The 72089-nt window shown below is 45.7% G+C and overlaps 3 protein-coding genes across 3 annotated transcripts; 1 reads left to right on the forward strand and 2 right to left on the reverse strand.

Moving 5' to 3' along the window:
- The first annotated feature begins 20463 nt into the window (after window positions 1-20463).
- Window positions 20464-26201, forward strand: LOC125524952 (auxin response factor 14). Its single transcript, XM_048689982.2, has 10 exons — window positions 20464-21335; window positions 21443-21499; window positions 22104-22289; window positions 22384-22468; window positions 23086-23176; window positions 23261-23425; window positions 23614-23730; window positions 23803-23878; window positions 24891-25056; window positions 25148-26201. Exons 1-10 carry the CDS (start codon window positions 21078-21080, stop codon window positions 26065-26067), a joined length of 2121 nt encoding a protein of 706 aa, XP_048545939.1. The 5' UTR covers window positions 20464-21077; the 3' UTR covers window positions 26068-26201.
- Window positions 26202-27623: 1422 nt separating this feature from the next.
- LOC125533035 (uncharacterized) lies at window positions 27624-28498 on the reverse strand. The gene is made up of 2 exons (XM_087539870.1): window positions 28223-28498; window positions 27624-28136 (listed from the first exon to the last, which is right to left on the reverse strand). Exon 2 carries the CDS (start codon window positions 28080-28082, stop codon window positions 27624-27626), a length of 459 nt encoding a protein of 152 aa, XP_087395996.1. The 5' UTR covers window positions 28083-28136; window positions 28223-28498.
- A 1843-nt stretch (window positions 28499-30341) lies between these two features.
- On the reverse strand, window positions 30342-34304 carry LOC125524963 (O-methyltransferase ZRP4). Its single transcript, XM_048689988.2, has 2 exons — window positions 33415-34304; window positions 30342-30907 (listed from the first exon to the last, which is right to left on the reverse strand). The coding sequence occupies exons 1-2, from the start codon at window positions 34234-34236 to the stop codon at window positions 30608-30610; spliced, it is 1122 nt and encodes a 373-aa protein (XP_048545945.2). The 5' UTR covers window positions 34237-34304; the 3' UTR covers window positions 30342-30607.
- Window positions 34305-72089: the final 37785 nt, after the last annotated feature.

Raw genomic sequence — 72089 nt, forward strand, 5'->3', positions numbered from 1 at the left:
GGGTGAAGTGGGCGAGAGGAAAATGAGAGGCAAATGGCAAATAATGTAATGCGGAAGATAGGGATTGTGATGGGTACTTGGTATGTTGACTTTGGCGCAGACTCCCCGGCAACGGCGCCAGAAATTCTTCTTGCTACCTCTTGAGCATTGCGTTGGATTTCCCCGAAGAGGAGAGGATGATGCAGCAAAGTAGCGTAAATATTTCCCTCGGTTTTTGAGAACCAAGGTATCAATCCAGTAGGAGGCTACGCGCGAGTCCCTTGTACCTACACAAAAACAATAGCTCAACGCAACCAACGCGCTTAGGGTTTGTCAATCCCTTCATGGTCACTTACGAAAGTGAGATCTGATAGAGATGATAGATAATATTTTTGGTATTTTTGGTATAGAGATGCAAAGTAAAAAGTAAAAGGCAAAGTAAAAGCAAAGCAATAATAAAGTGATGGAGATTAATATGATGAGAAAGAGACCCAAGGGCCATAGGTTTCACTAGTGGCTTCTCTCAAGAGCATAAGTATTCTACGGTGGGTGAACAAATTATTGTTCAGCAATTGACAGAATTGAGCATAGTTATGAGAATATCTAGGTATGATCATGTATATAGGCATCACGTCCGAGAAAAGTAGACCGACTCCTGCCTGCATCTACTACTATTACTCCACTCATCGACCGCTATCCAGCATGCATCTAGAGTATTAAGTTAAAAATAGAGTAACGCCTTAAGCAAGATGACATGATGTAGAGGGATAGTTTCATGCAATATGATAAAAAAACATCTTGTTATCTTCGATGGCAACAATACAATACGTGCCTTGCTGCCCCTTCGGTCACTGGGAAAGGACACCGCAAGATTGAACCCAAAGCTAAACACTTCTCCCATGGCAAGAACAACCAATCTAGTAAGCCAAACCAAACTGATAATTTGAAGAGACTTGCAAAGATAACTGCTACGTCTTCAGCTTGCGTTGGTTTTCCCCGAAGAGGAAGGGATGATGCAGCAGAGTAGCGTAAGTATTTCCCTTAGTTTTTGAGAACCAAGGTATCAATCCAGTAGGAGGCCACGCTCAAGTCCCTCGTACCTGCACAAAACGATAGGTACTCACAACCGACGCGATTAGGGGTTGTCAATCCCTTCACGGTTACTTACGAGAGTCAGATATGATAGATATAATATTTTTGGTATTTTTGGTATAAAGATGCAAAGTAAAAAGTAAAAGGCAAAGCAGGATTAAAGTGATGGAGATTGATATGATGAGAATAGACCCGGGGGCCATAGGTTTCACTAGTGGCTTCTCTCAAGAGCATAAGTATTCTACAGTGGGTGAACAAATTACGGTTGAGCAATTGACAGAATTGTGACGCCCCCGATTCAATCGTACACTAATCATACACGCAAACATGTAGGATCAAGATCAGGGACTCATGGGAAGATATCACAACACAACTCTACAAATATAATAAGCCATACAAGCATCATATTATAACAGGGGCCTCGAAGGCTTAAATACAAGAGCTCGATCATAGACGAGTCAGCGGAAGCAACAATATCTGAGTACAGACATAAGTTAAACAAGTCTGCCTTAAGAAGGCTAGCACAAACTGGGATACAGATCGAAGAAGGCGCAGGCCTCCTGCCCGGGATCCTCCTAAACTACTCCTGGTCGTCGTCAGCGGGCTGCACATAGTAGTAGGCACCTCCCGAGTAGTAGTAGTCGTCGTCGACGGTGGCGTCTGACTCATGGGCTCCAACGTCTGGTCGCAACAATCGAGAATAGAAAGGGGGAAAAGGGGGGAGAAAAGCAACCGTGAGTACTCATCCAAAGTACTCGCAAGCAAGGAGCTACACTACATATGTATGCATTGGTATCAAATGGAATAAGGGTGCCATATGTGGACTGAACTGCAGAATGCCGGAATAAGAGGGGATAGCTAGTCCTTTCGAAGACTACGCTTCTGATAACCTCCATCTTGCAGCATGTAGGAGAGAGCAGATGGTAAGTTCACCAAGTAACATCGCATAGCAATAATCCTAACCGATGATCCTCCCTTCGTTGCCCTGTGAGAGAGCGATCACCGGTTGTATCTGGCACTTGGAAGGGTGTGTTTTATTAAGTATCCGGTTCTAGTTGTCATAAGGTCAAGGTACAACTCCAAGTCGTCCTGTTACCGAAGATCACGGCTATTCGAATAGATTAACTTCCCTGCAGGGGTGCACCACATAACCCAACACGCTCGATCCCATTTGGCCGGACACACTTTCCTGGGTCATGCCCGGCCTCGGAAGATCAACACGTCGCAGCCCTACCTAGGCACAACAGAGAGGTCAGCACGCCGGTCTAAATCCTATGGCGCAGGGTCTGGGCCCATCGCCCTTTGCACACCTGCACGTTGCGAACGCGGCCGGAAGCAGACCTAGCCTAGCAGGCGTTCCAGTCCAATCCGGCGCGCGCCGCTCAGTCGCTGACGTCACGAAGGCTTCGGCTGATACCACGACATCGAGTGCCCATAACTGTCCCCGCATAGATGGTTAGTGCGTATAGACCAGTAGCCAGAATCAGATCAAATACCAAGATCTCGTTAAACTTGTTATTTTGAAATAACCGCAAACGCCGACCAGGGCCAGGCCCACCTCTCTCCTAGGTGGTCTCAACCTGCTCTGTCGCTTCATCACAAAGATCCACTCAGAGGGCCGTCGGGACAAACGTCCTTTTGGACCCAATCCGTGAATCACTCGCGGGTACTCCTACGAGCCGACCCGTCTTTAGTCACCACAAGTATCATATATTATGTATAGGTATATACCCGTGATCAACTCCCGAGTGATCATGGCCCGATAGTATAGCATGGCAGACGGACAAGAATGTATGGCCACTAATGATAAACTAGCATCCTATACTAAGCATTAGGATTGCATGTAAAGGTAACAACAGTAGTAGCAAGGATAGGCTATGCATCAGGATAGGATTAACGGAAAGCAGTAACATGCTACACTACTCTAATGCAAGCAGTATAGAGGAGATTAGGCGATATCTGGTGATCAAGGGGGGGGGGGGCTTGCCTGGCTGCTCTGGCAAGAGAGAGGGGTCGTCAACACCGTAGTCGTACTAGGTAGCAGCGGCGTCGGTCTCGGTGTCTAGCGAGAGAAGAGGGATAAGAAACAATAAATATAATGCAAACAAATGCATGACGATGCATGACATGACAAAGCGTGATGCTAGGTGTGCCCTAACGCGGTACGAGGTGGTACCGGTGAAGGGGGGAAACATCCGGGAAATTATCCCCGATGTTTCGCGTTTTCGGACTAATGAACCAGAGGAGAAAAGTTGTGTGTTCGCTATGTTAGGGATGCGTGGTGGATGAACGGTCTGCGTATCCGAATTCGTCTCGTCGTTCTGAGCAACTTTCATGTACAAAGTTTTTCCATCCGAGCTACGTTTTATTTTATATTAATTTTAAAAGATTTAAATCATTTTTAGGATTTATTTAATTAATTAAATCAACATTATCCAGAATAGTGTTTACTGACGTCAACAGTTGACCTGGTCAACCTGATAGGTGGGTCCCGCATGTCATACACTGCTTAGTCTAATTAGGGTTTAATTAAATTAACTAATTAATTAGATTAATTAAACAGGATAAATTAGTTTAATTAATTCTTTAATTACTTAATTAAGTTAATTAATTAATTCATTAATTAATTATTAATTTTATTTATTATTATTTATTTATTTATTTATTTTTAATTCCCCCTTTTTAAATATCTTTTTCTTAAAACGTTTGGGGTGGGACCCCCCTGTCATAGGGCCCTGGGGGCCGATGCGGGTTAACGGGCGCTGGGTTAGAGGGCAGCAGGCGAAGCCGCAGCCCACCCTAGTAGCGAGGCGAGGCCGTGCCGGTGCTGGTTTCGGGCGCGGGCGCCGGCGAAGTAGCAGCAGGCCGCGGCGGAAAACCGAGCGCGCGTGGGGCTCCTGGGGAGCACGGGCGGAGGTAGGTAGCGGTGGGACACCGGCGCCGGCGAAGCAAGATGCGGGCGGCGCGGGCGCATGCCAAATGAGGGGCACGGCCGACGAATGAGGCACGTCGGCGCGAGGGCAGTCACGGGGGAGATAAGCAGAAGCAGAGCAGCTGCAGCAGGGGGCGAGGCGCGGGCCATGGCAGTGTGCGGCGCGAGCGGGGCAGCCTAAGGAGGGCGCGACCGGGGCAAGTTGCCGGCATCCATCCGCAGCTCGTAGCAGAGAGCGGGGGTAGAGGCAAAGCGCAGCGGCGGGGCTCGTGTGCGAGCAGTAAGGGAGGCGAGGCGCAGCGATAAGGGAGAAGCGGGGCGGTGGCGCGGCGAGCGAGCATCGCAGGCGAGGCGCGTCGGTGCGGGGCGACGAGCGCGGCCAAGGAGTAGCCTGACCGCGGTGAGCGCGGCGGTGCGGTCGCGCTGTGACTGGGCTAGGGGAAGGGGAGCTCACAAGGGGGGCGTAGGGATCTGGCAGAGGGCTCGGGGAGGAGTTGAGGTCGCGTCCGGCGAGGAGGAGACGAGGACGAGGGCGGCGACGGAGTCGTGGCGGCGCGGGGCTCCGGTGTCGGTGAGGCAGAGGCCACGGGCGGGCGTTGCGCGAGGAGGAAGGGTCGATAAGGGGGTCCGGTGATGGGGCGGGGCCGCGTCGAGGACGGGCGCCGACGTCGGGTGGCGCAGGGGCGCTCGTCGAGGTGGATCCCCGATCCAGATCGAGAAGAGCGAGGGGAATTGTGGGGGTGGGGGAAGGAGTGGACCGAGCGGGTGGAGTGGGGGTCGTGGGTGCGGTTAGGGTTCGGGGGGAGTGGCCTTGTAGGCCAGAGAGAGTGGGGGGCGTGGGCTGGCCTGGCGGCCTGATTGGCCCAGAGGCCAGCTGGGCCGTGGCCCAGGGAGGGGGAGTGGCCTCTTATTTTATTTTCTGTTTTCTGTTTTGCATTTTCCTTTTTTTATTAATTTTCCTTTTCTATTTTATTTTACTTTTAGTTTCTTTAGTTTTGTAAAATATGACAATAGCTCCTAAATTAATGTCTCTGAATAACCCACGGCCTTAAAAAGTTTGGTGACTACATCAACTAGTTTAACATTTGTTTGCTAATTTAAAAGCACTCAATTAATTGTTTTGCTACCGTTTTATTTAGTTAAGTGCATTTAAACTTTTTATAAGGACTTGGTTTATCCACCAATATTGCTTATGAATTATTTGGGACAAACCGAACAATTTTGTTTTATTGGTTGAAAACTTTTGTTGTATGCCATATTTGGAATTTGAATGTTGAATCGGTTTTTGAACTAACGAGGGATTAGTAACAGAAACGGAGGTGACGTGGCATCATTAGCAGAGTTTTTCTGTAGCCTAATTATCCGGGCGTCACAATTCTCCTCCACTACAAGAAATCTCGTCCCGAGATTTAAGAGGGGAGTAAGGGGGAAAGTTCTGGTTACTAAATTTTTAACGGGTGTCCTCGGTCTTGGTTGCTCTTCTCGAAGAGATCGATCCATTGTGTTGATGTCTTCATTCCTCTGCTTCAGGGAATCACGATGAAGTCGTCATCCCTTTTTTCAGGGGTTCCATTGTACTTACGAAGAAGGATAATGGGTATCTTCATAAGAACGGACCTTACAAAGTTGGCTATCTGGCAGATAACTCAGGGGATGTGGTAGAAAGTAACTCTCGAATAGATACTTAAGAAAATATCGAGAGTAAAGTAAGAAGGTACCATGAGAAGTTTCAAACAGATAGGCAATCGTTCGATGTCTGAAACAACATGCGAAAGGGGTCCAAAGCAACGAGATTGAATATTGCATCTGTTACCAGAATAGATCACTAGGACGGTGGCCCGTGAATTACATACGAGGCCACGCGCGAGGAATAACTTTGGGAATAGGGGTGTACAAGAGAGTCAGGTTTCGATCCTGTGGAACTGTGGGTTATGGGCCCACCATGTGGGTTAAAAGTAGGAGGAGCGGTGACATCTTTTACGGTCATGATAGCAAGACAGGTCAGAGGGCAACCTATCAGTTATGTCGGTAACAACGTTGGTACCAAGGGCGAGGGACGAAGAGAACCATTTTCCTGCTCGTTGAAACGAGGCGGACCAATAGGCAAAGTTCTCGTCCATCGGGGGTTACCAGAATGTCATCAACAATAGTAACAGGTTCTTACTGACAGAGTTGTACTCCGAGGTGTTTACAAAAGTAGTGACTTATTACCGCTTAGATCATATAAAAACCTCAAGAAGGATAAACAAAACAATGGAAAGGAAAATGTGATTATCATATTAAACAGAACAATGGAAAGGAAAATGTGTTCAAACACATATTTCAAGGGTATATCCTTCCCAAGGACAAGTAGATCATGATATCCATGACAGGATATATTGTAGAAAACTCTTTAGGTACGGGAGAGAATTTTCATGACATTATCCATACAGCGGTGTTTGGATAATTGAGCAGGAAACATTTAGCACTGGGCTTCAAATGATTTTGTTGAAAATCGGAGTACATATATATGCTTCGAGATAGCATTAACATGGTCTTTAGGCAAGGGTCAGACTTTGGAAACACAAAGGATCCATCAGGAATAACTTGTAGAATAAGTCTTACAATTTCCTCATGGAAGAATGGATAACCTTGCTGAAAAGGAATCTATAACCATAGGGCCTCCGGCCGGGTGTGCTAAGCACGACATCCTGGATATAATAGATGGTAATACTCCAAGGTAAAGAAGAACAAATGTTGGATAGCAAGGAACTCAAGGTATAACACAGAACACGAACAAGTTTGTGTTGGAGGGAAGGCAATAAGGTTGTCGATGATAACACAATTCATCAAGGGCAAGGATGGTATTTCCCATGAAGAATTCAATAGATATCTTGGAAGAGCTCGAAATGTTTATGATGATCACGACACATTTGTCGAGAGATTTTTAAGATGTAATCGATCGGCGATGACATCAAGTCAAAGGAATGGTGAAGCGAAAGGTTATTGGAACCAAGGGTACGACACAAAATCAAAACCAAGCTCGCTATTCAAGGTGAAAAGATATGATGAGGAAGATCGACGTAAGCTTAGCTCATCATGGAAAATTATGCTCTGGGAATAAGGACCAGGTAGCACAGTTAAAATCAGCACGATAGTGATATAGCCGATCAGGCTAGAAATGACGTGATCGAGTGCAAACTCGTAAGTAAAGAAGATTACTAACAATTGTTTAATCGCGATGCGGACTCGATTCAGTTATCGGTGTCCTTGAGTGTTTAATGACTCAGAGCCCGTGAAAAAATTGGAATCAGTGAGAATGCAGTACCTGATGGAGAACCCATAAGAAATTATGCAGTTCCGTGTTAATCTCGAGATACCAGGGGGTAATACTCGACGACAAATCAAAGTAGAGGTTGGACTGGGTATTACTTCGCAGAAGACAAATGCTTAAACTTGCACAAGAAATGGTATTTAAAGGAGAACATGGTCGGAACCACGATTGCAAAAGGCCAGATCCCAGATATAAGATGAACTTATACCAAAGGAATAATTAATTTAAGAGAAGCTTTAATGATAAGATCTACATCGTGTCCATGGGCATGAACGCAAGGTTCAAGGTCGACTCCCACTTATCCAATGCATACCCTTTCATTCACTTCTCATTTTGGACGAAGTCGTAGTGTTGAAATTTTATCTGGTAAATCACCAGAAGAATATGACTCGTGAAAACTCTCGGGTTTGCACAGATTAGGGAAGGCATTGGTCCAACCCATCGGGTATCTTAGGAACATATACTACAAAGTTCAGAAGTAAATAACTCAAGCTCGCAAGCAGAGCAAGGTTGAGAAAGTAGAGGATACAATTTACCAAAGGCATTATGTATCCGAGGGAAGGCTCACAAAGTTATTGAATATGAAGGACATTGTCGGATAAAATCCATTAAAGGATCTGCCGGTCCATAACAGAGCTGATGTGAGTATCGGCACACAACCAGCGGAAGAAACAATGCGAAGGCATTGGATTATAGAAGCAACTGACTAATTCAAAGCTCACATGTAAAACAATTATGGTTTCCAAATCAAAGGATCAGAAGCAAACGCTCCGATTAAGGACAGATAGGTTGAGTAAGCTTAGGGGTAAAATTGACAACAATTTGATTGGTCGAGATCCAGCTCATGTTTAAAATGACGTCTGAGCCGAAAGGATGAATTCTAGGATCTGATTGAGGATTGCGAGCATTCGCAATATTTTGAATCAATGGACTCAAAATGATAGTGTCAAAGGCTGCCAATAAGATTACTATACTTATGGGATTAACCATAATGCAAGTAAGCAAGAATTTCAAGAGCAATAAGCTGCTAAGGATTTACGGAAGATCGAATACTGTTTCAAAGACCTTAGTGAAACACATAAACAACCGGGGATGGGCGGATACTCGGTATGTGCGAGGAATTATCTGTAGGGGTGTTCATGTGGGTAATGATCTGCATGGCAGTAGGCACAAAGTATTCTCGGAACAATAGAGAGAATTTTCACGGTATCTTGTAATAACAAGATCCATGGGATTGAAAAGGCAAGTGTATGTAGTTATCGGTAACGATATAACAGTGGCAGGGAATTGCAAAAGCAATGGGCACAAAGTCTCAAAAGAGTATCGGAGAGTAACTTCGAAATCTTCTGGTGCAGCAGGCGATCATCTGTGATAAGGGGCTCTCCGGGGGAAGTAGTTACGAAAACCTAGAGTCAGATTTAGTAAAATCATTTTAACCCGAATAAAAGAGAGATCAGAGTCCCAGAGTAAAGACGAGGAATAAAAGATTATAATACCACCCAATGGCGACGTGGGCCCGTAAGCCACACAGCCATGTTAGTAAAAGTTTAGCAATGACTAGACTCAACTTCGGCCAAGGAGTTGGAAAGGAGGATTCCTACAGGCAGTCGGCTCTGATATCAACGTGTGACGCCCCCGATTCAATCGTACACTAATCATACAAGCAAACGTGTACGATCAAGATCAGGGACTCACGGGAAGATATCACAACACAACTCTACAAATATAATAAGCCATCCAAGCATCATATTACAAGCCAGGGGCCTCGAAGGCTCGAATACAAGAGCTCGATCATAGACGAGTCAGCGGAAGCAACAATATCTGAGTACAGACATAAGTTAAACAAGTCTGCCTTAAGAAGGCTAGCACAAACTGGGATACAGATCGAAAGAGGCGCAGGCCTCCTGCCTGGGATCCTCCTAAACTACTCCTGGTCATCGTCAGCGGGCTGCACATAGTAGTAGGCACCTCCCGAGTAGTAGTAGTAGTAGTAGTAGTCGTCGACGGTGGCGTCTGACTCCTGGGCTCCAACGTCTAGTCGCAACAATCGAGAATAAAAAGGGGGAAAAGGGGGAGAAAAGCAACCGTGAGTACTCATCCAAAGTACTCGCAAGCAAGGAGCTACACTACATATGTATGCATTGGTATCAAATGGAATAAGGGTGTCATATGTGGACTGAACTGCAGAATGCCGGAATAAGAGGGGATAGCTAGTCCTTCCGAAGACTACGCTTCTGGTAACCTCCATCTTGCAGCATGTAGGAGAGAGCAGATGGTAAGTTCACCAAGTAACATCGCATAGCAATAATCCTAACTGATGATCCTCCCTTCGTCGCCCTGTGAGAGAGCGATCACCGGTTGTATCTAGCACTTGGAAGGGTGTGTTTTATTAAGTATCCGGTTCTAGTTGTCATAAGGTCAAGGTACAACTCCAAGTCGTCCTGTTACCGAATATCACGGCTATTCGAATAGATTAACTTCCCTGCAGGGGTGCACCACATAACCCAACATGCTCGATCCCATTTGGCCGGACACACTTTCCTGGGTCATGCCCGGCCTCGGAAGATCAACACGTCACAGCCCTACCTAGGCACAACAGAGAGGTCAGTACGTCGGTGTAAATCCTATGGCGCAGGGGTCTGGGCCCATCGCCCTTTGCACACCTGCACGTTGCGAACGCGGCCGGAAGCAGACCTAGCCTAGCAGGCGTTCCAGTCCAATCCGGCGCGCGCCGCTCAGTCGCTGACGTCATGAAGGCTTCGGCTGATACCACGACGTCGAGTGCCCATAACTGTCCCCGCGTAGATGGTTAGTGCGTATAGACCAGTAGCCAGACTCAGATCAAATACCAAGATCTCGTTAAACGTGTTATTTTGAAATAACCGTGAACGCCGACCAGGGCCAGGCCCACGTCTCTCCTAGGTGGTCTCAACCTGCCCTATCGCTTCGCCACAAAGATCCACTCAGAGGGCCGTCGGGACAAACGTCCTTTCGGACCCAATCCGTGAATCACTCGCGGGTACTCCTACGAGCCGACCCATCTTTAGTCATCACAAGTATCATATATTATGTATAGGTATATACCCGTGATCAACTCCCGAGTGATCACGGCCCGATAGTATAGCATGGCAGACGGACAAGAATGTATGGCCACTGATGATAAACTAGCATCCTATACTAAGCATTAGGATTGCATGTAAAGGTAGCAACAGTAGTAGCAAGGACAGGCTATGCATCAGGATAGGATTAACGGAAAGCAGTAACATGCTACACTACTCTAATGCAAGCAGTATAGAGGAGAGTAGGCGATATCTGGTGATCAAGGGGGGGCTTGCCTGGCTGCTCTGGCAAGAGAGAGGGGTCGTCAACACCGTAGTCGTACTGGGTAGCAGCGGCGTCGGTCTCGGTGTCTAGCGAGAGAAGAGGGAGAAGAAATAATAAATATAATGCAAACAAATGCATGACGATGCATGACATGACAAAGCGTGATGCCAGGTGTGCCCTAACGCGGTACGAGGTGGTACCGGTGAAGGGGGAAACATCCGGGAAATTATCCTCGGTGTTTCGCGTTTTCGGACTGATGAACCGGAGGGGAAAAGTTGCGTGTTCTCTATGTTAGGGATGCGTGGCGGATGAACGGGCTGCGTATCCGGATTCGTCTCGTCGTTCTGAGCAACTTTCATGTACAAAGTTTTTCCATCCGAGCTATGGTTTATTTTATATTGATTTTAAAAGATTTAAATCATTTTTAGGATTTATTTAATTAATTAAGTCAACATTATCTAGAATAGTGTTTGCTGACGTGATCATGACGTCAACAGTTGACCTGGTCAACCTAACAGGTGAGTCCAGCATGTCATACACTGCTTAGTCTAATTAGGGTTCAATTAACTTAACTAATTGATTAGATTAATTAAACAGGATTAACTAGTTTAATTAATTCTTTAATTACTTAATAAGTTAATTAATTAATTCATTAATTAATTCATTAATTTTATTTATTATTTATTTTTAATTCCCCCTTTTTTAATATCTTTTTCTTAAAACGTTTGGGGGTGGGACCCCCTGTCATAGGGCCCTGGGGGGCCGATGCGGGTTAACGGGCGCTACGGGCGCTGGGTTAGAGGGCAGCGAGCGAAGCCGCAGCCCACCCTGGTAGCGAGGTGAGGCCGTGCCGGTGCTGGTTTCGGGCGCGAGCGCCGGCGAAGTAGCAGCAGGCCGCGGCGGAAAACCGAGTGTGCGTGGGGCTCCTGGGGAGCACGGGCGGAGGCAGGTAGCGGTGGGACACCGGCGCCGGCGAAGCAAGATGCGGGCGGCGCGGGCGCATGCCAAATGAGAGGCACGGCCGGCGAGTGAGGCACGCCGGCGTGAGGGCAGTCGCAGGGGAGACAAGCAGAAGCAGAGCAGCTGCAGCAGGGGGCGAGGCGCGGGCCATGGCGGTGTGCGGCGCGAGCGGGGCAGCCAAAGGAGGGCGTGGCCGGGACGAGTTGCTGTCATCCAGCCGCAGCTCGCAGCAGGGAGCGGGGGTAGAGGAAAAGCGCAGCGGCGGGGCTCGTGTGCGAGTAGTAAGGGAGGCGAGGCGCAGCGATGCGGGGGAAGCGGGACGGTGGCGCGGCGAGCGAGCATCGCAGGCGAGGCGCGTCGGTGCGGGGCGACGGGCGCGGCCAGGGAGTAGCCCGACCGCGGTGAGCGCGGCGGTGCGGTCGCGCGGTGACTGGGCCAGGGGAAGGGGAGCTCACAAGGGGGGCGTAGGGATCTGGCAGAGGGCTCGGGGAGGAGTTGAGGTCGCGTCCGGCGAGGAGGAGACGAGGACGAGGGCGGCGATGGAGTCGTGGCAGCGCAGGGCTCCGGTGTCGGTGAGGCAGAGGCCACGGGTGGGCGTCGCGCGAGGAGGAAGGGTCGATAAGGGGGTCCGGTGACAGGGCGGGGCCGCATCGAGGACGGGCGCCGACGTCGGGTGGCGCGGGGCGCGCTCGTCGAGGTGGATCCCCGATCCAGATCAAGGAGAGCGAGGGGAATTGTGGGGGTAGGGGGAAGGAGTGGACCGAGCGGGGTGGAGTGGGGGTCGTTGGGTGCGGTTAGGGTTCGGGGGGAGTGGCCTTGTAGGCCAGAGAGAGTGAGGGGCGTGGGCTGGCCTGGCGGCCTGATTGGCCCAGAGGCCAGCTGGGCCGCGGCCCAGAGAGGGGGAGTGGCCTCTTATTTTATTTTCTGTTTCTGTTTTACATTTTCCTTTTTTTATTATTTTCCTTTTCTGTTTTATTTTACTTTTAATTTCTTTAGTTTTGCAAAATATGACAACAGCTCCTAAATTAATGTCTCTGAATAACCCACGGCCTTAAAAAAGTTTGGTGACTACATCAACTAGTTTAACATTTGTTTACTAATTTAAAAGCACTCAATTAATTGTTTTGCTACCGTTTTATTTAGTTAAGTGCATTTAAACTTTTTATAAGAACTTGGTTTATCCACCAATATTGCTTATGAATTATTTGGGACAAACCGAACAATTTTGTTTTATTGTTTGAAATTTTTTGTTGTATGCCATATTAGGAATTTGAATGTTGAATCGGTTTTTGAACTAACGAGGGATTAGTAACAGAAACGGAGGTGACGTGGCATCATTAGCAGAGTTTTTATGTAGCCTAATTATCCGGGTGTCACAAGAATTGAGCATAGTTATGAGAATATCTAGGCATGATCATGTATATAGGCATCACGTCCGTGACAAGTAGACCGAAACGATTCTGCGTATACTAATATTACTCCACTCATCGACCGCTATCCAGCATGCATCTAGAGTATTAAGTTAAAAACAGAGTAACGCCTTAAGCAAGATGACATGATGTAGAGAGATAAATTCATGCAATATGAAATAAACCCCATCTTGTTATCCTCGATGGCAACGATGCAATACGTGCCTTGCTGCCCCTTCTGTCACTGGAAAAGGACACCGCAAGATCGAACCCAAAGCTAAGCACTTCTCCCATGGCAAGAACTAGTAATCTAGTTGGCCAAACCAAACGGATAATTCGAAGAGACTTGCAAAGATAACCAATCATACATAGGAATTCAGAGAAGATTCAAATATTATTCATAGATAGACTTGATCATAAACCCATAATTCATCGGTCTCAACAAACACACCGCAAAAAGAAGATTACATCGAATAGATCTCCACAAGAGAGGAGGAGAACTTTGTATTGAGATTCAAAGAGAGAGAAAAAGCCATCTAGCTACTAACTATGGACCCGAAGGACTGAGGTAAACTACTCACACTTCATCGGAGGGGCTATGATGATGTAGAAGCCCTCCGTGATGACAGCCCTCTTCCGGCGGAGCTCCGAAACAGGCCCCAAGATGGGATCTCGTGGATACAGAAAGTTGCGGCGGTGGAATTAGGTTTTTGGCTCCTTGTTCTGATCGTTTGGGGGTACGTATGTATATATAGGAGGAAGGAGTATGTCGGTGGAGCATCGAGCGGCCCACGAGGCAGGGGTGACCGCCTCTTTTACTCATTGGAGTAGGGTCCAAGTCTCCTGGATCACGTTCGGTGAGAAAATCACGTTCCCGAAGATTTTATTCCGTTTGGACTCCGTTTGATATTCCGTTTCTCCGAAACACTGAAATAGGCAAAAACAGCAATTCTGGGCTGGGCCTCCGGTTAATATGTTAGTCCCAAAAATAATATAAAAGTGGAAAATAAAGCCCAATATAGTCCAAAACGGTAGATAATATAGCATGGAGCAATCAAAAATTATAGATACGTTGGAGATGTATCAATAACCAATCATACATAAAAGAATTCAGAGAAGATTCAAATATTATTCATAGATAGACTTGATCATAAACCCACAATTCATCGGTCTAAACAAACACACCGCAAAAAGAAGATCACATCGAATAGATCTCCATGAGAGAGGGGAGAACATTGTATTGAGATCCAAAAAGAGAGAAAAAGCCATCTAGCTACTAACTATGGACCCGTAGGTCTGAAGTAAACTACTCACACTTCATCGGAGGGGCTTGGATGATGATGTAGAAGCCTTCCGTGATCGATTCCCCTTCCGGCGGAGCTCCGGAACAGGCCCCAAGATGGGATCTCGTGGATACAGAAAGTTGCGGCGGTGGAATTAGGTTTTTGGCTCCGTCCCCAATCGTTTGGGGGTACGTAGGTATATATAGGAGGAAGGAGTACGTCGGTGGAGCTTCGAGGGGCCCACGAGGCAGGGGGGCGCTCCCTCCACCCTCGTGACTGCCTCGTGGCTTTCTTGACGGAGGGTCCAAGTCTCCTAGGTCTTATCTGATGAGAAAATCATGTTCCCAAAGGTTTCATTCCGTTTGGACTCCATTTGATATTCTGTTTCTCCGAAACACTGAAATAGGCAAAAAAACAATTCTGGGCTGGGCCTCCGGTTAATAGGTTAGTCCCAAAAATAATATAAAAGTAGAAAATAAAACCCAATATAGTCCAAAACAGTAGATAATATAGTATGGAGCAATTAAAAATTATAGATACGTTGGAGACGTATCAGTGCACCAGCCAAGAGTGCCACCCACGCGCACATCCGGGTGTCTGTGTCTATTCAATGCCGGAGCGACGTGGTGTGAGTATTCTCTCCGCATTCAAACATGATGAATGTTTGTCTGCCTGCCAACATCAAACAAGTGTGATTGCTGAGAAACCCACTCGGACGCTCACATTCACATCACCCATCGCTTGGACTGGCTGACGCCCGCTATTTATACGTGGCCAGGCCGGCATAATTCGCACTGCACTACAACTCCACTCCCGATCTCCTCCGTGCAAGATGTTCGCCATGACCTCGAGCTCCAAAGCGTTGTAGGATAGCCTCTCCACCGAACGGAAGTAGAAGCTGGCCGGCACTGCGGCCACTGGCAAGTCCGTCGTGCCAATCAGATAGAGGTTGGCTTAACGACACGCTTGCCAAAGGACAATGACGTCAACGAGACGATGGACAAGGCGTACGATGACGAGTCGGCGCCACCGCCCTCACTGGTGCATGGCTACATCACCTTGGAGCAGGCACGGGCACACTTCAATGACGTAATGGCGGTAGAGCAGCCGGCACTACCGGTGTTGGTGTTCTGGTAGGTGCAGAAGGACCAAAGCTACAACCTCCGGCTCCTCGACGAGCATCGGCTCGTGGAGGGGAAAATCGCTGGCGCGTAGACGAACGCCAATGCCGTTGTGGCATGGTCGTAGAGGATCCGGGTTTCCGGGATGACCAGCGGGTGCTGTACAAGTCAATGCGCATGGCACACGAGATCCGCCACGAGCGTGGTAGTTGCGTGTCCTGCGGGTGGAGAGGGACGCACTGTTCAGGAGACAGACGCGGAGGTGGCCGAAGAAGGCCGCGCTGCCACCGCGGTTTACGCCATGCCGCCACGACGACAAGGCCGGCCTGTCCATGTCCGGCGCCGTTGCCATGATAGATTCGAGTGAGGAAGGGTAGCACATGGGAAGCCGCCACAGCTTGGATCCAGGGAAGACCTCCTCTTCCGCTGCTGCTGCACTTTCCGGTGATCATAGTCGGTTAGTTTGCCGGACATGGGAAAACAAGACATGGGACACGCACTCCGTCACGGCTTTTGTTTTCTTGAAATATTTTGAATATGTAATGAATTTGATCCGGTTTAAATAAAAATTATCCGGTTTGCGTAAAATTCGTCAGTTTTGTTTACATTTGGTTTGGAATGTGGGCGAGTATGATCGAATGGTCGGCTTCTGTATAGAACTAGCAATAATGTGCGTGCAATGCACGTTTATATTAGGTATGATATTAGTTGCACGCTATATATAAGATATATCTGTTACACGTTGATATTTGGTAAGATATCAATTAGGCCTCCTTTGATTCATATGATAGAAATGTAGTGGGAATAGGAAAATCATAGGAAGTGAGATGACATGCATCTCAATTCCTATAGAGAAAGAGATGTCATTTGATGCATAGAATAGGAATTTTTTCATTGAGTCTTAGCTAATGTTTTTTTCCTCCAAAATGTGAAGGATTGATTCCTATCCTATATAGGAATAGGAATCCATTCCTACAAACCGAAGAGCCTCAAAGGAAATTTTCCTATGCAAATCCTATCCTATAGAAATCCTATGACATTCCTACGAACCAAAGAAGGCCTTACTTTTTACGCGGGAATGGTAAGATATTAATTACGTGGCAGATTTCATGGGATAGCGTTGAGTGAAAACGTGTTTATAGCCAATGGCAGTGGTGGGTAATTAGATCGTTAAACATGTTTGGTGCTCAACATTGGAGTGATTTGAACCGCTAGATAAAATGATTTGACGGTCGAGATGATTTGGATCTGTTTCTTTAGGCCTTTTTATATTGGTATATTAATATAGATATAGATATATAGATACAATGCCCGTTTTAAAACTTGTACGAAAGGGTCCGGTTCGTGGCACACACTGTTGGCGGCTAAATTTCATGTTTTGATTTTTTTTGAAACATATTCGAAATTTGACCTCAATTTAAAAAAATATTCAAGATCTGACCCTTTTGCTACCGCCAGTGACCATGGCGGTAGGGTATACCAGCCTACCGCCAAGGTCCCCAGCGATAGGGGGCAGCAAAAACCTCCTAAGTATTGAACACAGTGCGTGCTCGTGCCTACCGCCAGCTTGGCGGTAGAGTTGTGCAGGCTACCGCCAGCCCGATTGGCGGTAGAGATGTTTCCTACCGTCAAAGTCCCTGACGGTAGGCTGTTAGACCCTACCGCATGGACTCTGACGGTAGCGAAAAGATCAGATCTCAAAATTGTTTTAAACTAGAATCAAATATTAAATAGGTTTTAGAAAAAGTCAAAACACGAAAATTTGCCACTGTTGGCCATAGACGCCCCGGTTGCCTCGCTTATCCAGACTCGGGCGAGACCACGAGGGCCACTCACCGGCACGGAGACGGACCCCACCACTCTTCATGACCAGCGTCGCGTCACCGGCCCGGCCAGCAGCGGCTGCAACCAGTATCCAAGCACTGTGGCACACTCCACTGTCGCATTTGACCGGTGAACAGCGGCGGCATCCGATGAGCCAGCCAGTCCAGTGGCAGCAAAGCCTGGGGCTGGGCAGTCGCCCCTCGTCTTTCCGGCCGGGCAGGGCAGGGCACGTGAACCCCCCAGAGCGTCAGCGAGTCAGAGGCAGCGGCGTTCGTCAGAGCATAGCGAGTACGCGGTCGACACGCCCCCCGGGAAAGCCGAGCCCTCCCTCCCTCTCCCCGCTCCGCTCTGCTCCCCCCCGCGTCCTGTCACCCGACGCGCCAACACGAGAGAGAAAGCCAGCGCCCACGCCTCACGCCCTCACGCGCGCGCGCATGGGCACACATGAGAATTCACACACATGACAGTCAGATGACACGCCGCGTCGTAGCAAACCCGCCGCTTGGCCGCACGGCGTGCAGGAGCTTTCGGCGAGCTCGGGAGCCACGGGCGAAGGTGAAACCGCTGCGAGCGCCCGGCTGAGGCCAACTCCAACTCGTGACCCCAAACAGAACGTCAATTTTATTCGTTTTTCGTTCGTTTGAGGATGGCAATGAGGCTATGTCCGCCCGGATTCGTGGATGTAGCGGACGGCTGTCCAACGCGCGGTCGCATCTCGCGCGCATACAATTTCTTTTCGCACACACATGTCTTTTATTTTCGACATTGATTTTTGATACATACATGGCAGTACATCATCAAATTTTCACTAGAATAGCAAGACCAAAGAACACAACAACCATAAAAAGACATTTTAAAAGATGACCAACTTCCATAATTGCTTCCGTAAGTTAGATTAATGCCTTCTCGATGTATTTATTGTTGATCTGCGGAGGCTCGATCTTGCGTGCTTCTTTCTTCCTCAAGTCTAGAGAAGTAGACGTTGCTTCCTCGCATCTAGTCTGATGTCTAGCATCTATTCTAGCAACAAGTGCATTAGTCCCATCTCTAGCCTCTATGACAGCTAAAAGTGCACGAACATCTACTAAATCGCGGTTTATCAATATATCGATGTAATCTTCTTCCCAATATCAAAAATTGCATCCATTCTACACAATATAATTTTAAGTTAGCACAACTAGTTAAATCCGAGAGCACAAATGAAGCTAAAATAGCACATACCCTATCGGTTGAGCACTTGATGAACAGTCATCCGAAATATTCCGGCGTTGTAGACATGCGGCGCAAGACCTTCTTCGGGCAGTCGTCGCACTTAATGAGTGGCGACGGCGCGCCGACGAGCTTTTTGGCCAGCACCGAGCCCGGCCAACCGCCGTTCATCTATCTACCGGCGGACCGTCGATGGTGTAGATCCGAGCGGCTAGAGGCGGAGTCAGTACCTGCATGCGGCCTTGCTGGGGCCTTCCGGTCCGGTGCCTGGCCAGTCCATGGCACAACACGGCCTCCCACAGCCGGACGAGCTCAAACCTAACCAGATCCGCTCGAAATCCGGCCGTCGGGTGCGCAAATCAGGTGGCCGTTGTTGGGTAGCTCGGGTGCATCGAGGGAAAGAGGGTTGGGCGAGTGCACATCCGAGCTGGACAACTGCAATGGCAGTGGCGGCGACCGTGGCGAGGGGCAAGAGTGAAGAAGAGTGGATGGGGTGCGCCTGAAAGGAGAAGGGGGGCGGATAAAAAAAGGGATCCTTGTGCCACCGACGGGCGGGACAGGGGAGGACGCGCGCACAGTCCACCCGTTCGCGCGCTGTCCGTTTCACCTCAAAAACGGGTCAAACTTGAGTTGGCGATGAATCGAAGACGGACAAAAAACAGACATTGTCCATTTGTGTCCGCGCGCTAGGCCGTTTGGTATGTCCGTTTTACCCAAACGGCAAATCTGTTTTTGGCGATGCGCGCGCGGTAAATCTGTTTTTGCGCGCCGCGCGTCCAACCCCTGTTGGAGATGCTCTAAAACGGCTCAAATTTTAGCCGGAGATGGGTCAAAAGTGGACAAAAATCAAACAAAAGTCCGTTTACATCCGCACGCTGGGTCGTCTGGTATGTTCGTTTTAGCCAAACAGACGCATTTGAACAGGATGGAGTCACGCGCCGGAGTTGGCCTTACGCCCACACGCGCGCGCATGGGCTCACATGAGAGTCAGATGACACGCCGTGTCGCCGCTCGGCCGCACGGCATGCAGCGGCGGCTTTCGGCGAGGGTGGCACGAGCGACGGGGGAAAGCGGGAGGGGTGGAGATCGGCGGGCGACCGCTCGGGGCGCCCGGCTGAGCCGCTGGCCGCGCCGTGCTGCCGAGTTAAAGGCGGAGGAGGGAGGGTCCCCGTGGGACGTGACGGGCCCTCTCCTGTGTGGTGAGTGCTGACGCCTTCCCCGACTGCTGTGCACGTCGCCTCGTGGTTGATTGATTTCCCTGCTTCGCGCGATCTTTTTGCACTGTCTGCCTGGACCGCTGTAGACAGAGAGAGAGAGAGAGAGGGGTGAGAAAGGAGTGGGTGGGGGAGCGAGGAAAAAGTGGGCGGGGAATCTCGCGGAGGCCGCGCTCGGCTGTATTCCCGGGCTCTCTTGTCGCGCCGCTCCGCCCCACACGACCACGGGCGGGCTGCCGCCGGGGACCAGTGGAGTGGCGGGCCCCGGTGTCATCAAGATTGGCCGTCGACGGACGGACGGACCCGTTTGCCCTCGCTGTTGTGTTGCTGACTTGCCGTGCCGGTGGTGGTTCTCCGTTTCTCTGGCCACGTGAAACAATCGTGCCGTTCCCTTCCGTGTGACAGGGTTTTTCCACGTAAACAATGACTTTGGCGGTCGTCTTGGGTTCCGGGTTTCACGTGGAGGCATGTGTTTTCATACTTTGTTTAACCTAGTACGCACTACACTCCAATGTTTCTCAACATTCGGTGCTCCTAATCACTGCCTAGATGACTAAACTAGCAACAGAGTACATTTTTTGAACGGAACTGGTTACCTTCCTCAGTAAAGTAAAGAGAGTGCATTCCTTTAGCAGCAGGAGCGCCTTTCGCCCTTTGCTCAGTTCGAATCGAGTTGCGACGACCGGCCCTTTAAATTTGTGGCGCACCCATGCACATTTGCGGCAGCACGTGACAGCGACACTGCCGGGCCTCTCCACGCCCCCTGAGACAAGCCACGCACAGCGCAGGCGCAAATAGACAAGCAGCGCAGCGCACCCCCACGAAAGCAACCTTTGCCTCTCTCTTTGCCCCGACGCGCGGCCCGAGGGAGCCACCCCCCTCTCTCTCTATTGCTGTGCGGGAACGGTGGAGGGAGGGAGCGGCAGCCACCACCCGACCGGACCCGGCCGAGACCATCCGTCCAAGCGCGGAACCCGACGCGGGGCAAGCAAACAAAGACCACCGGAAAAGGCCGGCGGGCGAGCCAAGCCCGGGCGCCTTTCGAGGCCCCCATCGCCATAAAGGCGCCGCGGCACGGCACAGGCCAGCAGCCGGCTACAGTGAGCGAGCGAGCACAGCGACCGCCGCAGCGTCCGGGGGAGACCACGGTGGGGGCGGGCGCCAGTTGCCGTACTCCCTGCCTTGGTAGTAGTGGATGGGACGGGCGGAGCGACATGGCTAGAGCGCGACGCGTTCGGCTTCGCGGGGTGGGCATTCATTGTTCGGTCCTGCCGCTGCCGCTGCCGCTGCCGCCACCGGTGCTAGCACCATAACTCGCTCCTCTGCGCCGCCATCCACCGCGCTGCGACGGCATTAACGCGGCGGGGGTTGGTCTAGCTAGCTAGCTAGCTTTGGGGGGAGAGCGACCGACCGACCGATGGGGATCGACCTGAACAGCGTGGAGGAGGACGGGGAGGCGGCGGCGGCGGCGGCTGTCGGCGTGTGCGGGGAGCTGTGGCACGCGTGCGCGGGGCCCGGCGTGGCGCTGCCCAGGCGCGGGAGCGCCGTCGTCTACCTGCCGCAGGCGCACCTCGCGGCGGGCGGCGGGGAGGCCCCGGCCCCGGCGCCGGCCCCGGCCGGGGCGCCGCGCGTGCCGCCCCACGTGGCGTGCCGCGTCGTCGGCGTCGAGCTATGCGTGAGTCCCCTTGCCATCCTCGCGTCCGGCCGTTCCGCTTCTTCTTCTACCTCTGAAACGAAGCCTCCTGATCGATCGATGGCGTGATTTTCGTGGTGCGCTTGCAGGCGGATGCGGCGACGGACGAGGTGTACGCGCGCCTCGCGCTGGTGGCGGACGCCGAGGTCAGTGCTCCTCCTTCAGTATCTTACTGTCGTTCGCTTCCATTTCCATTTCCATTTGGGGATCTCGGCTGTTGCTGTTCTATGTCAGTCGTTTCCTCCCCTTTTCCATATGCATTTGGTTCGTCGGAGCGTAGAGAGTTGGCATCACCAGTATGATTTCCGACAGTGAAATGTTGGAGCCTGAAACATGAACATTATCTCTCCTGCATCATTGTTTTCGGCAGTGAAATGTCGGAACCTGAAACACGAACATCGCCTCCCAGGCTCCCATGCATCCTTGTTTCCTTACCAGCTCACCCTGGCATCAGTTTCTACTGTACTATAAATCGTTGCTTAATTCCTCTTCATCTTTTGCTTCTGGATGTGAGTCTTTCATTGTGACCTTGGGGAAGGTACACTTGTTTTCCTCCAAAAAAAGAAATCATAGTAGTACGTAGTACATGAGAGCATGAATACACCGGTCCTGCCAAAACCGTAAGCATAACTACAGATGGCACGTAGTTATTACGATTTTGCTTGCAATGGAGTAGTATACCTGCGAACTTGCAAACAAGGTAAAATGCCATTCATTGCTCTGTGTAAGTGTTCCTCTTCTGTGCTTCAGATGTTCAGACAAAACGTCCGTGAGTCTGCATCCGAAGAGGGAGAAGACGGGATGGCGGGTGGTGACGGAGAGAAGAAGCCCCGTATGCCTCACATGTTCTGCAAGACCCTCACTGCCTCCGATACGAGCACGCATGGAGGTTTCTCCGTTCCTCGCCGGGCGGCCGAGGACTGTTTCGCACCTTTGGTAAGGCGCTTGGAAAAAAAAATCTAAACCTGCACATTCGTATAGTCGCTTGTGCTGCTGATCTCACCTCTTTAATCTCTTCAATTCTTTGCAGGACTACAAGCAGGTTAGGCCTTCTCAAGAGCTCGTTGCCAAGGATTTGCATGGCACGCAATGGAGGTTTCGCCATATTTATAGAGGTGTGTAACATGTCATGTTTACTTGGAGATTTTGCGGTTGCTGTTGCGATATTCATATACCTTCATGCTTTGCGTGGAAAGTAAAAAAAAACTGCTATGCTTGCTGCATATGCTTTGATAAAGGCCGAATTTAGGGTATCAAATCTGGTTATGAAATCAGTTAGCTTGATTATTGTGGTTGCATTTGGAATTCAAGTCATTAGACGAGTAAGGTGGGCAATTCAAGGTGTCATCAAGTTTCTGTTAGTACTTTGTAGTATGAAAATGGTAATTTGTCTTCCCTTTCTTCATTGCCGACTTAAATTATGAAAGTGAAATTATGCCCCCATCTGTGACTCCTTAGGCTCTTGTTGTCATTTCTCTTGATAGGTCAGCTAGCTTTTGTTTTATTTTATCTGAGATCCTAGTGTGATCAATTTTCTAGTCGCGTTTAGTGAGTTTGTTCCTTGTTTTGACCTACTTAATACGCCTGAAGTTCTTGGGCAATGGATTTAAGTGTTAAACGTCATCTTCAGTAACTTACTACTCATTTTACTAGCATTGTCCAATATGTTTATTTCACCTTCTCTCAACTTGGTTCGCAATTTGATGCGCGGTAATACTGTCTGAAATTCCAGGTCAACCTCGTAGGCATCTTCTAACAACAGGCTGGAGTTCGTTTGTCAACAAGAAAAAACTAGTCTCCGGGGATGCAGTCTTATTTCTTCGGTAAGCATCTGGCAATTTAATGAATTAATGCTTTGTATGTTTTCTACATTCTTGTCAATGCCATAGACATTCTTTTTTTTACAGAGGTGATGATGGTGAACTAAGATTGGGTGTACGGAGAGCAGTTCAGCTTAGAAATGAAGCCCTTTTTAAAGCTGTCAACAGTAATGAATCAAAGCTGCACACACTATCTGCTGTTGCCAGTTCCTTGGAAAATAGAAGTATTTTCCATGTTTGTTTCGACCCAAGGTTTGTCTGTCAATGCACATTAAGTTAGGAAGTTCTGATTATTCACTTGGGCTATGCATATATTCTGTCTTTGCAATTTGATGGTCCTTTTGTCTTCATGGTGCTTCAGTCTTGTGCTTTACTACGCCTTTTAAGTATTATAAAACAGCTAGTGACCTAAATAATTCCAGTTTCTCATCCTTCCGCAGGAGTGGTGCATCAGAATTTATTGTGCCATATTGGAGGTTCTCTAAGAGCTTGAACCATTCGTTTTCCATTGGAATGAGATTTAAAGATTCCAATGAGAGTGATGATGCAAATGAGAGGTCTGTCCTTTTAGCTCACTGAAAATTGCATTTTTGTACATCAGTTGTTGAATTTTCATTTTTGTTCTGCAGGTCTACTGGATTGATTTCAGGTATTAGTGAAGTTGACCCCATAAGATGGCCTGGATCAAAATGGAGATGCCTACAGGTATACATGTGACTAAGATACTAGTTATGGTTCTCAACTCTGGCTTGTAGGTTCTTCACTTCTATGTTCATTGACTGTCGTGTTCTAGAAGTACTTGCCACTGTTTCTCCTGAAATAAAGACTGGAATTCCAACTCTTAGTAAAATGAGCTTCTCTCACTATTGATTTTTCAGTATTTCAGAGACTAGGTAGCTCTCTTTCTAGAATTGACTGAGTGCACTTTCTGTATTTGCGATAGCACTTGGACCAGGTAGTTATATAACAGTGAACAAGGTATAGGGTGCATAACATGGAAACCGTTATGATAGGCTGGTAGAAGCTAAGTTGAATGAAATATTAGAGAAAATATTAACCCTATCAACTGTCCAAAACCGGATCTTGTATTTACAATGAGCAACAGCACTTTCGTCATTTTTTTGGTCTAAGACTTTGAATTGTCCTCCATCAAAGTAAAATTCTTTTCAAAACTTGAACTTAGGTGATGGGTTGCCATTGCTGTGATCAGATCCCTATCTGAGTTCTGATTCAAAGTCATAACATCATTGACCTGAAAATGGAAAATATCCATAACTTTTAGGGAGTTCCCGTTTGTGAACTATAACCACAGATGCATTTAGGGTGCGTTTGGATGCTACCCATGCTGGCCCTACCAAACTGCGGGCTCGCCAAAAAATTGGCGCACCATCCGGCCGCCCGCGATTTGGCCCTGCGTTGGCGAAAAAATGAACTGCACTTGCCCATGTAGCCCCGGCGGACCAAATAATTGGTTCCGAACCAAACGGGAGCCCTGCCCTTGGTCAACGCCGATGTTTTGGCGTGGCGTCCGCAGGCTCCAAACCAAACAGCCCCTTAACTTGTCCTCGATAAAAATGTATGTATGTAGAACTAAAATACGTCTAGATACAACCATTTCTCTGATAAGTATTTCTGGACGAAGGGAGTACTACATAGTAGGTTGTGGTCCTCAAATTTCTGCTGAAGTGAAGTGTTGCTTTGTTTTCATGTTTTACAGGTAAGATGGGATGATGGTAACCATTGCAACCACCAACGCAGGGTTTCTCCGTGGGAGATTGAGAGAGTTGGTGGTTCAATCTCAGTTACTGATTGTCTGTCGGCATCCAGTTCGAAGCGAGCCAAATTGTACTTTCCTCAAGGCAATTTGGATGCTCCAGTTACCGGTAGGTCCTGCAGCATGACTCAGACATCTGTTTTGATACATGTTAGCTTCATTGTGTCTTTTTCGAATTAACCCTGTGACCAAACTTGCAGATGGAAATGGTTATCCGGACTCAGTGGAAACTGGAAGCTTCCACAGGGTCTTGCAAGGTCAAGAATTGTTGATGGGCTCTAGGGCTCATGGCGCTGCGCGCTCCCAGTCGCCCGACGTCGCAAAGTTTCGAACTCCGGATCACCAGCGGTTCTCCGCGAATGCGCGGAGCTACATCCCGCAGCAGAGCCCGGTGGAGTTTCCCTACCATTCCTCAGGCTTCGGCGAATCCCTCAGGTTCCCAGAGGTCTTGCAAGGTCAAGAAATGTCTCAAGCACTTCGCTTCTACCAAGGAACTGCTTTTGACGCCCGCGCGCAGCACGGCGGCGTCGTCGGCCCGTTCGGCTACGCGCAACGATCAGCTGCGCCGGGTGGACTGTCGCCTGCAGCTCAGGGCTATGCTCTCGGGCAGTTCACGCCGTCGGCGGCGGCGGCGAAAGTGTCCTCTCCTTCCTCCGTCCTGATGTTTAACCAGGCGACGGTCCCGCAGTTCGACTTGGAAGGCAGAGCCAGCAGCTACAGAGGCGCGTATGGCGGCCAGTGTCCTCCCGCCATGGAGATGGCGAGGGAGACGGAGGAGGCCTGGCCGTGCGCACAGCGCCGGACGCCAAGCGTGACGGGGACGGGGTGCCGCCGGTTCGAAGAATGGATAAAGGCCTCGACTCCGGCGAGTGCTGACGGTGGCAGGGCCAGACCGGCGGCCGCCGGAGACGTCGTCGGGCGGAGCAACTGCCGGCTGTTTGGGTTCTCCCTGACTGATCAGAAGGTGCTGGGAGGAGCAGGTGAGGGTGATGCCAAGGAAGGGGACGCGGATGATGTGGTGGCGGAGTGCGCCGACCCGCGGGTGCTCGACTTGTTTGGGCGCGGCCACCCTGCTCCCGGCGCTCTGCATGCCATCGTCGCCGCTCCCCTGGGGATGTGATGGTGCTGCTCAGTTGCGTACGTTGTAGTATCGGACAATTGGTTTTCCATTGGTTGAAGACGGACGCCATCTGTAATCTCTCACCTAGGCCACTCTTAAATTCTAGCAGTAGATTCTACTCTACTTGACATTCACTTGCGTGGATCTTGATGCTTCTTATGAGTCGTCACCTTCTGAACACCTGCGTGAGCGGGGAACCTGATGCTACTAGGGCGTGTTTGGTTCCAGTTTTGAACAGTAGTCGCATTACATGCTCTTCTCAACCTAGCCTGGTTGAGGGAAAACAGGCCCTAATACCGAAAAGTCCATTCTGCACCTGAGCTCATATGCTCCCGCATGAACAGTAAAATCGAAAAAAATTCAAAAAATTTCAAATTTTTTTTGGGAGAAACATTGACAAAAGTTCTAAGTGCCTGCAAAAATTCATCATGAAATCACATTCCTGTAAGGCGTGGCAAAAAAAACAAATTCAGTGCTTCAAAATGCATTTGAAAGTAGCTTTTTCAGAGTACTATTTTTGTTTTTTTTGCCACGCCTTCTAGGAATGTGATTTCATGACGAATTTTTGCAGGCACTTAGAACTTTTGTCAATGTTTCTCTTAAAATGTTTTTGGAATTTTTTGAATTTTTTTCAATTTTTTTTCGATTTTACTGTTCATGCGGGAGCATATGAGCTCGGGTGCAGATTAGCCGCGTCCCCCTAATACGCCATATGCAACTTGATTGGTTGCCTGCATCCCTAGTCCCTGCATCTAGTAATACGCAAGTGCACTTTGTTAGGTTGGCTGCATTGGCCCTAGCGACTCATGAACACGACGTTTGGTTGCATACGTCGTACATGTTGTGCTTACCTTGTACTCTAGTTGGTGAGCTTACCCACAATGATCACACCTAGCACACCAACGCCACAACACAGCAATGGTGACGAACTGTGCAAAGATGATGAAGTTCTTCAGTTTTAGGCCGAACTGACGATCCACCTTAGCAGCTTCCACTTTGACAGCTCCAACCTTGGCACTGTTGACACTACTGCCTCCGTGCTTCCGCACCCAGGCGGAGTAAGCTTGTTCTGCTGCCTGCTTAGTCTTGAACCCTCTATAGTTGCTGTTGCTATACGATGCCACTTGTGCATTGGCTTCTTCCCATGGACTATAAACCCCTGGAACCTCACCAATGAACACGGCATACCACTTGCCCTAGCAATGCACAAGAGCAAGAGTTGAAGCAGCAAATCAATGGAGCACAAGTAGCAAGCAAAGTAGTACACAAACAACAATGAATCAGAAGAGAAGTAAAGCATCCATGATCATACGACATAGTTCTTCCTAGCACTACCTTGGTGTTAACCTACCGCCACATCCAAAAGAGGGTGTCGTCCTACCACCGCAAGTTCACCGTCACCGTGAGGGGTTAGTATATACCACCCCACCAAAATATACAGACCATCAAATAGTTTTTGAGCCCTAGCTACACAAAATGTACGTCGTCATCGTCGTCGTCGTCGCCACCACCACCATTGCCGTCGGGGATCATGCACGCTCACAAGCAGCACTACTCTAGTAGTAGTGCTTGCCCAGCCAGCTCCTGAGCCACAACACCCTGTGAGCGTCGGTCATGGCAACGAACCCAACACCCTGGGCCTTGTTGTCAAGTAGGTGGCTGAGAGCTGCCATGAGAGCCTCGTCGCTGAAGCCACCCTGGGTCATGACAACGCCATACAGGTCAAGGTGGACGTCGAGGGGCTTGCACTTCCTGATGGCTGTTGCCACCTCCTTCACCGCCTCAGTCATGCTGCAGAAGACATTGATCTCCTCCTCTATCAGGCCTCCTCTCTTCCTCTTCCTATCAACGGGGTCAAATGGCTTGTCGAAGGGCTTCGCAGCGGGCTTGTCAGGGCCATCAAGGATCTCGACGTCCGGGGTCCCAGGGAAGTCAGGCATGGGAGAACCAAGAGGCTCCCCCGAGCCCATGGCATGCTTCCCAGTTGCCAGCCCGAAGGAGAAGATGTGCTGCATCTGGTTGTAGTTCTAGATGGGTGTGTTGAGGAACTCAGCGTCCCTTGGGTGGTCCTAAGAATGAAACACAAGTGTTGTTAGTTGCGATTAGGAGTAGGCAATGGTGGGCAGTATGAAAAGGAAGAGGGCTGTGAGCTAACCAGGACATGGCCGGCGTAGTGCTCTGCCTCCAGAACTATGGAGCAAGTGTTCTCATCCCATGAGGCGCCGCTAAGGTCTCTCAGCTTGGACACTTGGATCCATCGATTTCTCCACTTCCTCAGGTGGTTGTACACCTGGGTGGCAGACACCTCTTGCCCACAGAACTCGAACACCTGCTTCGCAACGGTGTTCAAGTGCACCTCCTTGAAGCCCTTGTCAGTCCTAACTCCACTAGAGATGACCTCACACATCTTGTTTAGCACGAACGTGGACATGAACGGTTGCCACTTCATGTTGTTCGACCTACCATCCTTCTTTGCCTTTGCTGCTGCTAGCTTGAGTGCAGCGGCAGCAGCAGTAGTTGGCTCAACGAGCACTACTGGCACATAGAGGGAATCAGACTCGAACACCTCTGAATCAGGTGCCATCTCGGACATAGGCTGTGAGTCCTCGACAAACGATGGAGCAAACTGGCTGTCGGACACGACAAGGGCCTGACTAAGATATTGCGTCTGCGTGGTCATGTCCTACAATCGTAGCACGCATTGCCAGTGAGCATAGCACACAACATACCAGACAATCCATGAAAGCAGGAGCATACATGTACATGGTTCATCACGATCATAGCAAGCACATGCTTCATCACTATCATACTAAGCATACATGTACATGGTTCATCGCTATCATAGCAAGCACATGACCACCAATAGCTACAAATCACAGATCTGAGCATGATTCAACACAAGCACAAGGTTCAACTTCAAACTCTACTACTAATCTAGCCTACCACACGCTTGAACATCTAGCCCTACCACAAATTGTAACCGCAGCATAGCAACCAACCATATCAGCTCACAGATCAGACCACTAATCAACCATGCATCTAGATCAAACCCTAGCTGCAGCTCAGATCTAGCTAGAAGGAACAGAGAGAAAGGAGGATTGAACTCACAGAGGCCATGGCTGCAGCTTGAGGACGAGGGGGGACAGTGGTGGAAGATGAACGCCGGCCGGTGAAGGAGCTCCGACGCCGTGGACAACCGGCCGATGAAGATGCGCCGCTTACCTGCTCGTCGGTGCCGATGCGCGTCGACGGGAAAGCTCAAACGGAGGAAGAATGGTGGCGGGAGTTGGGGCGGTGAGGGAGGGGCTAAATAGGGGGTGGAGCGGCGGGAGGTGAGCCGAAATCCTCCCGCTGATTTTTCGGCGACGCGGGCGAGCTCGCGCCATCTCCCCTGCTCGCACGAGGGGAGAAGCGCGTCGCCCTCCTCTGCCTCGCCTTGGCCAGGCTCACGAGCTACTGCCGATTCGTGCATTGCCCCTGGGCCGGGTCTGGACGTGCTTTAAGCTTCGTGCGATGCGGGCCGCACAGTGAATGCAGGAAACCAAACAGGCCAAATTCTTCCCGCCCGGGCCAGGCTGGGCCTCATGCGGGCAACCAAACACGTCCCTACTTGTTGTGTTCTCCTCCATGTCTTATTTTTTGGTTGTGACTAGGGGCTGTTTGGATGGTGGCCGACGGTTGCCACACCAAAATTTTGGCGTTGACTGATTGCAGGGAGTAGCGTTTGGATCATAGCTCAAGTCCCGTGACCACGCCAATATTTTGATCGGACGGTTCAGATTTCACGCCCACACGCGGGCGAAACCAAGGCGGCCGATTCCTGCGCCAAAATATTGGCTCGCCCTGATTTGGCGTGGCCATCTCGGGCGTAAAGCAAACGGTCCCTAGATCTCATTGCATTGAGATTGAGACTTGACGAAGTCTCAGTCGGAATATATAAAAATAAAAAAATAATTAAAAGAATATTTTACACAGATCTCCACATAAGATCTCATGAATATAGCAGCAACCAAGACTTTGTTAAGTCTCAACCGAGATTTAGCAATTCCATTTTTTTCCTCATGCGTTCTTGAAACCGAACAAAACAGCTAAACGACTTTGAGAAACGCAATACATCGCCACAATAATTGTGCATAGATACATTTTGCAGCGGTGCAAAGTCCTTTCTTTTTCAGAAACATGTATTACATCCGGGTTTATACGACGTGTATGTTCTTAGGATCCACAGACTCGCGTACTTTGACTAACAAAATATGAGTTTTATGCCACGAAAATATGAAATGCGTTTGAATATGAATTCAATTATATGCTTTTCGTGAAATAGAACACATACTTCTTTTTTTATCTAATAGAGGGCATAAGAACACACACATGCCCTATAAATCGGGGAGAGGGAGTATTTTAGGGCTTTCATACATGATATTAACAGCTACATGAAACATATAACCATACTTTTACCCGAAACTCAGGCCTAATCAACCAAACCATTATTCGGTTTTCATGAGCATGCATGTCTCCACACATACTCAAAAAAACACTTCTACGGGTAGACCTCGATGATTGACCTGAACCCTAGAACTGGTATAATCTTGTAGCCACTAAACCCAGCTTCGAGGAAGATCTTTTTCCACTCTTGCTCATCTCGCTCAATGCCATCGACAATCATCATGTAGAGGTCGAACATGGACTGCAGCTCCCGGTGCTTTACGTGTGACGGCCCGGCTCCAATCACTATGTCGATGATTATTACCTTTCCTCCTTTCCCTCTCGGAGGAATAGATTTCTTGCAGTTCTTTAGTATCTTGACACAGTCCTCGTGTCCCCAGTCATGTAGTACCCACTGAAATGGACATACATTGAGAGTTATAAAACTAATATGCGTGCCTTCATTGACAATGTGCAAAATGCTTGTATGGTTTTGTCGTACAAAATGCATTATATGCCGGAGTATGTACATGGTATACACATAAAAAACATGATAGGGGAGGTCGGCTTTGCCTGTTTGCCCTCGATGAAATGAACTCTACAAATTTGTTGCCGAGTGCTCGTGACTCTGCATCCTGCCTACACATGCTGGAAATTTAAGGACAGGACACCACTGTATTGCTATCTCCAGATGTCGTAACTTACACATGATCTATTAGGTCCGTATGAGATTGGATTAACTACCGTGCATGGGAGGTCCCGTGCACGGTCCAGCCATTGATTGCTATGCCGTGATTCGTGCTAGATAGTGCAACTTACCCATATTTTTTTCATATGATTCAAAGATTGTATCAATTTTATCTTTTGAATACAAAGTCAGATTTATCACCTGGTTGCACATTTGCATTTCTCGTAATGAAGCCTTCCAAACAAAATCAATCTTGAATATATTTTGACAAAATTTAAAATTTAGGTTCTAAAACATGATGAAACTGGTAAAAAAATATGAAAAATGCAAACAGATCATGATTTTTTAGAAATTTAGGAAAAAGCAAAAAATCTTTAAAAATCGAACAAACTTGACCTACTGGCGTACTCGTATAAATTTTTTGACAAAGAACTCCCTAAAAAATTTGAGTGAAAAACATAATAATTTTTCCAAGACAATATAGAGTGACTCTAAGGTTGTTTGGATAGCAAGATTATAGAGAACTAGCTCTAGGTAAACGCAATTTCTGTTGTAACAACCAAAAATCTTGTTTGGATCGCCTAACTGAATCATGGATAAAGAAAACTGAGTTCTACAAAACCTCAAAAACCCAGCTTATAGAAAAACGACTATTTGGCGTTTTTATATAAACCAGTTTTATGAATACGGTGGCCACATACGGAGCGCATGGTGCCATGGCCGATGTGCTCCTCCTTCTGCCGACGACGATGTCCGCAATCCTCTTCGGGCATGAGCGAGGCGCCGACGAGTGGGTGAGCTCGCCGCTCGGGGCCCAGACGTGGTCGTGGTCGTGTCGCACGACGACGCATCATAGCGCCGCCACGTCCTCTGCAGGCACAAGCGAGGCGACGCTGGAAGTCAGTGCGGCTCAGCGAGCTCTCGCCGCTCTGGCCCGGACGTGGCCTTCGTCGTGTGACACGGCGACGAAGCACAAGGGTCGCGACGTGCTCTACAGGCATCAGCGAGTTTACGCTGGAAGTCGGCGAGGCTCGGCGAGCTTGCCGTTCGTGGCTTGAACGTGCCCGTCGCCGTATGGCATGGTGACTTGGCGAGGCGGGAGCCGGGAGCTGCCGCGGAATACAGAGTGCCATAGCCGATGTGTTCGTCTTACCGACAGTTGCTACAACCTGATCTCCCCAGCGTACGCGAACGGCGAACAGCATCACATCATAAGCACTGCCCCCTGCCTAGTCATCCCAGCGGCGCACAGAGGATACTGCTGCATGGCCGGCAGCCTAGTTCGTTGTCATCACTGTCGCCACCGACAGCGCCCTTGTCTCTGTCGCCGTATTTGGGGAAGTGGCCGCAGCGAGGCTGACAGGAGCGCTCGACGGAGACGCTCCCGCTAAGCGCCAGCAGCTCAATAGATCGACCGAAGGAACGTATTGGAATTTTGACTAAGTCGTTGTGTGATGGAGCTGCGTATCCATGCTTTCTTATTTTTCTCATCCAAACAAAGTATTGTATGTGCTTACCTTAACAAAATAACTAACCAAAACTGGTTTTCCTAAAAATCCTCTAAAAACTCGTTTTCTAAAATCCTACTTCTAATTCCCTGTATCCAAACAACCACTAATATAGTGCTGATTTTGTTTTCTTCGCCAACAATACCACGAAAGGCTTTTCTTCGCAAAAAAAAAAACTGCGTGCGTAACACTTGAGCAAGTTTGTTGTAAAAAAAATCATGATTTTTCGACCATTTTCGCTATATATTTCAGAGTTTTATCATGTCTCAGATTTTAAAACTGCCCAAATGTATTCAAGGGTGGTCTTATTTCAAATTATTAATCGCAAGGAACACACTGACACAAACAGATTATAAATTAGACTTTTGATTCAATAGATAAATAAAATTCAAACTTCAAAATCAAATGAAGAAGGCATGGGTGAGTGAAGTACTATACGTGTAATGTAAGAAGTAAAGGAAGAGAGAGATTGACTCAGGCATGGGACCCATGCACGGTGCATGGTAGAATCTCTTTTCTCTGATCTGTATCGACATACATTTTCAGGGTCGTGTGTCTGCTGTGTGACCGTGCATGTTATCACTTTTTAACTTCAGATCTACACACGTTGAACTCCTGCCACCTTGTTTACAGCATGTTGATGAAGGGCGTACGCAGTGCACATGCATGCACGAAGACGAAGAGAAAGAAGTTTGCTGGACCTACGAACGAGTACGACGTACATACCTTGAGAAAGACAGCGTCTGCCGGCGGAACGCTCTCGAACATGTCGCCGACGACGTACTTCACGTCGGTGCCAGCCGGAGCCTTGTCGACGACGTGGTCGAGGTCCATCACGGTGCATTCCAGACTTGGGAACGCCCTGGAGATGGCCTGGGCCGCCGCGCCGAGGCCGCCCCCGACGTCCATCAGGGAGCCTATCCCCTGGAAGACCTCGCCGCACTCCCTCATGGCGATGTCCATGATGAAGCTGCTGTCCGAGACCATCCCGTCGTTGATGAGCGCGTCGAAGGTGGCGTCGTGGTCCGCCATCGTCCACAGGGCCTCGCCGTGCGCCTGCGTGAAGAGGCACGGTTCCGGCAGCGCGTGCTCGAACCACGCGCCGATGCCCAGGAATGTGGTGACGAAGTTGGGGCTGAGGAGCATGGTGATGATCGAGACCAGGTTCCACGAGCCGACGAGGAGGCGGGAGACCGGCGTGAGGGCGTACAAGGGCTCGGCGGCGACGGCGCCGTTGCAGCTGCCGTTGCTCACGGGGGCAGCAGGAACGACGACGTCCTGCTGCTGGACGACGCTGAAGACGCCCGAGACGGTGAGCGTGCGCATGAGGCGGCGCAGGCAGGGGATCTTGGACGGGTGCACCGCGACCCTGGCGGCTATCTGAGGGAGGGTGGCGGCGCCGCCGTGGTGGTGGATGGCGTCGGCGAGGCGGAGGTCAAGGGCCGACTTGAGCGCCATGGACTTGATGTAGGAGAATGTGGTCGCCCAGAGCTCGTGCTCGGCGTCCAGCACGGCCTGGTCGTCGGTGCTCTTGACGGTGAGCGCCATGGTGCAGTGTGCTTGTGCTTCCCTACGTTTGGGTTGGTGATTGAGTCTACATGGAGAACCAAATCGTTGCTTCTCTATATAGAGATCGACGTGCCGCTCGTGGTGCACAAAAATACAAAATGAGCGGTACGACATTTGTACAAACTGACGCAGCATTTGGAAGATGCGTGCCCATGAGAGTGGGTACATGAGTACATTTCTCCTTTTAATAATTCTTTGTTGCAAAATGTGATACACCTTTTTTAGCTGGGCAAAATGTGATACTTAAAAAATGCAAGAGAAGCTACCTCGAAGTTCGAACTTACAAACATTCTTCCAAGAGTAAGATTTGGTAGCGGTGTCAACTTATTTTGAAAATATTAACAGGAAATTGTTGCACAATTCAAGCAGATGGACGAGGCGACAAAGGGTGGATTTTATTTATTCAAAATGAAGTATCAAGAGAATACAAACATAATAATTACACACGGGATCACTGCATGACTAGGATGCACATATCTAACATCGATATGCACATATAAAGAATCACACCAACAAAGAGCAAAGTCATACAAGACTAAAAGTATGCCTAGGTAGAGTAAAAAGAAAAAAACCGAAGCAATGAAAAAAGAAAAAAAAGATTGTGAACTACAACAACGACCACCGTACCAACTATATATTAACATCACAAGAACAACAAGAAATGTTCTCCAACAGCAACGTCCCCAGGATGATAACGAAGATGAAGCACTGCTGTTGCCGGATTCAACCATCAAAGGTCAGATCCTAGGAACCACCTTAGAGATCAAGTCAAAGCAAATCCGAGCAATGCTTTCAAAAAGGTACGATGCAAAAGCACTGCCATAGCCAAGTATAAGAAACTAGGGTCGGACCTAAGGCTTTCACTCCCGAGCTCGAGACCGGCTACTCAAGAAGCACCACCAAATTAAAGTCATCATGTCATGTCGCCACCACTTTCGATATTCCCAACAGCTACATGTGTAGCACAATCTTGACTTGAGATGCCAAGCAAGTGAAGATCATTTCCATACGAGCAGGCATTCTAGCCGCAATGAAAGTAGGTCACCATCAAAGGGTCTGTATGACGAAGGTCGTTGTTGCGAATGCAACAAAGATTGACGAGGGGGAAGGTCACCGGTACCACGGAAATCCATTTCGGGGTCAATTTTGCTAAATCTCAGTCTACTGAGACTTCATTATGTCTCAGGCGATGCTATATGCCTTCGATCTTGCATTGAGATTCGTACAACAAAATTCTTTTCAGTTTTTATTTTTTCTTCTTATATACTAAATCAATCGACTGAGACTTGGTTAAGTCTCAGGCGACTGAGACCTAGCCACACCTTTTCGGGATACCCTGACAGTTCCGCGTCATCCTATGCTCCAGCATCCTCACCCGTGGCGGCAGACTTAGTCCAAATAATAAACTCGCCATTGCCGCCGGATATGAAGGTCCAAGACCCTCCAGTCCATTGCGACTCCGCGCGCCCGAGCGGAGGACCGCCCCATTGGGACGAAGAAGCCCGCTCATGTTGCTCGCGTAACCGCAAATGGGACCGCGGCCACCGACGCCTCACCATCAGAGAGCGCCACTCCGGTCGAAAACACGGTCACCACCATTGGACAACCATACCCGTTGCCTCAACTTATCGCCCATAGATCACACTCCACCGCCGAAGGCTACCGGAGTACATTCCTTCCCGCCACCACCTTAATTGATCTGTGTCGGGGCTTATTAGCCTGAGTACCGGTCTCCAGCAGCAGCGATGGGAAGGGATGAGGGATTGGGGAGGGGGGGGGGGGGGGGGGGGGTAGGCGGTGAATGTGGAAGGGGACGGCTGTCTGTTTGGTACGAGGCGATGGTTGAATCCTGATAAGCTTAATATGCAACACATATATGGTAGTATGCTTTAAATCATTTTTAGACCAATATTACAATTTTTTCTTTTATGCTAACGAGTGCATGGTGTAGTTGACACTCATGGGGTTGATTCCATTGTATGTTTTCAACCATGTCCCTCAACTGTACCGTGCGTTGCAACTGTATCATATGTGTCAACTGCATGCTTGAATGGCGTGTTCAGTAGTTAAGAGGGTATGTTTACTCTAGCATTTTTGCTATTTAACTATTGCCTAAAATTACAACTTTGATCAGTCGATATGGTGAAGCTCCGCTGCGAGGCATGGGGACACCTACAAGGCCGAGCCAGGATTGTCATGGAGCTGGGGACGACGCGGCAACATCAGTGGAGCGGAGTCAGAAGTTGATGGATTCAGATGCGTGGGAGCTGCGGGGAGATCACCCGCGATGAAACCTGTCGGGGTTTAAAGGGAGGAGCGAAAACAAGACGGATGAACAATATGGATCGTTTTGAGGTGAGAAATGGTATCATTACAAGCACTATTTCCAGGCAATACCACCCGCCTCTCATGCTCCTCTAGCTACCCCAAGATGGCTACAAAGTTGTACTAAGTACTCTCTTTGTCCGAAAAATTTTGTCCCAAACTTGTTCCTGAAATGAATGTATCTAGCACTAACTTGATGCTACATACATCCATTTAAGGGACAAGTATTTTCAGACGGAGAGAGTATCCGTTAATTAATACGGATTGGAACGAGTAGTTTTTTGTTCTCAACACTTTTTTGCGGGAAATATAGCTAGGTTATTGTTCTCTAGCCACTCAAGATAAACATGCTCCTTTCTTAATATGGATTTGGTACACTGTCCGACAAGTTAAAAGTAATTAGATACACCCATATGCATGCTGCCCTTTCTACCAGTAGAAGTTCGCTAGCTACTCCGAATTAGAGCAAATAAACTAAAAACCTCACTATACTCGTGCTGAGTTAAATATATGTTCTAGCTCATCTGTCACTTGATTTTCTCCTTGCTGCTCGATCCACATCTGTACATTAATTGGTTGCCAACTTGTTGTATACAGATGAATAGCTAACTGGTCGACCGGTCGGACTGTCTACTGGCTGCTTACGTAGAGACCTTTCGCACCACTGATTCGTCACAGTATGAGTAGCCACAGAGCGATTGCGCAAGTAGCAGCCGTGGGGAATCAATCAATCAATCAATGCCAGATCAATGAAGATGCAGTGGATCTTATCTGGTCACTGCACAGAGAGCTTCAAGTTGCGCGGCTGATCGTCGTCTATGTGTATTGGATCCCCACACATTTATCCCGCTGGGGACTCGTTTGGCTGTCATTTGACAAATTTCGATCGATGGCAAAGTGTACTTCAAGCAACTGCTTTTCACGTGGTGATATTTTTTATTCCACCACCTACCTACCCCTGTTCCAACCAAAATTGTCGCCTCTTTGCTACAAGAAATGGCGGCGGTGCACTCATCTTCTCTGAAAACGAACCATGTTCTTAAAGCATCTACAGCTGGACTTAACAAATTTCCACTCCTAAACATTTGTAGACGTGTCCGAACATGACTGCCAACAACGCCGGATGGTCTCTCATGTTGGTTGGCAGGTAACCACACACCTCAAATTTATGCAAATCCATGCACGTACATCATACACATGAATATCATACATAAATAGCAATTATTGGTAGCAAAAATACATAATTTGAATATAAAATTGATTTTAAGTGCACAATTCATTACTTTTCATTGTGGGTCCACATATACTCCACGAGATCACTGGTAATTGCGTGTACACTTGATGATATCAAAAATTCCGATGCATCTACAGAAATTAATAAACTGATATGCATCTTGTTGTTTCAGGATGTGGACTTGTCCTCCAGGCTTGTCAAAATCATGGCACTACTAGGAAAAGGGCTATAGATGGAATTGACACTAATGGCGCACCAGACATGTGGTGCGTCATTACTATATACTAATGGCGCACCATGTGTTGGTGCGCCATTAGTGTCTAAATACTAATGGCGCACCACATCCACGGTGCGCCATTAGTAAAAAAACTTTTTTTTATTTTTTTTTCAAAACTACTAATGGCGCACCGTGGGAGTGGTGCGCCATTACTAGTTGAACTAGTAATGGCGCACTACTCCCACGGTGCGCCATTAGTGATTTTTTTAATTTTTTTTCAAAACTACTAATGGCGCATCGTGGGAGTGATGCGTCATTAGTAACTTGGCCACCACTTCCACCGAATGCACCCCCCGTGGACCGCCTTTTCAGTTTAAAAAAAAATAAACAAAAATGATGGAAATGTCAAAAAAATAAAAAAAAATAAGTTTCCCATGTGATATGTGGTCTAGTTGTTGTGAAAATTTACAAATATGAATTTCAACTTTATTTGCGAAATCTTTCAAGAATTTGTAAAATGGGCATAACTTTTGTGTACGAACTCGGATGAAAAAGTTTTTTATATGAAAAATCATCTACTCGAAAAGTTACATCCGAATTCAAGCAGAAGCTTATGTCGTACCCTTTACATGAGGATTCTTCCGCGGAAGAACAACTCATATTCGCCTTGTCACAGGGCGCCGAGCACAACCTGATGACCTATGAGGCGTACGATATCAACGACTACACATTCTACACCGAGGACAAGGACATGAAGAGCAATGGTTATCAGAACTCTAGGGTAACGATGGAATCCTACACCGATAACGACGAGGACAGATACTACGGAAGGATCGATGAGATCTGGGAGCTGAGCTACGCTGGAGAGAAGGTCCCGATGTTCCGTGTCAGATGGGCCAAAAGCGTCCTAAAAGAAGACCGGTATTTCACCACCATGGTTATACCCGAAGCCAAATCCAAGACCGCGGGCGCAAACGTCACCGCGAAAAATGAGCCATGGGTACTGGCTTCCCAAATGGACCAATGCTTCTTCATTACCGACCCGTCAAAGCCCAGTCGTGTTGTCATGAGGAGAGGCAAAAGGAAGATCATCGGAATGGATGGAGTAGCCAATGAGCAAGACTTCGACAAGTACGGCGACCCGAAGATCGAATATTGAATATTCATGAGGACACTCGATCTCGATCCCCCTCCATCTCGATTCCCCCTCCATCTCGATCTCGATCCCACCCGCACCCTCCCCCGCTAGCTCCACCGCCGCCGACGACCCACCGCACCCTCCCCCGCTCCACCACCGCCGACGAGCACCCCCCGCACCCTCCCCCGCTCCACCACCGTCGACGAGCACCCCCCGCACCCTCCCCCGCTCCACCACCGCCGACGAGTACCCCCCGCACCCTCCCCCACTCCCCGGTGAGCTCCGCCTCCTCTCCCCTCTTCATTTTAAAAAAAATAATAATAAAAAAGTGTAGACTATAATTGTTGTTAAACAACAATTATTACTGTTTTTATAAAAAAATATTACTGTTTCATATTCATATTCATTTTCTAAAAAATTATTACATGCAACAAAAAAATTACTTATGGCGCACCTCTGGCTGGTGCGCCATTGCTATATATATATATAAAAGATTACTATTGGCGCACCTCTGCCTGGTGCGCCATTGCTATGTAAAAAAAAGATTACTAATGGCGCGCCTCTGCCTGGTGCGCCATTGCTATGTAAAAAAAAAGATTACTAATGGCGCACCGACCGCGGGTGCGCCATTAGTAAGATTCCCCCTAGCTAATTCCCTCCCTCTCCCTCGCCCCCTAGCTAATTTCCCCCGCTGTCCCGACCCACGCCGCCGCCGCCCCCGCGCCTCCGTCTCCGTCGCCGCCCCCACACCACCGCCGCCCCCGCGCCTCCGTCTCCGTCGCCGCCCCCACACCGCCGCCGCCCCCGCGCCTCCGTCTCCGTCGCCGCCCCCACGCCGCCGCCGCCCCCGCGCCTCCGTCTCCGTCGCCGCCCCCGTGCCTCCTTGGACGCCCTCGGACGCCCGCCGATTTCCTCCGCCTCGGCCACCATCGCCACCGCTCGACGCCGAATTCGTGCCGCCTCGACTAGCTCCGGCTACCCCGAGTCGCCCTCGACCTCCCCAGTGAGCACCCGAGCCGCTTCCCCCTCTTCCCCCTCTTGATTTCCTTCTGATGTGTTCTAGGGTTAGGGGTTGGAGAATTTTGGACAAGTAAAGGGGTTGGAGAATTAAGTAGCTAGGGTTGGGGAATTAAGTAGCTAAGGAGATTATGTTTAGAGCATCAATGATGGGTGTTGATATACCTCTGGATAATTTTGATTTTATTCATGTTCTCAAGGAATTGGAATTATCCAGGGAACAAATTAGTAAGAAAACTGAACACTGTTTAGATATTCATGACTCGAATGGAAATGTCGCCTCCCTATGTCTATGTTGGCATGATACTGTAGTGGAAGAGGAGGAGAAATTTACTGTTGTTTCTAGAAGAGAGAAAAAGTCTCCCACTAAGAGAAATGTCACTATTTCTTCTCTTACCTCCTCTTCTATACCTTGTACTAGAGGTCAGCAAAAGAATATCAGTTCTACTTTGCCCCCTAGTAGATCTGTATACTATTTCTGTTTGGAGATGGTGTTATATTAAGATGCATATATTGTTATGTTACGCAAATTGTATCATCTTTCCACTTAAGTCAGCCTTCCCTTTAAGAAGAAAATTCAGTTAGGAGCTACTGTTAGGAGCTACTGTCAAAAACTTGAGCTACTGTCAAAAAATTCAGTTAGTACAGTTAGGAGCTACTGCCAAAAAAATTAGTTAGGTACAGTTAGCATCATGTAAGAAAATGGCCATAATGTGCCCTGATAATGATGTATTTTGTCATAAAAATATATAGTGGACTGCCATGATAATGACATGCTACTAGTAGTTACTTCCACCATGAGTTTCATTAACAGCAAGTCAGTTTTGTTTATAGTTGAAAGTAAGTGTGTGGTTTGAAAATCAAACAGAAATGTTTTCTTAACTCAGAAGCCTGTTACTGCACCTGTACTGCACATTACAAAGTCTCCTAGTACTTAACCCACCCAAGCTATGAGGCAAAAATTTCAGTTAACTGTTATGGACAATTGTCAATTTTCTGTAATGATGATGGAACATTATAAAGCATTGTACTCCAGTGTATATGAAGGATACAAAAAATTTAGCAACTTCTCTGATTTTATAAAGTTGTTCTTATATGGGTGAAACTTCACTTGTTTTTAGGCTAGTGCAGGGTGTTGCTTTATTCTGTCATCATTTGTAACTATGTCACAAATAAATTGTTCCTTCTTCTGTATTTGAAGTAATGACTGTTCATAAGCTGAGGCATGGATTAAGTTGTTTCTTTGCTGTACCATTATATCTGGATGATTTTTTGTTTGGTGACCTATTATATCTGGAATGGAAGCTCACATAAGTTGAGCTGATTTTTTCCATATGAAAGCAGAGGACCATATGGTCTGTGGCTAGGTTTTGTCTCTGACCATTGTGTCGTGATGAATTTGCAGGTACCCCGAGAGGCCCTTGAGTCTGTCGGAATGTCGATTAACTTCCGTTCCGGCAAATTCGGGTACTCCATATGTCCTATTTTCAGCAAAGGTCATGCTGAAATTTTCCGTGAATTTTAGCATGACTTTGCTAAAAATAGGACATATGGGGTACTTGCGACTAATGCATGGGCCGGGGTATCGTAGTACTTAGTTAAGTAGGAGCAACTGCCCCGCCATTCTTGCTGCATTAAACCATAGGTGGCAATAGAGCCAAGTGATTAGGCCCAACTTAGAATTCTCCTTAGCATCGATAAACCCTAGATGATAAACCCAACATAGGTGGCAATAGAGCCAAGTGATTAGTGCCAAGTGATTAGGCCCAACCTAGGGTGCCTCGGCATCGATAAACCCTAAATGATGAAAACTTAACTTGGCTTCTATAGGGTGCCTCGGTGTCGATGAGAACCTAAATGATGTACGCTTAGGCTTTTAGGGTGCCTCGGCGTCGACAAAACCTAAATGATGAAAGCTTAGGCTTTTAGGGTGCCTCGACGTCGACAAACCCTAAATGATAAAACCTTGGCTTTTAGGGTGCCTCGGTGTCGATAAGAACCTAAATGATGAAAGCTTAGGCTTTTAGGGTGCCTCAGCGTCGACAAACCCTAAATGATAAAAGCTTAGCTTTTAGGATGCCTCGGCGTCGACAAGCCCTAAATGATGTAGTTTTGAATTATGAACGTAGGATATGTCGTCATCATCATCGGACGACGAAAGTCTCCCGGCAGAGTGCGACTGGTGCCACGACGATCGAGGTCTGTGCGACATGCCTCACCTGGACGATGATCGGCGCTTCAGCATTAAGCTCGAGGAGACCTTCGAAGTTGAAACGGTACACAACGACGACAAGTGTTATTTTCATAATTAAGCATGACTTCAACTATTTCAACGTGTAATTTTCATGTTTTACAATTCGAGTATAGCTTATCCCATGCCATGCAAGACGCTATGTCTTGGAGAGGATGGATTTTGAAGACCATGAAATTTCTGAAACAAAGAAAATTCACCTAAGGACTCATCACGATGTGGACTTTGAAGTAAATCTATATAATTCTGAGAGCGTAACCCATTTTGGTTGCAAAAAAGAAGCATTTTGCAAGATGTATGGTTTTGATGAGGGTATGCTTATCACCATGGATCTTGGTAATCCTGACATCAACCAAGACAATATGGACATTTGGGTCCTTGTTGATACGCCTCCAGTTCTACCGCTATGTGAGTTTCTCAAACATAGTTATTAGCTAATTTATATTGTTTATTTCAAAATAGTTGACAACTTATTTCCATTGACAGCTTATTTTTATTGTTCAAAGAATGTGCGGGAGATGGTAGACAAAACCCACTACACCGATGGCTCCGAATTAACAACTTACAAGGAGAAAAATCATCTGGTCGGATTTTGTACTGACATTGAGAATTACATTATCCACAATCAAACTCCTCAACATTATGGTAAATACGTGCCACTAGTGCATGTGTTCAACTACGGTAACTACCATGGAGATACTCTGGTAAGATTTTTACTATTACGACATCCGTGCATCTTTTGCATACTTCTAAAACTAGTACATCATTGCTAACTATGAAGTTATACTATGTTTTTCAATAGATAATCCCAGAGAATTGTGTGCCTCATATGATGTATCAGAAAGGTAGTCTTAATGTTTTGAACATACAGCCAGGTCGTCCTACGAATCTCAACTGTCCATACGAGATTTCTAAAAGAAGTGAAGACATGAAAATCAAAGGATGGAAAAAATGTATGGACAGTCGTAAGGAGCTTCTTGGAAGCAAAAGGAAGCGAAGCGCAAGAATTGGAGACAGGATGTTCTCCATTCTCCATAATGGAGAGTCAGGGTCTATATTGTTTTACGCTATTTTAGCTTAAATAGGGTATTTAGGTCCTGCCTAATAATATATTCGATGAATCTGCTATTGCTGTGTGCTATTGTCTATATTCTGTCAAATAATATATTTTGTAACCTGTGCAAAAATCAGAAAAGTAAAAAAACCTAATATTCATACTAATGGCGCATCACTACAGAGTGCGCCATTAGTATGCCAAGTATACTAATGGCGCATCCATCCACAGTGCGCCATTAGTGTGCCAAAGCACATGGTTAAATATGGCCCTGGGAGGCATACTAATGGCGCATGGTGTTATATACTAATGGCGCACTGGGTGGTGCACCATTAGTATACCAGATACTAATGGCGCACCAGTGGTGCGCCATTAGTAATAAATACTAGTGGCGTGATACTAATGGCGCACCAGTGATGCGCCATTAGTAGGCAAAACTGGTGCGCCATTAGTAGGCCTTTTCCTAGTAGTGTGGGTTGGGGCTGCCCCTCCACCCTCATCCTCGACAATGACATTATGCAAAATGACACAACGTGTCATCAACTGCCACAGAATCTATGATTTCCCCATCATTGCAGCTCCATGAACAATTCCCGAACAAGCTTGGAGCACTCCGAATGCCCTATCTACATCCTTCAGCTACTTCTTGCATTTTTGCAAAGTGACTTTGTTTCTTTAGAGAAAAGGCTCGGCTGAGCCCAAGTAGGGCTCGAACTTAACCCGACTTTGAGTTAACAAAGCCATCAACCGGCTAGGAGATTACAATCGACACCTTACAGAAGAAAAACAAAATAAACAACGAAAGATACAATGAGCAGTGCCAACATCTAATAGGATCCATCCGCACTACAAGCAAAGATCTAAAAAAACTAAGGCACTAAGCAGCTTGAAGACGAAGAAGTCCTCCAACCTGACCAAGCCAGCAAAGTGACTTTGTTTCTTGCCGTGGGGATCAGATATGGTCTTCACAAACGTAGCCCACCGAGGATAGATGCCCTCGGCAAGTAGTACCTCATGCTGTAGTCGCCGCCATTAACAGTGAAGTTGCATGGCCGTGCTTTCCCATTGCCAAGTCTCATGAACATAGGTGATCGCTGAAGATGTCGTTATGAGAACCAGACATTCCAAAAAAGTATGAGAAATACACAAGTCATGTGATGCCACTGCTTCTATTATGATGGTGGCCTCTTTGGTGTGACCTTGCTACACCCACACAAACCTTTGGGCTAGTTCTTCCATTGACAGTGCATGCAATCAATTGAACTGAGCAAACCTGGAAAAATCTCTTGCCTCTCCAATAGCCATCAACTTTTCTATATATTGCACATTTGGTTCACTAATATATACTCTAGCTACTCCAAACACCTCCACCATGGCGCGAGTAAACTTCACAGTTGTCTTTCGGTTTGTGCTCTTCACCATCCAGACCATCTCACCAACGACATCGGTGGCGGTACCAAGTGCAAGCATCCTCATAGCAGTCATGCATTTCTGCTTAGCAGCGAATGACAATTGTCTGCCACAATCCCCGGTGAGCTTCAAGTAGGGATCATGTGCCTCCACTCCCACCACGTGCAATAAAAAAGGGTGCGCATACGAAAGCATCGACGAAACCATTCATTAGGGAATGTTGGTATGGGATCAAAGTAATCCTTGTTGAGCAGCCATGGTCGGAGACCCTATCCCGGTTCAGAACTCTTTTCCCTTTGATCGAAGCCTTGAAGCTTAGAATGTGCTCCCTCCCAGTCCATTTCCTATTCGATGCTCATGATCATCATCATCTCCGCTTTTTCGCAAGAATCTGGCGAATCGAAGAACTCCTTTTGAACTAATTCATCAACCTCCGTGGGTTCATACTCCTCATTCGACGAACCATCCCAATCCATTGTATTGCCTACAAAACAATCATAAAAACCCGTCCGGACAATGTATCGAACACATAGAGGGCAAGATGCAGTCCGAGAGGAGCTAGATGTATCGCGGCAGCGTCCGGGCTGACGAGTGTGTCCATGGAGGCGAGAGTGGAGGGGAGATGTGTTGTGCCGGTGCTGGCGGCGCCGAGGGCTCGGTATGGCGATGGAGCTAGGGGAGGCTCGACACGGATTATGGGGAAGAGAGGAGAGGAAAATGGTTGGTCCGGCAGGTCGGTGGGGGGGGGGGTGTGTGTGCAATTTTTAGTGGGTCCTGCCTGTCTGGTCCGACATGACAGACGCGCCCGACCTCTCCATATCGGCTCCAGATTTTGGCTGGATATGAGGGGTGCCAGTCAGCTCAAACATTTAGGGCCAGTATGAGGAGCCCGTCTAGGTTGGGTTTTTTACCGGTCAATAATCAGGCCGTTCGCTCAGGCCTAGGGGGGGGGGGGTGGGGGGTTGGGGAGCCCGGATGTAGATGCTCTTACACTGGGACTCTCTCAAAGGAAATTTACAAAACATACACTCCTGTATAGAGACCCAACAATTGTATTAACTTTGCAATGAGGTATATAAAACCTAGAGTTGCAAGTGGCGGTCCTTCTTATCCGGCGAAACCATCCAATTAATTTACCTATAGCTATATATTAATAATAAGCTTGTACTCCCTCCGCTCTAAAATAATTGAACTTTTAAGTTGTCGTTGGCCAAACTTTGTTAAATTTGACCAAGTCTATAGGAAACTATATCAACATCTAGAACACCAAATTATTCATATAATATTATTTATAAAATATATTTTTGAACTATGTTACTATCTAGATGTTGTGTTGTAGATTTATATACCCTTCTCTATAAAGTTGGTCAAAATTAAACACATTTTTTTGGATTTCATTTTTGATCCAACGACGTAAAGCATCATAACTTAATTTCAAATATTAAGTTGCTTACCACACATAACATGTGGTTAAATAGAGAACTTCAAGTTTCAAATAAAATTGAACACGTTTGACTTGAGGCGAATCAAGAACTTCAATTATATTGAAATGGAGGGACTAAATTATTAGATGATGGCCGGTGTGGCATAGATGCCACTATAGTGGTTCGACATTACGAGATAATTCATTTTGTTCATACTATTACTTACATGATATGTCATCTCGATCTGAAGGATAAAACTACCATGCCTAACTGTATTATCATCTGTCAAATGGCCCGAGTTATTGCTAGACCCTTACATGGTGAGTGCTTAAATGGCTTGTGACAAGTCACATCGCTGAGAGGAAATACGGATCAATTCTGGCAGTGAGAACAATGTTCACCATTGCATATGAACTATGGAATAATTCCGGTAAAAAAATACAATTTTGGTACATTCCCTCTCACTAGTGGTTCAATGCCTATGAGCTAATAGAAGATTACCGGACATCACTTATTTCGATGAGAATGATGTATTAACTGCACCATTCTTGGAGAAAGAGGCGTTTGATGCGATTTCGCAGATGAAGAATAATAAAGCTCCGGGGCCAGATGGATTTCTGGCGGAGTTTTATAAGAAATGTTGGCACATTATTAAAGGAGATATGTTACCGATGTTCCTTGATCTATTCTCCGGACAGCTTCAGTTGTTTCATTTAAATTTTGGAACAATAACCTTGCTCTCGAAGAAGACAGAGGCTGTGAGAATTGAGCAGTTTAGGCCTATCTGTCTTCTTAACGTTAGTTTCAAAAATTTTACTAAGGTTGGGACTAATAGACTCACACAGATTGCGCACTCTGTGGTGCAGCCGACCCAAACTGCTTTCATGCCGGACAGAAACATCCTAGAAGGGGTTGTGATCCTTCATGAAACACTCCATGAAATCCATACGAAAAAGCTAGACGGGGTTGTTTTCAAAGTGGATTTTGAAAAAGCGTATGATAAGGTTAAATGGCCCTTTCTGCAATAGGCTTTGCGTATGAAAGGCTTCGACCCGGCTTGGAGGAACCAGGTTGAATCCTTTACGCAAAAAGGGAGTGTTGGAATCAAAGTGAATGATGACATAGGTCATTATTTCCAGACACACAAGGGCCTCAGACAAGGAGATCCGATGTCACCTACTCTATTCAACATTGTAGTTGACATGTTGACCATTCTAATAGGTAGGGCAAAGGATGCTGGTCAAGTAGGTAGCCTGGTACCTCATCTAGTTGATGGAGGGGTGTCTATCCTACAGTACGCTGATGATACTATCATCTTTATGGAGCATGACTTGGCAAAAGCGAGAAACATGAAGCTGGTGTTATGCTTATTCGAACAATTGACCGGGTTAAAAATTAACTTTCGTAAGAGCGAATTGTTCTGCTTTGGAAGAGCCAAAGAGGAACAAGAGGCTTGCAAGCAATTGTTCGGGTGTGAACTTGGAAATCTACCTTTTACATATTTGGGTATACCAATTCACCATCGTAAGCTAACAAATAGAGAATGGAAGTGTACTGAGGATCGATTCGGAAAGAAACTGAGTTGCTGGAAGGGCAAGCTGATGTCGTACGGTGGCTGTTTAATTCTAATTAATTCGGTACTCACGAGCATGCCTATGTTTCTTTTGTCGTTTTTCGAGATACCAGTTGGAGTTAGGAAAAGACTGGATTTCTATCGATCCCGTTTTTTCTGGCAGAGTGATGACCTGAAAAAGAAGTATAGACTCACTAAATGGGATATTATTTGTCGACCGAAAGACCAAGGGGGTCTAGGTATCGAAAATCTTGAGGTGAAAAACAGATGTCTTCTCAACAAGTGGCTGTATAAGTTATCTGTAGAGTCGGACACCACGTGGGCGCAGATTTTGCGTAATAAGTACCTTCATTCCAAATTTTTTTCACAGGTGACAGTGAGGCCGACGGACTCATCTTTTTGGAAAGGGCTGATGAGAGTTAAAACAACCTTTTTCAACAGAACAAAGTTTATAGTCGGAAACTGTCGTGGTTTTGTCACGGCAGATGTCCTAGTGAGAGCACTTAGTCGTGGAGCCATCGCGACGGGTTAGCTTAAAGGGGTTAAAGAGGAACAAGGGATGCAAGGAATTATACTGGTTCAACCCCTTACAATGAAGGTAAAGCCTACTCCAGTTGTGATGGAATTGCTAGGGTTTTGATGACCAGGGAGCGAATCCGCTTTGCCTGGCTCTCGATTTATTGTTTGTTGTCCCTAAACCGCCGCCAGCTCGTCCCTTTATATACACAGGTTAACGCCCGGTGGTTTACAGAATCCCGAGGACGGCTCGTAAACATGCCCAGCTCGGTTTCTACCTTTCCTTGCCTTACAACATAAGTTACATATCATATGGCGGTTTATGTCTACGGGCCCTAATCCGCCTTTGGGCCCTGGGCCTTCATGTTAGATCTCCTCTGTAAAGCGCCATACTTCTTGTCTTCATGGGCTTCAAACATGACTAACTCATTGTGGGCATAACCCGGCCCCTCATGGCCAGTTTATACTTAGTAGTAATATCCCCAACATTAGGCCCCAGATTGATTTGAACTTGTTCATGTCAATCTTCAACACTTAGAAAAATTCCTCCTTCAGCACCTTCGCATATATCTTGTAAACCGCCATGACGTCATCTTCCAGGTTCATAATAAACCACCATGACGTCACCTGTTATTAAAAATTGGATATACCTCACCTTCATTAATGAGCCTCTGACAATCGAGGCGACAGCTCTGTCACATATCCAACTTTTGGGCTCCTCGATTTTCGCGCCTGTCACTTATCCCTTCACCTTATAAATAAGACCTGGGGGTCCTTTTCATTTCCCCCCTCTTGCCTCCTCGCTTCTTCTTCCTTGCGCCGACCTGACCCTCACGCGCAGCCGTCGTCGTCAAGCTCCGCCCTCGTCTTCATCTCCGGCCGTTGCATCAACCTGAATGTTCCAGAGAAACACGACGCGCCTCCGCTGTTTCAACAGCTTCAGTGACTTCCTCTTCTTTTCCTCTATAGATCCGCTAGGGTTCTCGTGAGTTCATAGAAGCTTCATAGTGTTCTACCCTTGTTCTTCATTAGATCCTATATGATGGACTTCAAACTTGATGTACTCCCGTGCGGTAGTGCTACCTCTTGAGCACTGCGTTGGTTTTCCCTTGAAGAGGAAAGGGTGATGCAGCAAAGTAGCATAAGTATTTCCCTCAGTTTTTGAGAACCAAGCTATCAATCCAGTAGGAGATCACGCTCAAGTCCCACGCACCTACACAAACAAATAAGAACCTCGCAAAGATAAACCAATCATACATAAAAGAATTCATAGGAGAATCAAATATTGTTCATAGATAATCTGGATCATAAACCCACAATTCATCGGATCTCGACAAACACACCACAAAAGAAGATTACATCGAATAGATCTCCAAGAGAATCGAGGAGAACTTTGTATTGAGATCCAAAGAGAGATAATAAGCCATCTAGCTAATAACTATGGACCCATAGCTCTAAAGTAAACTACTCACACATCACCGGAGAGGCCATGGAGTTGATGTAGAGGCCCTCCGTGATCAATGCCCCCTCCGGCGGAGCTCCGGAAAAGGCCCCGAGATGGGATCTCTCGAGTACAGAAGGTTGCGGTGGTGGAATTAGGTTTTCGTGGTGCCCCTGGATGTTTGGGGGTACGTGGATATATATAGGAGGAAGAAGTACGTCGGTGGAGCAACGGAGGGCCCACGAGGGTGGAGGGCGCGCCCAGGGGGTAAGCGCGCGCCCCTGCCTCGTGCCTTCCTCCCTTGTTTCTTGTTGGCCACTACAAGTCTCCTGGATCACGTTTGTTGAGAAAATCACGTTCCCGAAGGTTTCATTCCGTTTGGACTCCATTTGATATTCATTTTCTTCGAAACCCTAAAATAGGCAAAATAACATCAATTTGGGCTGGGCCTCCGGTTAGTAGGTTAGTCCCAAAAATGTTATAAAAGTGTAAAATGAAGCCCATTAACATCCAAAATAGATAATATAATAGCATGGAGCAATAAAAAATTATAGATACGTTGGAGACGTATCAAGCATCCCCAAGCTTAATTCCTGCTCGTCCTCGAGTAGGTAAATGATAAAAGACGAATTTTTGATGTGGAATGCTTTCTAACATATTTCTCAATGTAATTTTTCTTTATTGTGGCATGAATGTTCAAATCCGAAAGATTCAAGATAAAAGATTAATATTGACATAAAAATAATAATACTTCAAGCATACTAACTAAGCAATTATGTCTTCTCATAATAAGAATGGCTAAAGAAAGTTATCCCTACAAAATCATATAGTATGGCTATGCTCTATCTTCACCACACAAAATATTTACATCATGCACAACCCCGATGACAAGCCAAGCAATTGTTTCATACTTTTGATGTTCTCAAACTTTTTCAATCTTCACGCAATATATGAGCGTGAGCCATGGATATAGCACTATGGTGGAATAGAATGGTGGTTGTGGAGAAGACAAAAAAGGGAGAAGATAGTCTCACATCAACTAGGCGTATCAACGGGCTATGGAGATGCCCATCAATAGATATCAATGTGAGTGAGTAGGGATTGCCATGCAACGAATGCACTAGAGCTATAAGTGTATGAAAGCTCAACAAAAAAAACTAAGTGGGTGTGCATCCAACTTGCTTGCTCACGAAGACCTAGGGCATTTTGAGGAAGCCCATAATTGGAATATACAAGCCAAGTTCTATAATGAAAAATTCCCACTAGTATATGAAAGTGATATCATTGGAGACTCTTTATATGAAGAACATGGTGCTACTTTGAAGCACAAGTGTGGAAAAAGGATAGTAGCATTGTCCCTTCTCTCTTTTTCTCTCATTTTTTGGGCCTTTTTTTCTATGGCCTTTCTCTCTCTTTTTTTCGTCCGGAGTCTCATCCCGACTTGTGGGGGAATCATAGTCTTCATCATCCTTTCCTCACTTGGGACAATGCTCTAATAATGATGATCATCACACTTTATTTACTTTACAACTCAAGAATTACAACTTTAGAATAAAATATGACTCTATGTGAATGCCTCCGGCGGTGTACCGGGATGTGCAATGATGCATGAGTGACATGTATGAAGAATTATGAACGGTGGCTTTGCCACAAATACGATGTCAACTACATGATCGTGCAAGCAATATGAAAATGATGAAGCGTGTCATAATAACAGAACGGTGGAAAGTTGCATGACAATTATCTCGGAATGGCTATGGAAATGCCATAATAGGTAGGTATGGTGGATGGTATATGGTGGGTTTATGGTACCGGTGAAAGTTGCGCGATACTAGAGAGGCTAGCAATGGTGGAAGGGTGAGAGTGCGTATAATCCATGGACTCAACATTAGTCATAAAGAACTCACATAATTATTGCAAAAGTCTATTAGTTATCGAAACAAAGTATTACGCGCATGCTCCTAGGGGGATAGATTGATAGGAAAAGACCATCGCTCGTCCCCGACCGCCACTCATAAGGAAGACAATCAATAAATAAATCATGCTCCGACTTCATCACATAACGGTTCACCATACGTGCATGCTATGGGAATCACAAACTTCAACACAAGTATTTCTCAAATTCACAACTACTCAACTAGCATGACTCTCATATCACCATCTCCATATCTCAAAACAATTATCAAGTATCAAACTTCTCATAGTATTCAATGCATTTATATGAACGTTTTTATTATTATAGCAAATTTCCATGTTGTTCTAAAGGAATCTCAAAATAATATAAGTGAAGCATGAGAGAACAATAGTTTCTATAAAACAAATCCACCACCGTGCTCTAAAAGATATAAGTGAAGCACTAGAGCAAAAACTATATAGCTCAAAAGATATAAGTGAAGCACATAGAGTATTCTAATAAGTTTCAAATCAAGTGAGTCTCTCTCAAAAGGTGTGTACAGCAAGGATGATTGTGGTAAACTAAAAGGCAAAGACTAAAATCATACAAGACGCTCCAAGCAAAACACATATCATGTGGTGAATAAAAATATAGCTCCAAGTAAAGTTACCGATAGATGAAGACGAAAGAGGGGATGCCTTCCGGGGCATCCCCAAGCTTAGGCTTTTTGGTGTCCTTGAATTTTACCTTGGGGTGCCATGGGCATCCCCAAGCTTAGGCTCTTGCCACTCTTTGTTCCATAATCCATCAAATCTTTACCCAAAACTTGAAAACTTCATAACACAAAACTCAAGATAGAAAATCTCGTGAGCTCCGTTAGCGAAAGAAAACAAAACACGACATCAAGGTACTATAATGAAATCATTATTTATTTATATTGGTGTTAAGCCTACTGTATTCCAACTTCTCTATGGTTTATAAACTCCTTTACTAGCCATAGATTCATCAAAATAAGCAAACAACACAAGAAAAATAGAATCTGTCAAAAACAGAACAGTCTGTAGTAATCTGTAGCTAACGCAAGTTCTGGAACCCCAAAAATTCTAAAATAAAATGCTGGACGTGAGGAAGTTATCTATTAATCATATGCAAAAATAATTAACTAAATATCACCTGCGAAATAAAAATGGCAGCGATTCTCGTGAGCGCTAAAGTTTATGTTTTCTACAGCAAGATCAAAAAGACTTTCCCCAAGTCTTCCCAATGGTTCTACTCGGCACAAACACTAATTAAACACAAAAACCACAACCAAAACAGAGGTTAGATAAATTATTTATTACTAAACAGGAGCAAAAAGCAAGGGATACAAATATAATTGGGTTGCCTCCCAACAAGCGCTATCGTTTAAAGCCCCTAGCTAGACATAAAAGCGAAGATAAATCTAGGTATTGACATCTTTGGTTGCCTCCCAACAAGCGCTATCGTTTAAAGCCCCTAGCTAGGCATAAAAGCGAAGATAGATCTAGGTATTGACATCTTTGGTAGGAAATCTATAAGTGGCTCTCATAATAGATTCATATGGTAACTTAATTTTCTTTCTAGGTAAGTGTTCCATGCCACTAGTAGAAAAAGGGCCTTTAGTCCTGGTTCATAAGGGCCTTTAGTGCCTCCCCCTTTAGTCCCGGTTCTTACTGGAACCGGGACTAAAGGCCCTCCACGTGGCCGCTGCCTGGAGGTCCACCTTTAGTTCCGGTTGGTAACACCAACCGGTACTAAAGGAAATTTTATGATTTTTTTTGAAATTTTTTTAAGAATTTTTTTGAATTTCAAATTTCTGAATTATTTTAACCTCTAATCTCTAATCACCCCTCATCACTGCTTAATTTAACCTTTAGTCTCTAATCAACCCTCATCATTCCAAATCATCTAACTTCCCGAACGGTCACCCATCCTCTCACTACTCCAGCCTGAGCACGCTTAACTTCCGGGTTCTATTCTCCCTCGTTTCTAAGTCTGCACTTGTTGTTTTCCTGACAATAGTAAGATGTCAATCCTATTAACCCTCAGGAATTTAGCTTGAGCATGAAGTCACACATTTCACTGTCTGAGTTTGAAACTATTGTTCTAAAAATCAATAATTATTTAGTAACACTAATATTTCTTGAATAAATAGTTTGACCACAGTTTGACCCTAGTTTGACCCTAGTTTGACCCTAGTTTGACCAGATTTGACCAAAATTCAAAAAACTGAAATAATTATTTAGTAACACTAATATTTCTTGAATAAGTAGTTTGACCATTGTTTGACCACAGTTTGACCAAAATTCAAAAAAACTGAAATAATTATTTAGTAACACTAATATTCTTGAATAATTATTTAGTAACACCAATACTTCTTGAATAAGTAGTTTGACCATAGTTTGACCAGATTTAACAAAAAATCAAAAAAAAACTGAAATTTGAGCATAACTTTTTTCCTTTTAGAATTTGAGGATTCTAAAAATTTGCAAACAGGCCGTAGGCCGTCAAAATCAGAAGCAGATTTTCGTTCTGAACATTTTGATATATTATACGTTTTTTCCGACATCGTATGTAAAAGTTATAGCCGTTTTACATTTTCCCTACATTTTTTGCAAAACATGTCCAAATTTAAGTTTTTAAATTTTCCTAACTAGTAGATGTAGTAATATAACTACCTCTCAAAGGATTTTATTTTTTGAAGTTTTTATCATTTTCTTTTGATTTTTTCGAAACAAAAAAGGCGATCCACGTGGGGGGGGGGGGTAGAGTTTGAAAATGGGACCTTTAGTCCCGGTTTGAGACACAAACCGGGACTAAAGGGCATTGCACCCTTTAGACCCGGTTTGTGTCTAAAACCGGGACTAAAGGTCTAATCTTTAGTCCCGGTTTGAGACACAAACCGGGACTAAAGGGCATTGCACCCTTTAGTCCCGGTTCGTGCCACAAACCGGGACTAAAGGGCTCAGGTGAACCGGGACTAATGCCTTAGCCGCACGAACCAGGACCAATGCTCACATTAGTCCCGGTTTGTGACTGAACCGGGACTAATGTGCTGACCCGACCTGGACCTTTTCCCCCTTTTCTACTAGTGTGCCTTTCCTTAATGGAAATTGGAATTTAATATTCCCTTCCTTCATATCAATAATTGCACCAATCGTTCTAAGGAAAGGTCTACCAAGAATAATAGGACATGAAGGATTGCAATCTATATCAAGAACAATGAAATCTATGGGCACATAGTTCCTATTTGCAACAATTAGAACATAATTAATTCTTCCCATAGGTTTCTTAATAGTGGAATCCGCAAGGTGCAAGTTTAACGAACAATAATCAAAATCACGGAAACCTAGGAAATCACATAAAGTTTTTGGAATCATGGAAACACTAGCACCCAAATCACACAAAGCACAACACTCATGATCTTTAATTTTAATTTTTATTGTAGGTTCTCACTCATGATAAAGTTTTCTAGGGATAGAAACTTTGAACTCAAGTTTTTCTTCATAAGATTGCATCAAAGCATCGACGATATGTTTAGTAAAAGCTTTATTTTGACTATAAGCATGAGGAGAATTTAGCATGAATTGCTACAAGGAAATACAATCTGTCAAAGAGCAGTTATCATAATTAAATTCCTTGGAGTTCAAAATAGCGGGTTCATTGATATTTAAAGTTTTGACCTCCTCAATCCCACTTTTAACAATTTTAGCATCAAGATGTAAAGACTCCGAATTTTTGGAACGCCTTGTAGGTAAAGGTGTCTCATCTTCAGACCCATCATTATCAAGATTCATATTGCAAAACAAAGACTTAATAGGAGACACATCAATAACTTTTATATCTTCATCTTTATTATCACGAAAACTAGAAGAACATGCTTTCACAAAGCAATCTTTTTTAGCACGCATCCTGGAGGTTCTTTCTTTGCACTCATCAATGGAAATTCTCATGGCTTTGAGAGACTCATTGATATCATGCTTAGGTGGAATAGATCTAAGTTTTAAAGAATCAACATCAAGAGAAATTCTATCAACGTTCCTAGCCAAGTCATCAATCTTAAGCAATTTTTCTTCAATCAGAGCATTGAAACTCTTTTGCAAAGTAATAAATTCTTTAATATTAGATTCAAAATCAGAGGGCATCTTATTAAAATTTCCATAAGAATTGTTGTAGGAATTACCATAATTATTAGAGGAATTACTAGTAAACGGCCTAGAATTAAAATTACCTCTATATGCGTTATTACCAAAATTGTTCCTACCAACAAAATTCATATCCATGGATTCATTATTATTCTCAATCAAAGTAGACAAAGGCATATCATTAGGATCAGTAGGAGCACTCTTATTAGCAAATGATTTCATAAGTTCATCCATCTTTCCACTCAAAACATTAATCTCTTCAATTGCATGCACTTTTTTATTAGTAGATCTTTCGGTGTGCAATCGAGAATAATTAACCATAATATTATCTAGGAGTTTAGTAGCTTCTACTAAAGTGATTTCCATAAAAGTGTCTCCCGCGGCCGAATCTAAAAGATTTCTAGAAGAAAAATTCAATCGATTTCTAGAAGAAAAATTCAATCCGGCATAAAAGTTTTGTATAATCATCCAAAGATTCAAACCATGTGTAGGGCAATTACGTATCGTTAATTTCATCCTCTCCCAAGATTGTGCAACATGCTCATGATCAAGTTGCTTAAAATTCATAATATCATTTCTAAGAGAGATGATATTGGCGGGAGGAAAATACTTAGAGATAAAAGCATCTTTGCACTTATTCCATGAATCAATACTATTTTTAGGCAAAGACGAAAACCAAGCTTTAGCACGATCTCTAAGCGAAAATGGAAATAGCTTCAATTTGACAACATCATTATCCACATCTTTCTTCTTTTTCATATCACACAAATCAACAAAGTTGTTTAGATGGGTAGCGGCATCTTCACTAGGAAGGCCGGCGAATTGATCTTTCATGACAAGATTCAACAAAGCAGCATTAATTTCACAAGATTCAGCATCGGTAAGAGGAGCAATCGGAGTGCTAAGAAAAGCATTGTTGTTGGTATTGGCAAAGTCACACAATTTAGTATTATCTTGAGCCATCGCGACAAGCAAGCAATCCAACACACAAGCAAACAAGAAACGGGCAAAAGAGGCAGATAGAAAAAGAGAAGGGGAACAGAGAGAGAGGGAGAGAGGAAAAGAGGACGAATAAAATGGCAAGGGTGAAGTGGGCGAGAGGAAAACGAGAGGCAAATGGCAAATAATGTAATGCGAGGGATAAGAGTTTGTGATGGGTACTTGGTAATGGTGCCAGAAATGACTCGTTGTTGGAGTCAAATCTTGACTTGACTTGGCGCGAATCTCCCCGGCAACGGCGCCAGAAATTCTTCTTGCTACCACTTGAGCACTGTGTTGGTTTTCCCATGAAGAGGAAAGGGTGATGCAGCAAAGTAGCGTAAGTATTTCCCTCAGTTTTTGAGAACCAAGGTATCAATCCAGTAGGAGATCATGCTCAAGTCCCACGCACCTACACAAACAAATAAGAACCTCGCAACCAACGCAATAAAGGGGTTGTCAAGCCCTTCACGGTCACTTACGAGAGTGAGATCTGATAGATATGATAAGATAATATTTTTGGTATTTTTATGATAAAGATGCAAAGTAAAAATAAATGGCAAAGGAAATAACTAAGTATTGGAAGACTAATATGTTGGAAGATAGACCCGGGGGCCATAGGTTTCACTAGTGGCTTCTCTCAAGAGCATAAGTATTACGGTGGGTAAACGAATTACTATCGAGCAATTGATAGAACTGAGCATAGTTATGAGAATATCTAGGTATGATCATGTATATAGGCATCACGTCCGAGACAAGTAGACCGACTCTTGCCTGCATCTACTACTATTAGTCCACACATCGACCTCTATCCAGCATGCATCTAGCGTATTAAGTTCATAAGAACATAGTAATGCTTTAAGGAAGATGACATGATGTAGAGGGATAAACTCATGCAATATGATATAAACCCCATATTTTTATCCTCGGTGGAAACAATACAATACGTGTCGGTTCCCTTTCTGTCACTGGGATCGAGCACCGCAAGATTGAACCCAAACCTAAGCACTTCTCCCATTGCAAGAAAGATCAATCTAGTAGGCCAAACCAAACTGATAATTCGAAGAGACTTGCAAAGATAAACCAATCATACATAAAAGAATTCATAGGAGAATCAAATATTGTTCATAGATAATCTGGATCATAAACCCACAATTCATCGGATCTCGACAAACACACTGCAAAAGAAGATTACATCGAATATATCTCCAAGAAAATCGAGGAGAACTTTGTATTGAGATCCAAAGAGAGAGAAGAAGCCACCTAGCTAATAACTATGGACCCGTAGGTCTGAAGTAAACTACTCACACATCACCGGAGAGGCCATGGAGTTGATGTAGAGGCCCTCCGTGATCAATGCCCCCTCCGGCGGAGCTTCGGAAAAGGCCCTGAGATGGGATCTCTTGAGTACAGAAGGTTGCGGCGGTGGAATTAGGTTTTCGTGGTGCCCCTGGATGTTTGGGGGGGGGGGTACGTGGATATATATAGGAGGAAGAAGTACGTCGGTGGAGCAACGGAGGGCCCACGAGGGTGGAGGGCGCGCCCAGGGGGGTAGGTGCGCCCCCTGCCTCGTGCCTTCCTCCCTTGTTTCTTGTCGGCCACTCCAAGTCTCCTGGATCACATTTGTTGAGAAAATCACGTTCCCGAAGGTTTCATTCCGTTTGGACTCCGTTTGATATTCCTTTTCTTCAAAACCCTAAAATAGGCAAAAAACAACAATTTGGGCTGGGCCTCCGGTTAGTAGGTTAGTCCCAAAGTTGATATAAAAGTGTAAAATGAAGCCCATTAACATCCAAAATAGATAATATAATAGCATGGAGCAATCAAAAATTATAGATACGTTGGAGACATATCAGGTAGCAATGACAGTCCTTATTTTGCCTGTCAAACCATGCCTTTTGTGTATAAAAACCGATCTAGAGCTTCGCGAACTGCTCAAGCACCAACTTTTAGGTCTAAATCTTTTCCTTTTCCTGACATGTGGTAGATCCAAAATTCCAATGTGAAACTTTGAAACTTGTTTTTCCTCACTTAGTCATCCTTTTTGCTCCAGATATGTACTTTCATTGTCTACGTAGGCGGTTTGTCCTTTAGAAAATAATCTGCCATATACCATTAGTCCCCTTGTAAACCGCCAATCGCTTTACCGTTTATAATAGCATCAACCTCTTGTTTAACAATGTGCATCCACCTCTGTCTTCCCGTTCTGATCTTGCATTGCTTTATGCTTATCTGTCATAAACCTTAATCCGACATTTGATCTTTTTCCATCTTTTCATTTGAAATGGCCAAACTATTTTATGCTTGTAACTGGGTCCCTTCCCGGGTTACTGAAGAGCAACTAGATGGATGCGTCAGAACTGGCGCTTTACCAAAATGAAGCGAAGTCCGTTGGCGAGTTCCCGGCCCGTAAAATCCTCCTACCCCCAAGGATGGCGAGGTGGTGGTATTTGTTGATCATATGAGCCGTGGTTTTAAACCGCCCGAATCCAAGTTTTTTCGTGATGTGCTTGCCAGCTTCCAGATCCACCCTCAAGATATCGGACCTAACTCTGTGTCCAATATTTGCCACTTTCAAGTGTTTTGTGAGGCCTATCTACAAGAAGAGCCGACCGTTGAATTGTTCAGGGATTTTTTCTACTTGAACCGTCGTACTGAATTTGTAGACGGGCCAACACAGAACTTGGCGGCGTTTTCATTCAGAAAAGGAAGGATGTCAGCTTTCCTCATGCCAAACTTCATAGTCATCCTAAAGACTGGAACCAAACTTGGTTCTACTGTAAGGATACTTCCCCTGATGATGAGAACCCTCTGCCGGGTTATCGTGCTCACCGGCTTATCAACACACATCCATTTCTGCAACGGCTGACTACCAAGGAACGGGCCACAGATGCGCCACAACTGACCAAGCTCGGAGCTTTTATGGCTAATGGTTTGACAGGAGTTGACTTTGCTCGTTGCTGGATATCTTGGAGTATTTTATCGTTAAGCCGTCGCCCCGGTTTAATGTGTGAGTACACAGGGGACTCTTAAGATCCCCAACGACATATTGATATTCAGCTAACAGAAGCTGAAGTTACTGAGTCTGTTAAGAAAATACTGAATGAATCGGAGGCTGTCTGCAGCAAGACCGTGCTAAGTCCCTTCTATACTTAGAATAAACCGCCAGCTGTAAGAATTGCCTCACTCCTGCTTGTACTTGATATTCTTAACTCTGTAATATTTTATATCCTCTGTCAATCTTTTAACAGGGTGACGTCTCATTTTGGAAATAAAAACCTCAAGATAAACCGGCCAAGACACCTCGCCCCAAGACCAAGGTTACTAAAAGACCTGCCAAGAAGAAAAGAGCTGAACCCTCTGAACCGAACATTGATGATGACCCGGATAATCCGGACTCAGAGGTAGAACTTGACTCTCTTGGTTCATTTTTCATGCACCTCATTGACAATGATTATTATCAGGATGACGCTGAAGGCAGCCAAGCCGATGACACAGAGGTAATTATCCTTTCCTCCGGTTCAGACCCTCTGCCAACACAAAAAATCCGTCAAGCAATCCGGAAAGTAAGATTTTCTCACCCCTAGCTCACTTGGACCCACACTTTTCTTTTGAAGAAGCAGCAACACGAAGCTCGCCGCACAACCCGGCACAGTGCTACCTCTTGAGCACTGCGTTGGTTTTCCCTTGAAGAGGAAAGGGTGATGCAGCAAAGTAGCATAAGTATTTCCCTCAGTTTTTGAGAACCAAGGTATCAATCCAGTAGGATGCCACGCACGAGTCCCTCGCACCTACACAAACAAATAAAATCCTCGCAACCAACGCAATAAAGGAGTTGTCAATCCCTTCACGGTCACTTACGAAAGTGAGATCTGATAGATATGATAAGATAATATTTTTGGTATTTTATGATAAAGATGCGAAGTAAATAAAGCAAAATAAAAACGGCGCCAGAAATAGATTGTTAACGGGAGATTAATATGATGGAAAATAGACCCCGGGGCCATAGGTTTCACTAGTGGCTTCTATCGAGAGCATAAGTATTATGGTGGGTAAACAAATTACTGTTGAGCACTTGACAGAATTGAGCATAGTTATGAGAATATCTAGGTATGATCATGTATATAGGCATCACGTCCGCGACAAGTAGACCGACCCCTGCCTACATCTACTATATTACTCCACACATCGACCGCTATCCAGCATGCATCTAGAGTATTAAGTTCAAAAGAACAGAGTAACGCTTTAAGTAAGATGACATGATGTAGAGGGATAAACTCATGCAATATGATATAAACCCCATCTTGTTATGCTCGATGGCAACAATACAATACGTGCCTTGTGATACGTCCATTTTGCATCATGCTTTTATATCGATATTTATTGCATTATGGGCTGTTATTACACATTATGTCACAACACTTATGCCTATTCTCTCTTATTTTACAAGGTTTACATAAAGAGGGATAATGCCGACAGTTGGGATTCTGGGCTGGAAATGGAGCAAATATTAGAGACCTATTCTGCATAGCACCAAATGTCCTGAAACTTCACGGAAGCTATTTTCAGAATATATAAAAAATACTAAGCGCAAGAAGTTCCAGAGGGGCCCCACACCCTGGCCACGAGGGTGGGGGCACGCCCTACCCCCTGGGCGCATCCCCCTGCCTCGTGGGCCCCCTGGTGGCCCTCCGATGCCCATATTCTGCTATATGGAGTCTTTCATTGAGGAAAAAATCATAAGCATGCTTTCGGGATGAGACTCCGCCGCCACGAGGCGGAACCTTGGCGGAACCAATCTAGGGCTCTGGCGGAGCTGTTCTGCCGGGGAAACTTCCCTCTGGGATGGGGAAATCATCGCCATCGTCATCACCAATGCTCCTCTCATCGGGAGGGGACCAATCTCCATCAACATCTTCACCAGCACCATCTCCTCTCAAACCCTAGTTCATCTCTTGTACCCAATTCTTGTCTCTAAGTCTGGGATCTCCATCAACATTTTCACCAACATTATAGGAGGTTCTTTAAGGACTTCTCAAAAATTTCTCGGCCTCTGACTAATTTATTACAAAAAGATATACCATTCGTCTTTGGTGATGATTGTGTAGAAGCATTTGAAATACTTAAGAAAGCATTGATCTCTGCACCTATTGTTCAGCCACCTGATTGGAATTACCCTTTCAAAATTATGTGTGATGCTAGTGATTATGCTGTAGGTGCTGTTCTAGGGCAAAGAGTTGATAAGAAATTAAATGTTATTCAATATGCTAGTAAAACTCTAGACAATGCCCAGAGAAAATATGTTACTACTGAAAAAGAATTCTTAGCGGTTGTATTTGCTTGTGATAAGTTCAGACCTTATATTGTTGATTCTAAAGTAACTATTCACACTGATCATGCTGCTATTAAATATCTTATGGAAAATAAAGATGCTAAACCTAGACTTATTAGATGGGTTCTCTTGCTACAAGAATTTGATTTGCATATTATTGATAGAAAGGGAGCTGAGAACCCCGTTGCAGATAACTTGTCTAGGTTAGAAAATGTTCTTGATGACCCACTACCTATTGATGATAGCTTTCCTGATGAACAATTAAATGTCATAAATGCTTCTCGAACTGCTCCATGGTATGCTGATTATGCTAATTATAGTGTTGCTAAATTTATACCACCTAGTTTCACATACCAGCAAAAGAAAAAGTTCTTCTATGATTTGAGACATTACTTTTGGGATGACCCACATCTTTATAAAGAAGGAGTAGATGGTGTTATTAGACGTTGTGTACCTGAGCATGAACAGGAACAGATCCTAAACAAGTGTCACTCCGAAGATTATGGAGGACACCATGCTGGAGATAGAACTGCACATAAGGTATTGCAATCCGGTTTTTATTGGCATACTCTCTTCAAGGATGCCCGTAAGTTTGTCTTGTCTTGTGATGAATGTCAAAGAATTGGTAATATTAGTAGATGTCAAGAAATGCCTATGAATTATTCACTTGTTATTGAACCGTTTGATGTTTGGGGCTTCGATTATATGGGACCTTTTCCTGCCTCTAATGGATATACACATATTTTAGTTGCCGTTGATTATGTTACTAAGTGGGTAGAAGCTATTCCAACTAGTAGTGCTGATCATAACACCTCTATTAAGATGCTTAAAGAAGTTATTTTTCTGAGGTTTGGAGTCCCTAGATATTTAATGACTGATGGTGGTTCACATTTTATTCATGGTGCTTTCCGTAAAATGCTTGCTAAGTATGATGTTAACCATAGAATTGCATCTCCTTATCACCCACAGTCTAGTGATCAAGTAGAATTGAGTAATAGAGAACTCAAATTAATTTTGCAAAAGACTGTTAATAGATCTAGAAAGAATTGGTCCAAGAAAGTTGATGATGCATTATGGGCCTATAGAACTGCATATAAAAATCCTATGGGTATGTCTCCGTATAAAATGGTTTATGGAAAAGCATGTTACTTACCTCTTGAACTAGAACATAAGGCTTATTGGGCTATTAAAGAGCTCAATTATGATTTCAAACTTGCCAGTGAGAAGAGGTTATTTGACATTAGCTCACTTGATGAATGGACAACCCAAGCCTATGAGAATGCTAAATTGTTTTAAGAAAAAGTTAAAAGATGGCATGACAAAAGGATACAAAAGCGTGAGTTTAATGTAGGTGATTATGTATTGCTATAAAACTCTCATTTAAGATTTTTTGCAGGAAAACTTCTCTGTAAATGGGAAGGTCCTTACGTTATCAAGGAGGTCTATCGTTCCGGTGCCATAAAAATCAACAACTTCGAAGGCACGAATCCGAAGGTGGTGAACGGTCAAAGAATCAAACATTATATCTCAGGTAATCCTATAAATGTTGAAACCAATGTTGTTGAAACCGTAACCCCGGAGGAATACATAAGGGACACTTTCCGGGACGTTTCAGACTCCGAAAAGGAATAGGTATGTGGTACGGTAAGTAAACCGACTCCAAAACAGTTCTAATGGCAATTTTTCTCTATTTTGGAATATTTAGAAAAATAGAAAAATAAGAAGCAGTCCGGGAAGGACACGAGGGCTCCACGAGGGTGGAGGGCACGCCCTACCCCCTGGGCACGCCCCCTACCTCGTGGGCACCTCGTGCGCTCTCCGGACTCCGTTTTCTTGCAAGTTACGTATTTTGGTTGGTAAAAATTCATTATATAATCTCCCGAAGGTTTTGACTCCTGTATCATGCAGTTGTCCTCTGTTCTTGTTTCGAGCTGTTTTTCTGACAGATCTAGATCATCATGACGTCTCCAAGTGCCCCCAAGGACAAGTTTTTCGAGAAGGTCATCAACCCCTACCTCGCGGAAGTGCTGCAACACCCTCAAACCATTGAGATGCATGAGGGGGTGCTGCACATCCGCGATGTTGAGGGACCAAGGAGGACCGGAAGTGTGGAGACAAGGCTTGAGGCAATGGAGCAACAAGTTTTCAAGTGTCAGGAGATGGTGGAACGCGGACTCAACGTCAACCATATGATGATCACGAAGTTCACCAACAACCACAAGCTGGATGCCAAGAACATTGGGGAGACCATCTTCAAGCTTCACAAGAAGATCGAGCACCTCCAAGCCCAAATCTATGACCTGCAAAACCAAAACTGTGAGTATGAATATAGATTCAAGGGGATGAGTTTGGCTGCAGATTTGAGGATCCCGGAGACTCGTTCATCCTTCTATGATGGTGAGCCTATGCCATGGAAGATGGACGACAAGCCTACTTCATCATCACCACCATCTTCTTCACCAACAAAGGAGACATAATCATATGGGTATGGGCACTCCCCTTGGCAACTGCCAAGCTTGGGGGAGGTGCCCCGGTATCGTATCGTATCACCATCACATCTATATCTTTATCGTTTTTCTTAGTTTGATCCTTTTGATAATATCTTGAGCTAGTAGAATAAAGTTTTAGTATGATCTAGTTGTGAGTTCTGCTTTATGATCCCTCTATGTAATCGAGTCCGTGAGCTATATAATAAAGATTAGTGTTGAGTCAAGGTCTTGATGATTTTGCTATGATCTTGAGGGAATAAAAAAAGAGAAGAAATGAAAAGAAATAAAAGAGATCATATGGATCTTATGGAGAGTAATGAGCTCACATATAAAGAGTATGATGAATAAAAGTTGTTGAGAGTTGACAAACATAGTTTTGGTCATCGTTGCAATTAATAGGAAGTAATAAAGAAAGAGAGGTCTTCACATATAAATACACTATCTTGGACATCTTTTATGATTGTGAGCACTCATTAAAATATGACATGCTAAAGAGTTGACGTTGGACAAGGAAGACAACGTAATGGGTTATGTTTTCTTACATCTGAGATAAATTATATTGTCATGGATCATCCAACATGATTGAGCTTGCCTTTCCCCTCATGCTAGCCAAATTCTTTGCACCAAGTAGAGATACTACTTGTGCTTACAAATACCCTTAAACCCAGTTTTGCCATGAGAGTCCACCATATCTACCTATGGAGTGAGTAAGATCCTTCAAGTAAATTGTCATCAGTGCAAGCAATAAAAATTGCTCTCTAAATATGTATGACTTATTAGCGTGGGAGAAAATAAGCTTTATACGATCTTGTGATGTGGAAGAAATAAAAGCGATGGACTGCATAATAAATGTCCACATCACAAGTGGCAATATAAAGTGACGTTCTTTCGCATTAAGATTTTGTGTGTCCAACCATAAAAGCGCATGACAACCTATGCTTCCTTCTGCGAAGGGCCTATCTTTTACTTTTATCTCCTACCTTACATAAGAGTCATGGTGATCTTCACCTTTCCTTTTTACATTTTATCTTTTGTCAAGAACAATATGTTGGAAAGATCCTGGTATATATGGCTAATTGGATGTGAGTTTTCATGAACTATTATTGTTGACATTACCCTTGAGGTAAAACGTTGGGAGGCAAAACTATAAGCCCCTATCTTTCTCTGTGACCGATTAAAACTCCATACCCATAAGTATTGTGTGAGTGTTACCAATTGTGAAAGACTATATGATGGTTGATTATGTGGACTTGCTGAAAAGCTCTTATATTGACTCTTTCCTATGTTATGATAAATTGCAATTGCCTCAATGACTGAGATTAGAGTTTGTTGGTTCTCAATGAAGTTTATGATTCATACTTGAAAGTGTGATTGAATTGTTACTTTAGCATAAGAGATCATATGACAATAATTTTATAAGTTGCTGTTCCAAGAATGATCATGATGCCCTGATGTCCGTATTTTATTTTTATCGACACCTCTATCTCTAAACATGTGGACATATTTTTCGATTTCGGCTTTCGCTTGAGGACAAGCGAGGTCTAAGATTGGGGGAGTTGATACGTCCATTTTGCATCATGCTTTTATATCGATATTTATTGCATTATGGGCTGATATTACACATTATGTCACAACACTTATGCCTATTCTCTCTTATTTTACAAGGTTTACATAAAGAGGGAGAATGTCGGCAGCTGGGATTCTGGGCTGGAAAAGGAGCAAATATTAGAGACCTATTCTGCATAGCTCCAAAAGTCCTGAAACTTCACGGAAGCTATTTTCAGAATAAAAAAATATTGAGCGCAAGAAGTTCCAGATGGGGCCCACACCCTGGCCACGAGGGTGGGGGGCGCACCCTACCCCCCTAGGCGCGCCCCCTGCCTCGTGCCCCCCCCCCCGGTGGCCCTCCGATGCCCATCTTCTGCTATATGGAGTCTTTCATTGAGGAAAAAATCGTAAGCAAGCTTTCGAGATGAGACTCTGCCGCCACGAGGCGGAACCAATCTAGGGCTCTGGCGGAGCTGTTCTGTCAGGGAAACTTCCCTCCGGGAGGGGGAAATCATCGTCATCGTCGTCATCGTCATCACCAACGCTCCTCTCATCGTGAGGGGGGCAATCTCCATCAACATCTTCACCAGCACCATCTCCTCTCAAACCCTAGTTCATCTCTTGTATCCAATTCTTGTCTCTAAGTCTGGGATTAGTACCTATAGGTTGCTAGTAGTGTTGATTACTCCTTGTAGTTGATGCTAGTTGGTTTATTTGGTGGAAGATCATATGTTCAGATCCTATATGCACATTAATACCCCTCTGATTATGAACATGAATATGCTTTGTGAGTAGTTACGTTTTTTCTTGAGGACATGGGAGCAGTCTTGCTATTAGTAGTCATGTGAATTTGGTATTCGTTTGGTATTTTGATGAGATGTATGTTGTCTCTCCTCTAGTGGTGTTATGTGAACGTCGACTACATGACACTTCACCATTATTTGGGCCTAGATGAAGGCATTGGGAAGTAATAAGTGGATGATGGGTTGCTAGAGTGACAAAAGCTTAAACCCTAGTTTATGCGTTGCTTCCTAAGGGGCTGATTTGGATCCATATGTTTCATACTATGGTTAGGTTTACCTTAATACTTCTGTTGTAGTTGCGGATGCTTCCAATGGGGGTTAATCATAAGTGGGATGTTTGTCCAAGTAAGGGCAACAACCAAGCACCGGTCCACCCACATATCAAATTATCAAAGTACCGAACGCGAATCATATGAACGTGACGAAAACTAGCTTGATGATAATTCCCATGTGTCCTCAGGAGCGCTTTCTTCTATATAAGAGTTTGTCCAGGCTTGTCCTTTGCTACAAAAAGGATTGGGCCACCTTGTTGCACTTTATTTACTTTTGTTACTTGTTGCTCGTTACAAATTATATTATCACAAAACTATCTGTTACCTATAATTTCAGTGCTTGCAGAGAATACCTTGTTGAAAACCGCTTATCATTTCCTTCTGCTCCTCGTTGGGTTCGACACTCTTACTTATCGAAAGGACTATGATAGATCCCCTATACTTATGGGTCATCACCTTGCTGCCCCTACTGTCACTGGGAAAGGACACCGCAAGATTGAAGCCAAAGCTAAGCACTTCTCCCATTGCAAGAAAGATTAATCTAGTAGGCCAAACAAAACTGATAATTCAAAGAGACTTGCAAAGATAACCAATCATACATAAAAGAACTCAGAGAAGATTTAAATATTGTTCATAGATAAACTTGATCATAAACGCACAATTCACCGGTCTCAACAAACACACTGCAAAATAAGATTACATCGAATAGATCTCCACGAGAACCATGGAGAACTTTGTATTGAGATCCAAAAAGAGAAGAATCCATCTAGCTAATAACTATGGACCCGAAGGTCTGAGGTAAACTACTCACACATCATCAGAGAGGCTATGGCGTTGATGTAGAAGCCCTCCGTGATCGATGCCCCCTCCGGCGGAGCTCCGGAAAAGGCCCCAAGATGGGATCTCACGGGTACAGAAGGTTGCGGCGGTGGAATTAGGTTTTTCGCTCCGTATCTGGTAGTTTGGGGGTACGTAGGTATATATAGGAGGAAGAAGTACGTCGGTGGAGCAACATGGGCCCCACGAGGGTGGAGGGCGTGCCTGGGGGGCTAGGCGCGCCCCCTGCCTCGTGCCTTCCTGGTTGATGTCTTGACGTAGGGTCCAAGTCCTCTGGATCACGTTCGTTCCAAAAATCACGTTCCCGAAGGTTTCATTTCGTTTGGACTCCGTTTGATATTCTTTTTCAGCAAAACTCTGAAATAGGCAAAAAACAGCAATTCTGGGTTGGGCCTCCGGTTAATAGGTTAGTCCCAAGAATAATATAAAAGTGTATAAGAAAGCCCATTAATCATCCAAAACAGAATATAATATAGCATGAAGCAATAAAAAATTATAGATACGTTGGAGATGTATCAAGCATCCCCAAGCTAAATTCCTGCTCGTCCTCGAGTAGGTAAATGATAATAACAGAATTTTTGATGCGGAATGCTACTTGGTATAATTTTTTTAATGTAACCCTCTTAATTGTGGTATGAATATTCAGATCTGAAAGATTCAAGATAAAATTTTAATATTGACATAAAAGCAATAATACTTCAAGCATACTAACTAAGCAATTATGTCTTCTCAAAATAACATGGCCAAAGAAAGTTCATCCCTAAAAAATCATATAGTTTGGTCATGCACCATTTTCGTCACACAAGAATGCTCTCACATGCACAACCCCGATGACAAGCCAAGCAATTGTTTCATACTTTAGTAATCTCAAACTTTTTCAACCTTCACGCAATACATGAGCGCGAGTCATGGATATAGCACTATGGGTGGAATAGAATATAATGATGGGGGTTATGTGGAGAAGATAAAAAGGAGAAAGTCTCACATCAATGCGGCTAATCAACAGGCTATGGAGATGCCCATCGATTGATGTTAATGCAAGGAGTATGGATTGCCATGCAACAGATGCACTAGAGCTATAAATGCATGAAAGCTCAACAAAAGAAACTAAGTGGGTGCGCATCCAACTTGCTTGCTCACGAAGACCTAGGGCATTTGAGGAAGCCCATTGTTGGAATATACAAGCCAAGTTCTATAATGAAAAATTCCCACTAGTATATGAAAGTGACAAAACAAGAGACTCTCTATCATGAAAATCATGGCGCTACTTTGAAGCACAAGTGTGGAACAAAAAGGATAGTAGCATTGACCCTTTTTATTTTCTTTTTTTTGGGCCTCCCTTTTTTCATTTGGCCTTCCTCTTTTTTTGGGACAATACTCTATGAATGATGATCATCACACTTCAATTTATTTACAACTAAATGATTACAACTCGATACTAGAACAAAGTATGACTCTATATGAATGCCTCCGGCGGTATACCGGGATAGCAATGAATCAAGAGTGACATGTATGAAAAATTATGAACGGTGGCATTGCCACAAATACGATGTCAACTACATGATTATGCAAAGCAATATGACAATGATGAACGTGTCATGATAAACGGAACGGTGGAAAGTTGCATGGCAATATATCTCAGAATGGCTATGGAAATGCCATAATAGGTAGATATGGTGGCTGTTTTGAGGAAGATATAAGGAGGTTTATGTGTGAAAGAGCATATCATATCACGGGGTTTTGATGCACCGGCGAAGTTTGCACCAACTCTCAATGTGAGAAAGGCCAATGCACGGTACCGAAGAGGCTAGCAATGATGGAAGGGTAAGAGTGCGTATAATCCATGGACTCAACATTAGTCATAAAGAACTCATATACTTATTGCAAAAATCTACAAGTCATCAAAAAGCAAACACTACATGCATGCTCCTAGGGGGATAGATTGGTAGGAAAAGACCATCGCTCGTCCCCGATCGCCACTCATAAGGAAGACAATCAAATAACACCTCATGTTTCAAATTTGTTACATAACGTTTACCATACGTGCATGCAACGAGACTTGCAAACTTCAGCACAAGTATTTCTCAATTTCACAACTACTCAACTAGCACAACTTTAATATCACTACCTCCATATCTCAAAACAATCATCAATCATCAAACTTCTCTTTGTATTCAGCACTGCCGGGGTACTGATCCACGGGCACCTATGGGACCGGCGGACCGGGTCCCTTTCGGTTTGGCGGGGGCGGAGATCGTGCAAAGAGCAGATCGAGGCGATACACGCGAGCGATTTACCCAGGTTCGGGCCGCACGGATGTGTAAAACCCTACTCCTGCTTTGTGGTTTGTATTGATTTCTTGCTCGGGAGCGCGGAGTGCTACAGTACACACCAGCAGCTAACGAGACCGAGCGTGAGTGTCTCTGAACTAGCTAACAGCTAACCCCCTCTACGTTGCGCATGGGCCTCCTTTTATATGCTCAAGGGGTCACCGACAGGTGGCAACGGAGGCAAGGGTAAAAACGGGAAAGTGCTGCGGTAGGTACAGCTACCTGCTACAGTGTATCATACCTAACCCTGACGGCAGGGGACAAGGGCAGTAAATGCCCGTCTGTGTCGCCTAAACAGTGCAAAAAGGAACCGCCAGGGACGCCACCGTTCGCCACGATGGCGATCTTGTCAGCGCCGCTTGCCACCGCACGCCGCTGGCTGCACAGCCTCCCGCCACGTACGCCTGGAAGGGCCCCAGAGCGACATGTTGGTGGATGTGCTGGAGCGCGGGCCCAGAGAGGTGGCTTGCCGCGGCAAGCGCCTTGCCGCTGTCCTTGTCTTGTCGCGTCCGGGAGCTTGTCGATCACCAGGCCTTGCCAGGACGCGTGGTGCGCTGCGGCAAGTTCCTTGAGGTGCCTTGGTTGGCCTTCCCGGCAAGCTCCTCTTGCCGGGGTCTTGGGATGCTTTTGTTGGTCTTCCCGGCAAGCTCCTCTTGCCGGGGTCTTGTCTCTTTGACTTGGATACTTTGTTCTTGAATGGCTCCAAAGGAACCATGGAGGACCTTGGCGGTCACCCGGCAAGCCTTGCCGCGGGATGCTGCGACTGCCCGTGCACAAGTTCGGGATACTAGGGTACCCCTACTCTAGTACACCGACAGGAGCCCCCGGGCCTGGGCCATACACGGTGCCGAGCGCTGTTGGGCTAGGCCCAAAACAGGGCACGGGCACGCGCGGCCTAGGTTACGCCGTATCTTACTCCGTATCCACCGCGCCCTCCCCGAACGGCACGCGTTGAATGCGGCGTCATGGGAGAGATCGTGGGTGGTTTATTTATTCGGAAATGCGGAACGTCCGCCCCCTCCCTCTTTATAAGCAGGGGAAACAGGGGCAGTTCGCCCGATCGCCCGTTGCCGTTCCAATCTCAGAAATCTCTGCCGCTCCCTCGCCTTCCCAAAGCAGAGAGAGAGAGAGAGCAGCGCTCCGCCCCCACATCGCCACCAGCACCACCAACGCCGTCGACCTCCTCCACTGCTTCCGCCATGGCTCCAAAACCCGACAAGGGGAAGGCCGTGAAGTCGACCGAGGCGCAGCGGCTCACGACGCTGCGGAAGGAGCGGGTCGTCTTCCCCCCCAAGCTTGGCGCGAAGGAGCTGAGGGAGAACTACTACCTTTTCTGGTCGGCGGAGACGCGAGCGCATCCGCGCACGAAGGTACTCCCCGCCGCCTCTTGGAAGAAGGACCCAAATGGATACCCTTTCTTTGCTCTGTTCTTCTACTGTGGGCTCTGCCCGCCTTTCTCTGAGTTCTTCTGCGACATCATGAATACCTACGGATTCCACCTTCTTGACTTCACCCCCAATGCCGTTCTCACCATGGCAGTTTTCGCACATCTCTGCGAAAACTTTGTCGGAGTCCTTCCCAACGTA

This window comes from Triticum urartu, chromosome 1A (genome assembly GCF_056163025.1).
Source record: "Triticum urartu cultivar PI428250 chromosome 1A, HENAU_Tu73, whole genome shotgun sequence".
Classification (NCBI taxonomy): Eukaryota; Viridiplantae; Streptophyta; class Magnoliopsida; order Poales; family Poaceae; genus Triticum; species Triticum urartu.

Coding starts and splice junctions, on each gene's coding strand:
- LOC125524952 (XM_048689982.2), top strand. CDS start 21,078: ATGGGGATCGACCTGAACAGCGTGGAGGAGGACGGGGAGGCGGCGGCG. Junction 22,469..23,085: donor GTTTCGCCATATTTATAGAG/GTGTGTAACATG, acceptor CTGAAATTCCAG/GTCAACCTCGTAGGCATCTT. Junction 25,057..25,147: donor TTTGGATGCTCCAGTTACCG/GTAGGTCCTGCA, acceptor CCAAACTTGCAG/ATGGAAATGGTTATCCGGAC.
- LOC125533035 (XM_087539870.1), bottom strand. CDS start 28,082: ATGCAGCACATCTTCTCCTTCGGGCTGGCAACTGGGAAGCATGCCATG.
- LOC125524963 (XM_048689988.2), bottom strand. CDS start 34,236: ATGGCGCTCACCGTCAAGAGCACCGACGACCAGGCCGTGCTGGACGCC. Junction 30,908..33,414: donor CAGACGCTGTCTTTCTCAAG/GTATGTACGTCG, acceptor TGTCCATTTCAG/TGGGTACTACATGACTGGGG.